The following is a 69708-nucleotide window of genomic DNA, read 5'->3' on the forward strand; positions in this document are numbered from 1 at the left end:
CACTGGACCATGAACCACATGGTCATGTGGTCTGTACAAAAATGTACAGACATTTTTGATGTGTTGTTTCCTTGGCCTGACTGTCAATGTTAGTTTCCGTGCGCCCATCCTCTATTTTGGTCTCCATTCCCTGATTTTTGGTAAGTTCTTGCTGCTCCTTCAAGTTTCAGCTCAGGTTTCAAGTCTTTCAAATATTCTTCCCTGAACTTCACCATGCTTGACCCCCTGCTCGCCCCATCTGGGTAGAATTGTGTGCCCACTCCACTATAAAACAAAGTGTACATTGTAATGTGTTTTAAATTTCTGTTTTGCCTTTGGGGCTCTCTATGAGACTGGAACAAAGGAGGGTCCATAAATGTAGCTGAATAAATGGATGAATGAATGAATACCAAGCAGCGGGTTATCCACTTCCATTAGCATCAAAAGAATCTGGTCTTGGGCCACCCTGATAGTGATAGTGCAGGGGTTAAAGTCGCAGCACTATCAAGTTCAAGCCCTGGCCAGGGGGTGATCCCACGTGGTGCCGCTGATTTCTCCTGTCTTGCCTGCTGCCACCCTCAGCAGTGTAGTTCACTCTGTCTCTGATGAATCCATGAATCCTCTCCGCGCCGCTCCCCCCCATCTCTGGCCTAGAACCCAGTTCTTATATACATAAATAAATAAAATAAATCTTAAAGAAAAATAAAATAAAAGATCTGGTCTTACAATAGATGTCAAACTGAAAAAAATCTGTTTGGGTACCTCCTAGAAAATGAAATGTAAACAGACTTAAATGTAAACACTTTCCCCTTGGACTTTGAAAACTAACTTCCTATGACTTCAGAACCCCCATGCTAACTACATCTCCCTAAAGCATCTGCCACATCTGCCTCATTCTTTATGTGGACAGTTTGTTTTTGGATCAAAATGCAGAACTTAGTACTTATCCTTATTCTTATTTATCTGACTTGATTTCTACTGCCCAAATCCTTTGAATCCTCATTTCGCCATCCAGTATTTTTACCATCCTTCTTGGGCTTTCACCTTCCAAAACCTATGCCTACAGACCATGCACAGAGCTGAGATAGAACCAGAGACTCTGCCTGCCTGCCTGTCTGTAGGTTGACATTAGTGCATTGACCAGGAAAATTGACTTTGGTTCAGTTGAAAACATTTTTGGGAAGCAGGTGGATAATAAAAGATTGTGTCCCTGGAGGAGGGAATAGTTGGAAAAATCCAGACATCCACAGGAATTTGTGGGGCTTATCAATGCTTCCACCACCACCCCCCTCAAGACCCCAGCAGCCTTACCCCAAGGAGGGTGATGGGTTCCAGGGATATTTGACCAAGAGGGTATGGGAAGGTGTGGATCAGATTCTAAGCTGGATTGTTCTCCAAATTCTATCTGAGCTTTGCACAGGCAAGAAGGCAGTCTCCTGGACACCGGTTGCTGTGAGGAGGAAGACACAGGGCAGGGGGCAGAGCCCTCCTTAGGTATACAGCACAGCACACATACCATGTGGGGAATGGTGACGCCACACGGAGCCCACTCTGGCAGCTCTTTCTTAGTTTCTGGGGCCTTCTCACTGCCCTCTTCATTTGCATTCATAATCCTACTGAATCTCAGGAAAGGTAGGTTCCACCTTGACCCAAAACCATCTCATTAAAACTTTAGCAGACTGGGCTTCTCTAGTGGCGCAAGGGGTTGAGTGCAGTGCTGTGAAACTGTCCACAGCCTCTGCAGCGCGAGTTTGATCCCCAGCCAGGGAGAAACCCACATGACGCAGCAGACCTCTCCTGTCTCACCTGCTGCTCCCCTCAGCAGTGTACTTCAGTGGATCTGCCTCTTCTGTTCCCGCTCTGTCTTTGGTGAATCCTCTCATCCCCCACACCTCTGGCCTGTACCCCAGTTCTTATAATCACAAATAAATAAATCTTTTAAAAAAAAAAAAAACTCTAGCAGATACCTGTGAACACCTGAGGAGCTGACATGGGTGGGGTGGGAGGTGGGGGGAAGCACAAGAGCCCCACTGTGTTTGTGCCTGGTCCCAGTTTCTCCTTGCTGAGAAGGAGCCAGGCAGATCAGGCAGCCCAGGAGAAAAGACCCAGACACCAAGGCCAGCTCAGTCTCACAGCTGGGGGGATTGCCAGCGCCAGGTTTTGAGGGTCAGGGAAACCCCTTCTTGATGTCCCTGCTTCCTCTGCTTCCCCCAGCCTGATCACCCCAGTTCCACTGATTTAAATGTCTGCCCCTCTCTACCCTGGAGCCCCAGGGGTGCGGCTGGGAGGGGATGGTGAAGCAACCCTGGATGATAAAGTGGGGATGGGGAGAAGTGATAAAGGGGATGGGAGAGAAGCCAGTTCCACTTCCTCTCTGATAGGGACCTCACCCCATCCCTGCCTTCTGTGTTTACAGGAAGGACTTGAGGTGGGACAGAGTGGATAGGAGGGGATGGGGGCAGGCAGCAGGTCGGTGGCCTTGGAGGTCAGTGGCCATTACATAACACTTGGTTAGCTCATCCTTTCAGCACATGCTTACCCATGCTGGGCTGTAAGGGCCAGAGGTAGAGAGAGCTCAGGTGTCCCCCGCCCCCAAGCCCCCATGCTCCTGCCTTGAGGGAAGCAGCCAATGCAGTGAACAAGAGAAGGTCATTCAAACACTGACAGTGTCTCTCATTAGCTGTGTGACCTGGGGAAAGTGACTTGAGTTCTCTGAGTCCCATCAGTGAATGGGGACTTGGAGTCCTAGTGAAGATAACAACCGGGGAGCTCTGTGCCTGGCAGGCCCACCTGTGGCAGCAGGAAAGAACAGCAGAGACAACATGGAGGGCAGGCCTGGACCTGGCTCTCCAGCGAGGCCCAGTGGGACCACTGACAATATGGCTTTGGTCCCTCTTTCTTTTGTGAAGTGGAGTTAATAATGGTGCTCACTTCATAGGTGTCGTGAGGACTAAAGGAACAACCCTCAGCATAGGAACTGTGCCTGGCGTGTGTAAGTGCTTAATAACTGTCAGTCTTTATTGTCATTTTCCTCACCGTCTGGGAATCCTCTCCCCTGAACATATACACCCCCCCAAGTTAGTGCTGGAGGAGGAGGCAATTGGAACCACAGTGGACCCCATGCCGACACCCAGTGGTGCTCACAGCTGCCTCCCCCAGCTCTGCAGAACCAGGAGGGCAGCATTGGTGTTGAGCGAAGCCACCGAGGCAGAAGAGCAGGTGGGGAGAGCAGGTTGAGGGGCTCCTGTCCCACAGGCACCGCGGACCAGGCCTGGCTCAGCTCTGCCTCATTATCTCCTCCCACAAAGCCTCCTCCACCCGTCAACCCCCAACCGAGATTAGAGACCCTCAACTGTCTCCAACTGTTCTGATTCGAGGATAAGGCTGGACCCTTGGTCTCTACCGCACAGTCCTTGCCACCCCCACCTCAGCCACATGGTGCAGATGGGAGACTGCCTGCTTCTCTGGAAGCTGGGGGGCTTTGGAGGACACATGTTGGAGGGGCTGGAGACCAAGGATGGGGTGGCCAGGAGGGCACTGCCCCCAGCCTGGGACTGCCTCCTGAGCTCCAGGAGGAGAGTTGGTCTCTGGGGGGCAAAGATCTTGCAGTCTCCCGCCTCTTTTTCTCTCTTGACTCCATACTGCTGCATCTCTTGTCTCTGCCTCCACATCCCCAGGCCCTCTGTTGTTTCTGCCTCTCTCTCAAGCTCTCCCCCCCTTAACGCCCCCCCCCAACCCCAAGCTGCACACCTGGCTCTTTACATCAGATAACCCAACCACAGCAGCTCCCCTCACCCTAACCCAGCTTCCAGCAGCCCCTCCTTGCCCCTCGCCCTCTTCCTCCTCTGCTTCCCCCACCTTCTAGCTCCCTGACTCACCTAGATTCCCCTGGGGGGAGACTGGGGAGGGCCCCCCAAAGGTTCAGATCCTAACTGGACAATATGAGAAGACAACTCTATTCTTCTCTGGCTCATTCTCTCTCTCTCTCTCTCTCTCTCTTACACACACACACACACACAGACACACACACACACACACAGTGGAGACTCTATACCCTTGTACCCAGTAGGAAACAGTGAGGGGGAGGGACTCGGGGACCAGGCAGGTGGTGAGGAAATCCAGCCTGATGAGTGAGGGGAAAGGAAGGGTCAGAGAAAGGGGCTGCCTTTGAGGCTGGGGTGTTCCACAGCTTCCTGCTTCTAGGCAGAGAAGCTTCTTCCCCTTTCCAGGACTTCCTACTTGTGTGAGGTCATCTGGTATCTAAAGTCCAGAGGCCTTCCCAGCAGGGCTTCCCTCAGGTCAGGATGGATGATGAGGTCTGGGCCACTGCAGCCAGGCCCAGCTTCCCACTCCCCAGCAGAGGGAGGAGGTGGTTCTCATAGAGGATGATGTGCCCAGACTAGGTGAGCCCGGCATTCAGAAAGCTGGGAAGAGGTGGGACGTGGGCAAGATGGTACGAGAAAGGGAGTGGTGGGCCAACAGAGGGAATAGGGCGGGTGCTGGTGGGTGCCTGGGAGCTGGAGCTGGAGGCTTTATATTCTTTTGACAACAAATGAATCATAGGCAAATGATGTGGAAATGATGGCGTAAATAAAGATGTGTTATTTCAGGGCCCCAGTGTGTTGTTATAGGAAGAGAGCTGGGGGGTGGGGGGAGAGCAGGAGGCTGCCCAGGCCGGATGGTGCCCGTAGGTGGGGGCCCAGGTAGAGTTCCTGTGGTGGAAGTGAGGGCCCACTCACATCTCATGTCATCTTTGGGGTGATGTGAAACAGCAGGTGGCTGACCACAACCCACCAACACCTCCCCTAGAGCAGAGCAGCCCTGACAACCCATCAGCGACTTGGTGGACCCCCAGCCCTCTCCTGACCTCACTGGGGACACTGCTGTTCCCTTGGTGCCTGCTCTGGACTTCCGTGGGTCTTGTCATCTTGGCGGTGTCCCCCGGACAGGACAAGGTCTTGCCCCCAGCGGTAGCACAGGAGCCAACAGAGCCCCAGCAGCCTCCCGTAGATTCTCCTGGAATCCAAACAGGGAATCTGGAGGAGTACCTGGCCACTGCCCCTCTGGCAGCTTTCTCCATCAAGCAACAGGGAGCTGATGTCCACAGTGCTTGTGCCTGGCACATGATCACGGTCCAATAACTACACTTAATAAGCCCATAAACTCAGGCCTCGGTCAGCTGCTCTGGCTCTCCTAGTAGCTCAGCCCTCACCCCACTCTCAGCTCCTTCACCCTGTTGACAATTACTAAGTGGCAAGAAAAACCCGGGTATTCATAGCGCCTGGGTAATCACCTGGGTAATCATCACCTACTGCATGCATTTCCTCTCAGTCTTTTGTTCTGTGCTTTAAATGGAGTTACCATCACAGGGTATACACAAATCTCCTGCGATGCTGTGTCAGATCTCTAATAAACATTTTTTTAACAGGTTCACAATTTTCTATTAAGTGGAAATTGAAGTTACTTCACAACTTTCCAATTGTAGGTGTTCAGAACATTTCTCATTTTCCATATTACACATAGTGTGGTGAGCATCATCAGGCTTTATTCCGCTCCCCTTGCCGAATTTTGGCTATAGAAGTCTAGTTGTTGGTACATTGGGTGGGGTTATTGAGCCAAAGGGTAAAAACATTTTATAGCTCCTACTATATATTGCCAAATCAATTTCAAAAGAGGTTACACCACCAATAACAACGTGTCCATTTCACCACACTCTCACTAATGATTGAAAAGGGCACCTCCTTTTATCTTGTTTTAATTGGCGTTACTTGGATGATGATCAGATTGAACATTTCCCTAGCTCTGCTTGCTCGGTGTCTCCTCCTTCCCTGAAGAGTCTGTTTCTGTGCTTTGAACTTTAATCTACTACCATTGAGTGCTTCTTACCAAAGTGTGCAAGCTCTTTCATTAAGAATTTTAAATAAAGCAGCCCCATAGCAACCCAGTGCAAATGTCTCCTGGCCCTGGTCTCCCTTTTAGGAACCTGACGTGGCACTCCCTTCTGCTTCACTTAAATCCCTAACCTGCTCCCTCTCAGCCTCTGCCCCCTTCCAGGGCTTCCAGCTCTCAGCCCCACCCCTCAGCCCCCACCCCATCATCTTTGTTTTCTCAAGTTTCTGTATTCAGCCACTTTCCCAAGTCTCCTCCCTCCCTCCCTCCTTCTCTTTACCCCTGCTTTTGGGGTCTCGTCGCCTATAACTCCAGTTCTCATGGAAGACCACCAGGTCTTCCTCTGGATTTCCTAATCTGCTACCTGAATATCTTTGGGTGTGGGGTTGCTTTAGGGAAAGGGAAAGAGAAGGGTAGAGACTAGCACACCTGGAGAGGAAATGAGATTCTATCAACTTTCAGCTTAGAGGAGGAGGGCTGGGTGGGGGGAGGAGGCCAGCCATCTTGGAAAATGCTGCTCGGTGACTCAGTTTCCCTGTTTGGCTATATATTAGGACTGGTTCTGTTGTAGAGCAGCCCTGATACAAAACGGGGTGCCTGACTGTGGGTCCTCACCAGCGCGCTTAAAAGGACTTATCAACGCTCTACTGCAGGCACACGCGAAAGGTTAATAAAAGGTTTATTTACAAGGGAAGGGGAAATGAGGAAATGTACAGCTCAGGGAGAAAAGTGGGAGACAAAGTTTTAAATGCGTCCTACCCCATCCGCCAATCAGGAATCCCAAGATCAGAAACCCCAAATGGCGCTCTGAGAGCTGGCCGCAAGCCAGGAGCCATGAAACCAGGAGGTGAGCGACAGCAAGCCCCTCCAAGGCCCACGCGTTTGGTTTTTATGTCCAACCTGGCTGCCCAACTCCACCCTCAGGTCCCAGCCACCCTCCCTTTGGTGGTGATGGGATTTGTCTTTCCCAATGTCTTGATGGCTTTAGTCCAGTGGAGTCCACAAAGCCTGTATGGGATTAGCTCAGGACATCCTTTCCCCCTAATAGTTCTAGGTCTCAATGCAGATGCTTGAAAGACACAGTGGGTGGCCACCCTCCTAGAACAAATTAACCCTTAACATTGACCTTGCTGACCTCCTCTATTTCTGGAGCTTCTTCCCTAACAAGGGACTGAAAAGGCTGAAGATGAGGTTAAGCTTCATGATCATCTAAAAGTGTGTTCAGTATAGTAGCCACCAGCCACATGAGCTACTGAGTACTTGAAACATGACTGCTAAGAATTGAAATGTTCTACAAAGGTAAAATACACACTGTATTCAAAGACTTAGTAGGAAAAAAAAAAGGTAATAAATAAAACAGAATTTATTGTTTTTGTTTTTTCTTTTTTTTAAAAGATTTATTTATTTATTTATTTATCTATTTATCTATCTATCTATCTATCTATCTATTTATTTATTTATTTATTTATTTATACAAGCACTGGGTATAGTCAGAAGCACGGGAGGGTGAGAGAATTCACCAGAGCCAGAGCGGGGAATAGAACAGGAGGACTGACGAAAAACACTGCTGAGGGGAGCAGTGGGCAGCAGGAGAGGTCTGTGCGCCATGTGGGACCCTCGCAGGCGACCGGGGATGGAACCAGCTCTGCAGAAGCTGTGGGCAGCTTTGCAGCCCAGCACTCAACCGCTGCGCCACCAGGAGAGGCCCAGTAATTTATTGTTTTGATTACACACTGAAGTGAGCATAGTGAGGGGTCATGACACAAACAGTTACAGACCCCACTGGAGCTGTGAGTCAGCCAAAGTTTCAACCAGGTATCACCAGCCAGTCAGACACCCAGTGGCCAGGATCCTTCAGGCAAGGCAAAGCATTATTTCTGGGATAATTTCTTCAATCCTGAACTATGTGCAGTTCGGGAGCTCAGGTATGGCTCTTCTGAACACATCCCTGGGGATGCCCTGTTTCCCTGGGAAAACAATTACCTAGGGCCACCCGGAGATCTTTGGATTTTCTCTCCTCAACAGTGCATGCGACACACTCCACCCTTCCCTGGGCTGGCCCTGGGTCCTCTCCAGAAGCCCAGAGGCATCCTTCCTGCCGTCCAGAGTTCCCTCTCCCACCCAAAGGGCCTTGGGGCCAGCACACAGGTAGGCTGGGAGAGGATGAGAGAGGTAGGAGGGCTTGGCCCGATTCTGGGATTCTAGATACAGGGCCTGGGAGGCAAGTATGTTTGAAGCTCTATTCCTAATGCCACTCCTTCTTGCTGCCCCCACTGATAGGAGAACAGAAAGGGAATAGGAGGGGGTCTGATGGCAGATACCACCCAGTGGGCTGCCCTTCTCTTTTTCTCCCCCTTTGCCTGTGCCCCAGTCAAACCATAGGAGAGCCCTGGGAGCTAGCCATAGTCTGCGTGGGTCTGCCCCTCCCGTTCCCTGCCTAGATGACTCCACCTCTCCCAGGTCCTGGCTGGGATCCGAAGGCCCCAGGCAAGTGGGGGAAGGGGAGCCACTCCTACTTTCCCAGCAGCTGTTGCTGCCTTTTCCTGTTTTGCTAAAACTCTGGCTCTGGACCCATGGGGGTGGGGGAAATCGCCAGTCATTCCCGCCCCCCAAAGGTCAACCCTGTCCCCCTGGTCCTCTTAGCTAGTTATTTATAGCCCCCATTCCCACCCCCAGGCCCTGGCAGAGGAGCTAGATCTCTCCTCCCTCAAATGTCAGCAGCTGGGGCCATTGCTCCAGAGATGCAGCCAGATGTGCAGATCACTCCAGATGTGCAGTGCCAGAATTGGGTGAGGTGAGGCCCTTCCTACAGTTGGCATAGGCATCCCCTGCAGCCTGGCCCAGCCTCCCCTCCATTCTGAGTCCACCAAGACAATACATGACTACCTCTAGATGATCCAGGAAGATTCCACATATTTTCCTTAACTCCATCACCCAGTAATCCTGCATACCCCAGAAGGTTCAGTTTGGTCTCTAGATCCTTGTGAATTCCTTTGTGCAAATTAGGTCAACACTTTTGAGATAATCTGTGGGGGAAACAGAGGCTTAGAGAGCAGCAGAAGAGACAAAACACTCTCCTATATTACTGTCAGCAGCTGCTTTGCTCCTCAGGGCCCGTATGCTCTGTGCTGCCCATTCTGTGTTGCCATCTCACGATAGATAGCCCTAATGTGGCAGGCACGCATTGCAGACAAGGAAAGTCAGCCTCAAAGAGGGTGAAACAGGCTTAAACTCATGCAGTGCGTAAGCTGAGAACTCCAGCCCAAGCAGCCAGGCTCCAAACTCACTTCCAACCACAAGAAACGCTACCTCCCTTCAGCCATTCCTCCACAGATTTTTAATGGTTCCTTGAAAGCATGTAGTAGAGAAGCCTGGAGCCCAGCCTCAGGGTCTTGCCAAGGAGAGAGAGATATGTCTCTGCCTCTAGAGACTCAGGCCAGCCTAGAATAAGGACAATGATGGGGACAGAGACTTCTAGACTCACAACTCTTTTAGGAATGGGGGCACACAGGGGAGAGCAGGGCCATAGCCCAGGCCCACCAAGACCTAACAACCTGCAGTTCCCCTCTCCAGTGGACTTCCTGTGACTCTGGACCCATCACCCCTTTACAGCATGGTTGTTTGAGCCCCTCACCTGACAGTTTTCTCTGCCACAGGCTCTCTCCTTTGGCTGTGTCCTGCTCTCCAGGAAATGAAGAATCCCTCGATAACAGGGGTCTGGTTTCTTTTGCCTCTGTGCCCAAGCCTGGCTCAGAGTGGCTGGCCAACCATTAAGAAATTATAGCTAGGGGCCTCCCTGGTGGCGCATGGGGTTAAGCACAGTACTGTGAAGCTATCCACACCCTCTGCATCATTAGTTCGTTCCATGGCCGGCCAGGGAGCTACCCACATGGCGCAGCAGACCTTTCCTGACTCGCCTGCTGCTCCCCTCAGCAGTGTATTTCAGTCAGTCTGCCTGTTTTGCTCCCCACTCTGTCTCTGGTGAATCCTCTCACCCCCCACACCTCTGGCCTGTACACAGTTCTTGTATGCATAAATAAATAAAAAATAAATCTTTTTTAAAAAAAATTACAGCTAATGAATAAGAGTACAGAGGTGGTCCATGTGGTGGGCTACTTCAGTCTTGGCAAGGACTCTCCTACTCTCCACTGTTAGGCACTCTCCCTCCTTTGTGGTTCCTCCCCCCCAATTCACTCCCACCTGTTTGTTGCTTCTTCCCTTTCTCATTCCCCTGACATGGGGGTGGGGGTACTCCAAGCCCACCTTAAGTGACTCATTCATGGGGAAAGAGATGAAGACCCTTAGGCCAGGGCCTCCTCAGGTCATCCTGGAGGTTCCAGGGTTAGAGGAAAGTGCCACCAAAGAAGAACCATTAGGATATGCAACAAAGTACCCTCCAGCCAGCAGAGCCACTAAGTTTATAGAGGGTCCAACTGGGGGCATGCAGCAAGGTCAAACCCCCAAATGATCAGTGGGTGGGCCATAGCATCCCTATAGGACTCGCTAGAGTGAGTAATTGTGAGCAGGCTACAGAAAGGCATTTTGCAACTCAGATGAATTTCTTTTTGCTCCTGATCAGTGTGTGGCTGAGTGGCTGCCTCCCTGACATAATCTTTGCTGGCACAGGCGTCTCCAGGGCTGGGCAATGGCGGGCTGCAGCAGGAGCACTGACCTGGAAGCTGGGAGACCTGAGTTCTCTTCCTACATGTGCCTGCCCTCACCCCATAACTAATTATAACATCATCTCTGACAAACTGTTTCCCCTTGAGTCTCAGTTTCTTCATCTGTAAAAGGAGTGGCTTGGATTAGATCAGGGTGTCTCAAAACTAAGCACCTCTTGGAATGACCTGGGGAATGCCGGCAGATGACTGGGTATTGTCAGTCTTCTATCCCCACCCTGGCCCTGAAGTGTCTGGCCTGGATAGGACAGCAATGCTTTTCACAGGTGCTTTTAAGGGATTTTGATACAATGCAGGTTTGGGAGGCCTAGAGACTATAGTCCTATAATCTTGTAAATTACTTGTAAATCGTCCTCAGGAACAATGATTCTAGTAAATGGAATGATCTTATCAAGAGGTATTGGTGGAGAGGGGTTTTATCAGAGGGCAGGCACTGGGCAACTCCTTTCCCCACCATCACCACCACCATCTTCATCATCACCGCCATTATTATTTTTACCCCGGTGCCGGCATTATTGCACAGAGGAATATGGCGGTGCCCGTCCGCTGTCTCTGTTACTAGCAGGGCTTTGGCTTCAGGGGACCCTTGCTGGCATCCAGGTCAGGAGAGGAATGAGAGTGAAGGGGGCAGGAATGCACTTTCCCTGGTGGGTGGGGCCCCTTGGGTTGAGTTTGGCTGGATGGGCTTTGGCACCTAATCAGCTGAGTGTCTCTTCCCACCCATATTCCTCCCTGACTCCAGCCCTGGAGACTGCCTCCTTCCTCCCCCACCCACTTCAGGCCCCGGGGCTCCCTCAGTCCTCGTCAGCCTCATTTCTGAACCTCTTAATCTGTTTGCCATCCCTTGACTTCCTTGCCCAGCCCTTGCACATGCCATTCCCCCTACCTGGAATGTTCTCCCTCCTCTCCCCGACACGGATCCACATTTCTGGGCTCACACAAAACCCAGCTCAACCAAGACCAGCTGCTGGGATCTGCTCCGGTCTTTCCTCTTTGCTGTGTGCTCACTTGCATTTGGGATAACAGGGTCAGAAAACTGCTTTAGACTGAAAACAAGAAGAGATGATCTTAACCAGCTCCCTCACTTGATAGATGAGAAAACTAAGGTCCAGAGAGGTTGTGACTTGGCCAAGATCACAGATAGTGAGATTTTTTACATAGTTGACTGGCAAGAAGTTTTTGAGTACTTTATACATTTGTTTTGTTTCCTCAGTAGGACAGAGGCTGTGTTTTGGGTTTACATTAAAATCATCTCCATTGGTGGAGGGGCACATGCGCACACATGTACTTTGTGTATCCGTGGGCTGGAGTAAGCAACTATAATAGTTCTTATGCAACCAGGGCAATAATTCTAAAACTTACTCTGAGATGAACCTGCATATATTTTTCATGTGACCCCAGACCACACCTGGGGATAGGTACCCAGGATATTGCTCTTTTACAGAGTAGGACATTGAGACTTTCGAAGGCAGGGCTCAGAAAGTTAGTGGCAGTGCTGGGCCTAGAAGCCAAAGTCCCTAACTCCCAATCACAGCCCAGGGCCTGATGCTCTCTGCGCCTCTTTTCCAACTCTCTCCTGATGATCCTGGAGCAGCCAAGGGGGTGACCTCTGCCATCTTGTGCACTTTCTTCATCTTGGGGTTGAGGAGACCCTGTCTTTGGCTTCCTGCCCCTCCCCATCCTGTTCCACTGCTTTCTCCTCATGTCCCCCCACGGCACTACTGGCACACAGTCGCAGACACAGGCACTCAGAACACAGGTGTCTAGGGCAACAGACCACAGGGGAAACCACATCACCTTTGTTGACTCTGGAGGGAGGTAGGGGGACGGGGGAAGGGACTTGCTGAGTTCTCTCCACAGACCTCAGTCCCCATCATGATCTCTCCTCCCAAACCTGAGCCGTGAGGACTTACAACCATGCCCCAGTCTCTTCTTGATTTATCCATTAGATTCTGGCTCCAGGGGACATATTGCCTCTTCTCTCAGATCCTGAAATCATGGATAGGGGACTCTGCCTGTCTGTACCCCAAAGCCACCCCGATCCCAAACCCTAGCCAGAATACTTAGAAATTTCCTCTGATCTGTGCAATGCAATAGAGAAAGGTGAGCCCAGGCATGAGACCACATGGCTGGGGTGAGCCAGGTAGGAAACTTGACATTGAGAAAACCCCATAGGTCAGCCAAGACCTCTAGTAACCAGGCTACACTGGGGCAGAAAACCTGGCAGCCTGCTTCATTGTTTTGACATGCTAGAAGAAATTGCACAGGCTCAGAATCAGACACAGGCACAGAATTGCACAGGCTCTGAATCAGGATTAAGTCGTTTACTGGCTCTATGGCCTTGGGGAAATCACTCTGATCTGAGCTGTCATTTGCTCCCTAAAACAATGGGGAAAGTAACAAAATGTAAGAGAAAGGGCCTTGGACAGCACGTGACGTGAAGGTGATGCTTGATAAATCCTAATTTTCTCCCTCCCTTTCTTCTCTCTGTCCCTTCCTTATTGTATCTGGTCCTGCTTCCTCTTATTATATCCGGTTCAGCTTCCTCTTATTATATCTGGTCCCATGAAACCCTTTGTTTGGCTTTAGGGACCTTCCTCCCTTATTAATCTGCAAGTCCCAAACCCTGTGAATTGTATTTGATGCCTGTTTCAGAAACTGAAACGCAAAGCCCAGCTCAAGTCCAGTGAGATGGCTGTCCGGGGTCTCCCAAGGCCTTGGGAAATGAGCACTTTCTGACCAGCTGTGTAGAAAGTGCATGGTAAGAGCAGGTTAGGGGAGGGATCTTGGTCACACTAGAAGGTTGGGACAGGGGTTGTCTGAGAGCCTTGAGGTTTAGACCTCAGACTTTCTAGAGCTTTGAATTCTGGCACAAAGTAGTCACCTGGCAGTTTTGACAAATGAATGAATGTTGAAGAGTTGTGTAACACTGGTCAAGTTTCTAAAGCTTTATGAGCCAATTTTAATCATGAACATAACAGGGATTATGTTAAGAATAAATGATCCAATGCTTGCTGAGGGGCTAGCACAGGAATGCAACATGACAACTAGTCAGTGGAAGGTAGCTAACTAAGGAAAGGAGAGGAGAAAAAGAAAAGAAAGAGAAGGTCAAGTAGGCACAGAACCTCAAATGGAAGCAGGGCTGAGGGAAGTGCTTCTAGGCTTTGCACTGGCCAGAGACTCCAGGAAGATGAGAGGAAGCCCTGGCAGGACCTGGCATGGGGGATGGGGGGGGGTGGGGAATCTCTCCTCAGGTGCTTACCTGAGCAGTCTGTAAAAGAATTGGACTCAAGATCCTTAAGAAAACCTTCCCATGGTAACCAGGGTAGAGGAGAGAGAGGTAACCTGCATTTTTCTGCTTCATGTCTCTTAGGACTTCTGGGAGCTAACACATCCTAATAAGGGATATATGACTTAAGACTGCCATGGGAGGCAGTAGTGGTGACTGAGTGGAAGGAAGATGGTGGTTGAGTGGCAAGGGGAGGAGGGACACAGTCTAGCTTCCCAGATGCAGACCTCACATTCTGTCTCTCTATCCTTTGGGGACAGGATGCCTAGAGTGTATAAAAATGTTCTGGATCTGTGAGGACAGAGATAGGGGGAGATGTCTCAAATCTCTCAGGACTCAGTGATTAGGTCAAAAGAAAATGAAGGCTCACAGACACGAGTACATGAATGATGTACATGGTAGAAATGTACATGGTTGAAATGAGCAAACAAGGCCCTGAATCAGACCAGAAAAATGCCTGCAAGACTCCAGGGGTCACTAGGTAGGATATTGTGGAGCTGGAGGAGCAAGACAGCAGGGGAGAGGCTGGGATTCTGGAGTAATTAGATATTTTTCTGGAGTCTATAGCACTAAAGGGATTTGGGAGATGGATGATCTGGGTTGAAGTGAGGGCTGGAGAGCACAACCCAGAGGTGGAAGAACATGTGTCTTACAGCTTCAGCATGGGGAGTCATGAGAAGAAAGTGTTTATTTCTGAGTTTATAGCTAGAGGATGATCTTTGAAGGCCATGGACACCTGCTTTAGTTCCTACCATCATCTTCCTTCCCAATTCAACAAATAACTCACGAGGAATTTCAATTTGGTGCAAGGCACTTAGCAAAACACTACAGAAATGCACCCGTGATTAGGCAGTAGCTGGGCCCAGGAGATGTCCAGTCTTGAACATTCTCCAAATGAAAGAGGAAAATTGAGACAGGTAGACTAGATGGATGAAGGTTAACATACAGAGAAGCACTGATAATATGCTGGTGGGGGGGTGCGGGTAGTTTAAGGAAAGGGAAGAATCCCTTTGGCTTTGAGAAGCTAGAAAGACTCCTGGAAAAGGTGGTATAGACCTTGAGGATCAGAAAGATTTCACCAGGAGGAGAAAGAGACTGGGAGAACATTCATTTTAGAGGGAACATGAATGACCAGGGCAAGGGAGTGGGAAAGATGAGTTTGGGAAACAGCCAGCAATCCAGTTTGGCTGAACTAGTAATAATAGCAACCAACGTTATTGAGCACTAAGTAGCAGAGGGCCCTGGCAGGAGACAGAAAGAAAGTGAGGAAGAGAGAAGAGAAGAGATTGAGAAAGAGGTGTACTGTAGTGACAAGTATTAGGAGGGCTTGAATACCAGGAAAGGAGTTTGTGGGAAAAAGGGATAAGTTCACAATGCAGAGGGGATTGGATGGGTCTGCCGAATGAGCCCTGAGACAATGAAAGTGACTGGCAGAAGGTCAGCTGCTAAATATCCCAGGTAGCAGCAGGCCTTAAGGCTGGTAAGATGAAAGCTGGGCTTGCAGGAGCGGAGTCTTTGGTTAGAAGTTGGACCTTAGCATTACCACCCCCTCCCAGACCACCATGACTCTAGCTTCCATCTGTTGTGGCTCTGGCCCAGCCTCAGTTTCTCCTGTAGAAATCAGAAGACCCTGGAGGTTCCTAGGGTTGAAAGAGGTAGGATGGGGTCACAGGGAAGATCCGTCCTGCCTTCCAGTGGTCATACCTCAAACTACAGCAGAGCCTGGCATTTGGGGCTGTGGACTCTCTCTTCCCAGGAGGACAGCTTCTAGGAGCCAGCAGATCGCCAGAGGCGACAGGGCTGATGGACAAGGCTGGGAAGCACAATGGAGAGGTCCTCAGCCCCTGACCCCCGAAACTGACCTTCTCATCCTGCTAAAAGGGACGGGGGGCAGGGAGGGCTGCTGCGAAGCCAGCAGAGCTGAGTTTATTAGCTGAGGGAGGGCTGGAGGCGGCTGCATTCCGACTCACAGACTGGAACATTTCTGTGATCCGCTGTAATGCACTGGGAGACACTGGGCACATTGCTGAAGTTTGACTCATGGGGACCGGGAGGGGAAAAGCAGAGGGAGGTGGGGGGGGGGTGGAAGAGAGGAAGAAGAGACCAGGGAAGGAAATCCCTTGAGAAAGTTCTTTAAAAAAAAAAAAAAAGAAAACTTTCAAAATCCGCACCATCTCCACCCCCTCTTTCTTTTAATAGGAACAGGCTGGACCCTTCTGTTCCCCTCAGCAGGCGTGGAGGGGTGGGGGTGGGGGGGCAGCAGAGGGGGAGGGCTGGGCAGTGATTCAAATCAGATCCTGGAACTTTCCTCAGGCAAGTCGGGCGGGGTGGTGGTGGTGGTGTCCGTCTGGGATCCCTCGCCCGGGACGAGGAGCTCCACGCCTGTCCCGCTGTCCTGCGTGTGGCGGTTGCTGGGGGCTGCACGCGCATGGACGTGTAGCCCGGGGGTCCTTCCCAGAGCGTGTCTGTGCAAACGCTCTGGCCCTGTGTAAACATGGGTGCAAATGCGTGCGCGCTGTGTGTGCAAGGGTGCGTGCGCTCAGGTATCTGGGTTTCCGGGAATTGTGCGCGGGGCGCCGCGGCCGGGGCCGGGGCCGGGAGACAGCGCGGCGGCCGCGCGCGGGTCGGGGCCGCGTCCCGCGTTCCGGGTTCGGCGCTGCCTCCGGGCCGAGCGCCGCGCCCCGCCGCGCCCCGGCCGCGCGGGGTGCCGGCCTCCCGCCCGGGCGCCGCGCCGCGCCGCGCCGCGTCTGCCGGGGTGGCGTGTCCCAGGGCCGCGAGCGCCGGCCCCCTCCCTCCCCTCCCCCTTGGCCCGCTCTCAGGCTCAGATAAAGCATTTCCTTCCATTGTCATCCTACCCGGCCGGCCGGGCTGCCAGGGCCCTCCCCCTCCCGGCCCCCTCCCTTCCTCTCGCCGTCTCACAGTCGCTCTGCAGCCTCCGGCGACTGGGGGGATGTGAGGCCGGCGCCCCAGCCCCCCGCCCCGCCATGAGCCCTCCGCGCTGAGGGCCCCGGCCCCTGGATGCACAGCCCCGGCGCTGGTGAGTACTGGGGTGCGCCCCCGGTCCCGCCCGCCCCGCCCTGCGTGCTGCACCCAGCGCCGCCCGCCAGGCTCGGGCTCCGGCTCGGGCTCGGGCTCCGGCTTCGCTCGGCCCCGCGGGTTGGGCCCACCGGGCGCCCCCACGACCGCGCCCGCCTAGCCCGGCTCTGCGGGGCGCGGGTGGGCTCCCGGCCGGGGCCAGTCTCGGGGCCGGAGGACTCGGGCCTCTCGCGGGGCGCCCACATCCGCCAGCCCCGGGGCAGCGACAGGCCCGCGGGAGGGAGTCGGAGGCCCTGGCCCGCCGGTGCACGGGCCGGGCGTCCCATCACCCCAATAGCTCAGGAGGACAGACCCGCGACCGGGGAGGGAGGGATGGCCGCTGCGGCCCCGAGAGGGGGCGGTGCTCCGGGCGGAAGGTTTGGAAGCGCCAGGGCAAAGGGCAGCACCCACTGATTTGGGTCGGGCTCGTGGCAGTGGACATCAGCGCCCCCATTCCGTAGGTCCCCCTCTGGGCTGTACTCTGATCCCTCCGCTGGGGAAAATGGTCCCCTGGAGGTAGGATCGTGGACCGGGAGGTTTCTCTGAGCACCGCCCCCCATCCATCATCACCCATCAGGTGAAGAGATAACTGCCGGGGTGAGCTTAGGTGGTGCCAGCAAGGGTACGGGGAGAATGGAGGCCGTAGCTGTGTATTGAGTGGTGGGGGACAGGATGTGCGCCTCCAAAACTGGGGTCTCTTGATGCTGGGGAGTTTGAGAGAGCAAACAGGCAGCAAATCTTGTCTGGGCCCTAATGCCCACAGATTCTGGGCCTGTGGGTTGGAAAAGAGTCCCTCCCACTTGAAGGCCACCCAATACCTCTACCCCCATTTCTCCCCCACCCCGCGTGGTTGCCCATCCCGAGCTGACCTCCACAGCCACTGCTGCTCTTCCCACCAAGTCCAGGCCTTTCCCTTGTCCCTGCTGGCTGCCCGGCATGCCCCCAACCCTCCCTTGTATCTGGATACTGACTGTCTTGCAGCTGCTCCTCCCCACCACCCTACTCAACATCTGCTTGAGGTCCAGCTCTGCCTGCCAGATTCCAGGGTGAGAATGGGGAATCAGCCTCAGTGGCTCTGCTGGACTCAACATCTGGACTCAGGAGACTTTCCCTGGGTCTTGCAGCTGGACTCATGGGAACCTTTCTCAAATTGCCTGGTCAGCATTTCTCCAAGAGAGGAGACTGTGACTCAGGTCCCTACCCACTAATGCAGCACTTTGGTAGCCTCTTTCTCCCCAGCAGGACCCTGTAGGCAGGTCCCTGAAGTGTCTCAAGCTGTCATACCACTTCTCACAGCAACTCTCTTTTATACCTTCCCAGGTTCCGTCTCCAACATCTGTAAGTCATCTTTTAGATCCTCATTCCTTAGCATTTCATTCTCCTTATTCTACACTGCTTCCTCTCCTGACCTCAATAAATAAGTATTCTTCCTCTTCTCTGCAGTCACTTCAGAGGGAAACTGAGGCACAAAGCAGTCCTGCCTTGTACCCAGTGTACCCAGACTTCATCAGTCCTGGACCCGCCGGGACACCTCCCTGACTTTAGTCCTCTGATGGTCCTTGCTGTCCCCCTGGGCAGGTTCAGAGTCAGGCTCAGAGCTGCCTTTCAGGGTTACATCTGGAAGGCCCCCAGGGCCGTGTTCTCCTGAGGCCTCTGGCTCGTCCTCCGCCTGAACCCAGGCTGGAGGTCTTCTTAGCCACCAGTTCTTAAGCTGGGATCTTGAGGTTGGGAGGTTGCATTCTGGTCTTGCACTGGCCCTTCCAGTGTCAGTGTTCTCTCTGGTGTTGTCTTACTTTCCCACCAATAAAATGGGAAAAAAATGTTAAGTGAATTGGTTCATTGTGAGACTGCTGTGTACCCCTGACGACTTCATGTCCTACAAGGATAATAGATCTCAGTTTTTGTCTTTGGTGGTTTCTGGGCATGAGAGTTGGAACCTTCTCTTCCATCCATTCTTCAGCCCTGATATAAAACCCTTGGGTTGTGAGAAACTCTTGTGTAATGGGGGTAGGGGCTAGGACCCTCTTGTAGCTCTAAGCATGCTTGTCCAAGGATCAAGAAGGCAGAAGCCTCTGGAACTCCCATCTCTTATTTGCTTGCTTTCTCCTGGTCTTTCATTAAGCACTGGTAATTTTGAAGTTGGCAGGGGTCTGAGACAAAATGAAATAATACAAGGCCCAGAGTCAGCCAGGGAGGGAATGGCAGATCTAGTAGGACTGGAACCAGACCTCGCTCTCTGCCCATTCTCCTGGCCTCTCCCTCCCTGGACCTGGCTCAGACTCTGGCACCTACCCCTTGCACCTTGGTCCTGCCCTGTCCACAGCCAGACTTTCAATGGGCCTCCAGGGGGTCTGGGACATTGCTGAAAGTAGGCCCAGAGTGAAGCCTGGGAGCTAGGCTGGGGGTGGGAGTTGAAGGGGGGGGGGAGAGAAGGGGGCCCTCTGTCCTCCCCCAGGCTCCAGGGCTGTACATTTGTGTGTTTTGGATTTGTTATGAGATGGGGCACTTCCTCTGGGGCAGGAAGCTTTGATTTCCTGTAGTGGGGGCATTGGTAGGATTAGGTATGGGGGCTCAGCTTGGAGCCATGCTGATGTTGTTGTTTGGACCACAGAGGGGCAGAGTTTCTGCCTGAGGCTTCTTCTCCTAACCCAGGGGAGTCAGGAAGGAAAGCACTGGTGCAAGGCTCAGGCTGAGGCCAGAGAAGCAGGCAGTGGGGGCAACGAGATGGGGGGAGGGCAGTGGTGGCCCCCCCTGTGGTGGGCAACACAGCAGGAAGCCTGGTCAGCAGGTGACCCTGCCGGGTATTGTGTTTCCCTGTAATATTTCCCCCTGTTTCTGTGGTAACCTTGGAGTTGGGGGTGGGGGGAGCCAGGCCTTTAGGCTGCAGGAAGGTGCCCCCAGACAGCCCTTTCCTTAGAGGCCTGAGTAGTAGGAGGAGTTCCTAGATCTAGCCACCTCCCTAACCCTTCTGGCTCTATAGGACCAGGGCCTGGGAATCCAGACAAGTGAGTTGAGGGAGCGCTGATGGAGGGCTGGGTAGAGGCCCATTTGCCTCTCTTTGGGGGGAAAGGGGGAAAGAAGGAACTGCTTTGTGCCTTAGTCCTGTCTCTTCACTGCCCCTCTCCAGCAGCCCTCCCTCACCAGAGGGAGGTAGCCGCAGCCTGGGGCAAGGGATGGGGGTGGCAGAGGTGGGAGGGATGTTTTCATCGCCAGAGCAGAGCTCCTCTGATCCTGGACCAGTTCCCGGAGGCAAAATAAATTCAGAATGGTGTCTGTTTAGTGTGGGTCAACATGTGATGGGTGTGTGTACACACTGGGTGTGTGGTGGGTGCCTGTGTGTGCCCAGCTGTGCATGCAGATGTAGTGGTACCCTGGCGGTTTGGGACCCGTGTGCCGCTCTGTGTTGGATGTTTGGGAGTGTGCACATGTGTAGTACAGATGTGTGGCATCTGGACAGTGTGCACCTTTACACTGTAGGGCTCTGTGTGGGGCATATGACTGTGTTTTGGGGGGTGTATATCTGTGAGGGAGTGGCTTTTTAATAGAAGTCCAGATGTTGACTGGAAAGCACTGTTCCAGCTCTGGTCCTCAAGTGCCAGTTCCCAGGCTGTGTGCTTCAGCATCACCTGGGAATGTGCTGAAAGTGAAGGGCCACAGGCCCCATTCCAGATGCACTTGGAATCTGCAGGGGTGGGGTCTGGAAATGGGGATTTTCACATGTGCTTCTGGTGATTCTGGGGCCAAGCCATATTTGCGGACTGATGATCTAGCCAGCCTCTTCATTTTTTTCTTTTGCGGAAACTAAGACCCATAGGAGGCGTATGGTTTGTCCAGAGCTACTAAAGGAAGAACCAGGACAAAACTCAAGCCTTTCAAGATACACTTAAAAAGTGTTAAAGAGCAGTAGGACCTGCCTACTGTGTCTTCTGTGTGTGCATGTGTGCACACGTCCACATTTAGGATGATGAAGAGCGCCAGGCGGGCCTGGTACAGATGCTAACTGGGCTTTGACTTTTCCCCTGGATTCCTGACCTTGTTCTTCCTGCTACACCCTATTTCCGCCTCCCTGGGGAAATCCTGGAACTGTTAAGTGTCAATCTTAAAGGTGATGTTGGCAACCAGGAGGCCCATTTCCTGAGCCATTCAGCCATTCACCCATTTTTTTGCCGCTCACTGAGCCCTGCTCTGTGCCAGGCATTGGACACAGATGATGCCATGAACACAATGGTAGAGTGTCTGACCTCAGGGAACTTCCACTCTAGTGGAGACAGTTGCTAACAAGTAAGCAAGTAAAGAAATGAGTATATATATCTGGTTACACATGGTGATAAGCTCTAAGAAGGAAATGAACTGGGTGCAGCAATAGAACATAACAAGGTAGGACTTCCTTAGAGAGGGTGGCCAGGGGAGGCCTGCCTGAGAAGGTGACACTGATGCTTTCTCTCACCTCCCCAGACCTTCTGAGCCTTGCTTGGGAGCTGCCTGCATCCAGGTGGGGGACCAGGTCTGAGCACTGACTGGCTAAGGACTGCAGCTGAATTGCCAGCCTCCTGCTTGGCATGGAAGACAGCAGGGTTTCTGTTCCTCATGGAGCCCCCAGAGGTTGGCAGAGGGGTGAGGAGGACAGGGAGCTGAATGGGACCCAACTGGAGGCTGTTCCATTGCTTGGAGGAGCAGCCTTTTTCCCTTACTGGGCCCAGCAGGGGCCCAGTATGGACCTGCTGGGTTTGGGAAGGCGGAAGCCTCTCTCCTGGAGCTCTCAAAGCACCGCCCCATTCCTGACCCTCCTGCCTCCCCTTCTCACCACCCTGAAGCTGCTGTGCCAAGTCCCTCCCCTCTGAGTCTACCTTAGCTGTTTCTGTGGCCACTGGGATTTATTTACCTGGCTTAGGAATCACTGAGGAGAGAGGGGGGTCAAGGCTTAGAGTGAGGCACTGGAAGAGGTCGGATCAGAAAGAAGGGCTGGGGCCAGAGCAGGAATAAGGCTGGCCAAGCAGGGATCCAGGGCAGGAGACCTGGGTGCTCTCCTGGGCTCTTGAAATGTGCTTCCCAATCCTGCACCCCAAACTGGGTTGGACTCTTAAGTCCAGAGGGCAGACCTGAGCTGGAAGTCAGGGCCCCTTCCCAGACCCCTGTGGGTATTTCACAACAGTAAGTTGGGCATCATGACCCTACTCTGTGCCAGCAGCCTTCATACCATCTCACCTCCATTCAGCCTCCTCTCTGCGGTAGGATTTTCCTTGGGGACCCAGAAGAGCAGAGAATTAGAAGGGCCTTCAAGCCAGAGAAGAGGCTGTTCAGGCCACCCCACCGCCTTCCCAGCGCTCTCCCTGGACCTCCCTTAGGCTTTGGTGCATTCACCCCCTGGACTATGCGCCTGCCCCCTGGCCCTTCTGAGACCACACTTCTCCCTTCAGGAGGGCTGGGCCAGACTCACTGTCCCCACCCTGTCTCCAAGCCACTTCCTTTTCCCTACATTGCCTGCAGGGATTGGAAACCCTTGTGGTCAGAGACTTCTTGTCCTGGAGAAAAAGGGGAGCCCCACTCCCCTTCAGGAGGCCAACTTAGCTCCCTGAAGAGCCCATGTCCAGGAGCCAGGCTCTGGACTACCCCAGCCCTGGAAGAAGCTCCGTTTCTCCCTCCCGGGTTCCCAGGGTGGCCCGGAGCAGCAGAGCAGGCTGGGAGCCACAGGTTCGGAAAGAGTCGGGGTGGGGGAATTCAGCGACGGGGCTGTAACTGTCTTGTTTTGCTTGCCCCACAAACCTGTACGGGCATCCGCTGCGCCCTCCCGGACGTTCAGGCTGTAGAACTGCTCTCAGAATGACAGGCTGGTGGCACCGGGTTGGGACTGGGGTGGGGGTGGGGTGAAGGGGGAGCCCCAGGCTAGGGGGAGCTGAGGGTTAAAAATAGCAGCCCGGTTTCGGTTAGCAAATGTGGAGGCGGGGAGCTGGGGGCGGGGCAGGCAGCCGGCAGTGTTTGCCCGCAGGGCAGGGCTGTTTCCCCTGGGTCCCTAGAGTGAGTCACGGTGGAGACTGCCGAGGTGCTGGCACAGCGCCCCCACGGGGCGAGGGGCTGGGCACAGGCTTGGTCTCCATGGTTCTCGAGCCGAAGGAGGGTTGCCTGTCCCTTTCAGACTTTCCGACGGCCCATCTTGAGATGGGCCCTAGGCACTGTGTGATAAAGGGAAAGAAATGCATCATTCTGAGGGCAAAGACCTGGCTTTAAGTCCCAGCCAAATGGCTGTGGGGCTGGGGCAGCAGGGCCAAGCCTCTGAGGGCAATAAGTCTTGGCTTCCTACTCTTTCAAGTGGGAATTTTGTCTTATGTACATGTAAACACTTGGGGGATTCTAAAGCATCCTACAGATGTTAACTATCACCTTAGGCCCTACTGTGCCCTTTGCAAAACCTGGCAGAAGGGCCTTCCTGTAATAACACAAGAGGGAAGAGTCAGATGACCTTGGCAGACTTCCTTTTCCTTTTCTAAATAGCTAAGTGCAACCTTGGGAACATGGTTCTCTGTGCCTCAGTTTCTCCATCTGTAATATGAAAATAATAATGGTATCAACTTCATGGAGTTACTATAAAGCTTAGAGTAAGTAACATTAGCACCGTGCTGGTCAGAAAGCAGTGCTCACAGAATATTCATCATTATTATTAATGTTTTGTTCATATTTTTGAAGGTCAGGGATAGGGAATGTTAAAGACATGAAGAACAGAAACTGGGCCCAGCCCCAGTTCACAGAAAAAACCAGGCCAAATCACTGTTCCAGATTCCTCCACCCTTAAGGGCCTGAAACAGCAGGAGCATCTAGCCAGAAGTCACAGGGTGGACCCCTTCTCTCTCACTCCACCACCCCCCAGTATCCCCCAGTGAGGTAGGATGGATTGGGGGACCCAAGACCTTCGAAGCCAGCTGGCTCTGGGGAAGGCCTGGGGTGGGCCCGCCCTGATGGCCCCAGTGCAGAGCACCTTGCCAGCATCTGCTGGGGTGACCTTTATGTTCGCCCCTCCCTGGCAGCTCTTAAGAGAAACATGAGGCAGAAGAGGGATGGGAAGGTCGGTGATGTCAGCAGCAAGCATTCCCAGCACTTCAGCCCTGGAAGAGGCAGGAGGCATTTCTTGCAGGAAATGATCATTTTTCAGCCTACAGGCATTCATTAAGTAAGTCCTGACTTTGTGCCCAGCCCCATGCTAAGCCTTCTGCTTTACTCGGGAAGGCAGAGATTGTCGGGTTGTGGATACCTCAGAATCTCAGAGGACTTATGGCCTAAGAATGCAACACATGGGGTCAATGTCCTGTCTCAAAGGGCATCATGAGTGTCTTAACTTTGTGACCCACTGGCTCTGCCATCCTTATATTCATGTATACATGTGCATTGTTTGATTATTACAGAGGCAGTCTGTCTGCATTGTAGATAACCAAACAAAAGTGTAAAAATTAGAAACATCACAATCCCAGCTGCAGAGGTCATTACCACCCGCCTTAGTGCATCCCTTCCCATTTCCTAGGTGCTTTATGTAGGACTTTTTACCAAAATGAGGTCATGCTACACATGCCTTTTTATGCAGTCAGTGATCTCCACCTTCCATTACAGTAAGTTTTCAACTAATCACATTCCCAGTTGATCTGAAATTGACCTTCATGGCTAGTTGGTCCAAATTGGCAACTCAGGACCATGCATCTGGCTATTGACGTCCCTGAAGGCTATGTAAGCACCCTGGCTGGATTTGTGATCTGGAAAAAATCCCACCATGTAAGTCTCAAAGGGAGGATGGTGCCACCTGGTTGGCTCTGGCTGCAAAAGGGAGTGGCGTCACCTGGAGGATCTGCTGACAGATCTCTGCCGTCTTCCAGAAATTACAGGCAAAATGCGGGCTATACCTCGGTTCTACTGGGATGGAGGTTTTGGGGGGCACTCCTCTGAATGCCAGCATTCACATAGCTTGTTGCTATTCTCAGATTTGTGCTGTATCCAGGCCCTGGCACAGGTTGGTGGGGAGGAGCTTCACCGTGGTCTCTGCCTGCCCCCTCCCCAGGTCTCAGGGTGCTGTGTTCCCTGTGCCCGTCTCCTTGCCTTGAAGATGAGTGTTCCCTTCTGCTTTGGTAGGTGCCTCCACCTCTTCCATCTGTGAGTCCTGGGAGAGAGAAAGAGAGAGAGTGAGAGAGAGGCCATCTTCAGAGTAGCCACTCTGGGCAACTGGCCCTGGTTATGTAACCAGCATTTTATACCTGGCTGAACAATTTCCAGAGTGTTTTCACACAGTGTTTGATCCTCCACGGCAGCCCTGGGAGGTTTGCTTGTTTATTTATGCCCTGCTGGAGGTAGCTTACAGGAAACAATAAAATAGTAAAACGCACATTTAAAAAGCAGGGAAAATATCAGATGAAAAAGTAATGAAGGGGGTGGGGAGTGTCTCCTGGAGAGAAAAATCATATGAGGGACAAAGGCATAGATTATTATCTGTTTTTATTTTTGTTGTAGATGTTTTCTGGATGGAGCACCAGCACATGGTAGCAACATAACGCCTTCAGATTCAGGGGTGCACTGTGTCCCCTCGGTTGCCTCATCTCACCCCCTAAGGGGAGGCGGATTGAACGCCTTGTTCAGGCCAGCAGCCCGAGTTTATGTTCTTACCATCTGTGATCTGGGCAAGCTTCTTAACCTCTCTAAGCTTCAACTTTACAAAGTTTTCACGAAGGAGGATAGTAATGACTGTCACCTCAAGGAACTGTTGGGAGGACGAGGATGGAATGAGGATGCAAATCAGGTCCCAGCACAGCACCCAGCACACACTGAGTGTTCAGTGCGTGGTGGTTGCTCATTGTTAATAGTATTAATTAGTCATTATAACAAGATAAAAGGTATCAGTATTACTAAGACAAACTTGTCCCTGGCAGTCTCTGGAGTGGGCTCAGTGGCCTCATGGATGGCACAGGTGGGAGCAGCTAAGGAAGGCAGGCAGGAGTGGGGTGCACAGGTGGACTTGGGGCCTCACCGAGGGTCCAGAAACTGAGGGAACAAAAAGGAGAGCAGGTGAATGAATATGAGACCTCAGGGGAGAGAAGGAGCAGGGCTGAGAGGCAGCCCCTGGGCGGTGACCGTGCTTCCTGTTGGGGCAAGCACTAGCCCTTGAGAAAGACTGGCTGGGACTGGCTGCTAAGAGGAGCAGCTGGTCTAAGTGGGGCACCAGGGAGCGGGGGAGGGGGAGACAGGGCAGAAGCTGACTGCCTCACTTCTCTCTCCACAATACAGATGGGGCCCTTGTCTTGACTGCTCAGGATGTTTTGCTAATGATAGGAAAGATGGTGGTTAGACACCGTGGTGAACTTCCTACCAGGGATTGGAGCTACTGGAGCAGGGGAGTGAGGGCAGTCAGGGCCTGAGAAACTCTAGGGCAGCCTGTGCCAGGGAGCTGGAACTAGCTGGCTTGCTCAGGAATTCCCTTAGTGAGAAGAGGAGGCCTAACTGTAAGGAAAAAGGTGTGGGTGACAGGAAGTGGATGCCGGCTGCCTAGGCCGGCCTCCCTAAGCAAGTAGCTCTGCTGCCCTCTTACACCTTCTTGGAGGGCAGAGGGAAAAGACTGAATGGTGATCTGAGAGGGCAGGGGATAATTGGAAGGACTCTGTTTTCTTTGCCAGAGGACAGAGAGCCTCTCTGGAGAGTGCCAGTCCCAGGAACCATCAGCCACATGCATCTCAGAAAGGCCCAGCTCCCCTGCTGCAGGACCAGCGGGTCTCCATCCACCCAGAGAGGCCGGGGAGGAGAATAGACTTGAGGTTGGGGGGTGGCCAAGAGCCAGGGAGGACGCTTTCCCACCCCCAGGGAGCTCGAGCAGCCGCTGCCATGGTTACATCTGCTTCCTGTTTGATTCATCTCAAACAGCAGAAAGAGGGGGGTGCAGGCTCCCAGCCTGGGCCTCCACTGCGTGGGGCTGTTTACAACAGCCGCGTGCATGTGGGATTCCCAGAAAGAGACTCCAAACCGGACATCCTGCGGCTGCAAAATACCCAGGTGTCAAGAGCTAAAAATAGCTGCCACAGGGCCCCAGGCTTGGGGAAAGGGGCATGCGCGTCTGCAGAGTTGGAGGGCTGGCCTGGCCCTCCAGCCCCGCTCCTGCTGGGCCACAGCCTCTGAGCCTGGCCCATACGTTGTACTAACAAGAGGCGTTGGTCTGCGTAGGCCTACATCCCAGGCCAGTCACCTGTGAGCCAAGTCTCTCCTTTCCTGTGGGCAGCCTCATTGCCTGCATGGGGGGTGGGGCTGGGATGGGGCCGGGAAGGAGATGGTGAGGCTTGAGAGGGACCTGGGGGCTGCCAGAGGGAGGATATGGCAGGACACCTGAGAACAAGGAAAATGGGGCTGATGCTCCTCTAAGACCCTAAGCTGTTGCCTGTCCGATTTTCCCACATGCAGTCTGAAATCGTGGCTTGGCATGCCAAGTCAGCAGTTGCTATCTACAAGTGACTCTTTGGGATTGTCTTCATAGGGCAGACATGAGCAATGATGAAAGGGGCAGCTTCTGCCCTCTAGCCTGGTGCAGGCCTCGTGTTTGCCACTGGTATGGATCTCTGTGGTGCTGTGTTATGTTTTTTTATTTTCCCTTGTGTTCAGCTAGGTCCCAGTTGTGCTCCCTACCTGGTGGCCAGTAAGGAGCCTTAGTTGAGAACATGGAATCTGGAGCCCCAAGTCCCAGCACAAGCACTTCCATGTTGTGTAACTTCAGACACTTTATTTATTTATTTATATTTATGCTTTCAAGAACTGGGGTGTAGGCCAAAGGTGTGTGGGGGGAGTGAGAGGATTCACCAGAGACAGAATGGGGAGCAGAACAGGCAGATCTACTGAAATCCACTGCTAAGGGGTAGTGGTATGGTAGTGGTAGCAGCAGGTATGACAGGAGAGGTCTGCTGCACTATGTTGGTGAGCTCCCTGGCCAGGGATTGAACTCAAGCCTCAGTGTCTGGTGATAGCTTGATAGCACTGAGACTTTAACCCCTGTGCCACCAGGGAGGCACGTTATTTAATACTACTGAGCCTCAGTCTACTGGTCTGTATAATGCGGATGAAGACAGCAACCACATCATTTTTTTGTCATGAGGTTAGGTGAATTAGCAACAATCTCTGGTGCATAGTAAAGTGTTAATTTGCAAATTTTCAGGTGGAAGAGAAAGGAAAGAAACTGTATTTGGGAGAGGCAGGGGTTAAGATAAGAGGCCAGAGTATGCGTCTGCAAGAAAATGGACTGTGGAAGCAGAGGAGAGGATACAGCTGGGACCAAGCACTGTAATGTTTATGCCAGAAGGGAGGCTGCAGACAAGTCCAGGCCAAACAGTAATAGCCATGACCACTGAAGGAGCATCTCCTCTGGGCTGGGTGGTTCACACACAGCATTGCTAATCTCAGATGACCTCTTTTAAGTAGATGTTCTTATTTTCTTATTTCAGACAGGACAGCCAAGGCTGGAACAGGTTATATCATGTCCCTGGCTGTCCCTGGCAGTCACTGAGGGATTCTGGGTTAGAACCCATGTCTGTTGGACCTCAAAGCTAGTGTCCTCAATGCCATGGGCCCTCAGTTCCATTGTAATTTGCCACCTGCTAGGATTAATTATGAATTGAATTAATAATGAGGAAGAGAATTTTCGGAAAGGGACATTAGAAATTATTAAAAAGGATTGAGTCTAGGGAAGTTCTAGGGATTCGGGTGAGAGACTAACTTCTTTTATACCTTTAGGGGGTTCTTTGAATTTTTTTTAGTTTCAGCAAGGAGTCTACTTTTTATTTATTTTTTAAATTTTGGCTCTTTGAAAGTGAAAACCAGGTTTCCTTCACATTTCCATCTCTTTAACACCCCCCCCCCCGCCCCCCTCTCCCCAGACCCATGACTTCATCCATGACTTAATACCTGTATTTGCAATGGACTTTGTGTGTCTAGTTCATCCTGGCCTTACCACTGACTGGCCTACCAGATGACCATGATTTTGCCCCTTCTCCTCTCTTTCCTCTGTGAAGGAACCATCTCTAAAGCCCCAGCTCCTAGCAGTCTCAGCTTCTTTGAGCCAAATGTCTTCGAGAAGTTTCTCCCTCATGTTCAGGCCTCCCTGTGTCAGAAAGGCCTGGCAACCAGGATGTTCTTTCTCATGTTTATTTATTCTCAGATCTTCCTGAAGCCATTTCACCCTCAGCTTTTTGCTTCTCTGCCAGCCCCCATGTGGAGTCGCGCTTTGTCCCTGCCTCTCACAGGGAAGCAGAACCAGAGCTGCAACTTAGGATATATGAAGGGAGTCAGCCCTGAACCCAGGCCCTGCTTCCTGCTGCTGCCCACTGTCCTTCTGCTTGAACCCAGGCCTCCCTGCTACTCCTTTTTCAGCTAGTCAGGAGTCTGCAGTGAAAGGGAAACAGCCTCAAAATAAGACTTCGGAGGTGTTGGGAGGGGCTCCTGCTTAACCAAGTTCCTAGGGAAGCCCTTCAACCCAACAAAGGACCTGGAGCATCTGGGAGAACAAGCGGTCAGGGGGTACTCAGGTTTCACAGCTTTATACAGCCCTCTTGCAGCCCCTGAGGCTGAAGAGGGCCTAGAACAGCAAGGCAGGGCCCAGGACCAGCCGCTTCAGGTGCTCAGGGGCAGCAGTAGTGGCGTCCCTCCTCTGGAGGTCTCTGAGAGCCAGGGTTGGCCCACTGGGGCAGGATTTCTGGGGCCTCTTGGTTCTGGGTGAGACCAGGTGCTCTGGCTTGGAAGGTGACTGAAGGTCCAGGTACCTCAGTGCCTCTTTAGTCTGACTGCAGTTGCTTCCAAAGAAGGTAGACGTGGAATGAGGTGTAGCATGGACCCCACAAACACTACCCTGGCTGAGACGGGTGGAGAAGGGCCCCACCCTCAGTGTTGCTCCCAGACCCTGAAGTCCACTCACCCCTGGTTTTATTTCACCAACTTGATGGTAACAGTTCCGTGAGAGAGGCTGATGAATCTGGGTCCCAAGCCTGGGGTGCAGAATTCAGTTCAGCACTTTCTGGGTGCCTCTAAACACCTTTCCTTTCCCAGACACAGGAGAGCTGTGTCCTGGTCTCATCTCTGTTACCCTGGGCTCCTCTGAACTCAAAGACAATCAGCACAAAGTCAGGACATTGGGGGAGAAGCAGAACTTTTTCCAGGAATTGCTTTTGGAAGCAATCCCTGTTGCCAACACACATGCATGCGTGCAGCCTTTCTGAACAGAGATTGTATCATAGATCATCATCACAAAACATCCCTTTGGGGCCCAGTGACAAACACTACAGAGTTCAGGGTCATTAGTTTTCCTCCTATCCAGAGAGTGCATGGTGTCCGGAATCTGTGGTTACCAGGGGGAGGGAGGCAGGGGACCTGGCCCTGCTCCCAAGCGTGAATGCTGCTGACCAGCCCGCAGGCAGGCAGGGGAGGAGGAAGAGTGTTCCCAGTAGGCAGGGGTTGGGGACACAGGACTCAGCCTGACGCAGCCCCTGGGAGTGCACCCAGGAACCCAGTTCAGAAATCTCTCTTGGGGTCCTGCAGAAGAAAGAGGCGGGCCTAAGAAATCCCAAGGTTAGGGTTACTGGTCCTGGGGAGGGCAGGCTGCCTCCTGCACCAGGTTCCTTAGGGCCCAACAAACCCTGTGGTATATTCATGCCCCGTCCTAGGCAGGGGGCCAGGAGAGAATCATTGTGTTCAGTTCCGTGCTTCCCACGAGAACCTGCATGTACCCGGCACGGCTTACAGGTGGTACCAGAGACCATGGTTAATGGGAACTGTGGAAGTGGTGGACACAGTGGGTGCTGTGGGAAGCAAGGGGGTGTTGGGGTGATCTTCCTGAGACTTAGGCTGGACTTTAAGGGATGAGAAGAATTTGAATCAGCGAAGCAGCGTTTTTCTACTAAACTGTCATCCAGCACACAGACACTCGTGATTGAGGGGAGCTGCTAGGAGTCTGCCTGCCTAGCGTCCCCCCTTCACCCCCACCCCCCTCCGCCTGCCCCGTGGTGCTTGCCAGCAGGGAGTTCTCCTTTTTGAGCTTCTGGAAGAGGAACTATGGCTACCCCTTAAACACAGGCTCAAAAGCAATACCAGTTATCTTCAGAACATACCCCCCTGGCCAGACTCTAGCCCGAGCAGGGCTTCTGTGTCACCAAATGCTCCCTCTGGGGCCTCCCGGTCTCCTGCCCTCAGGCCTTGAGTGGGGACAGCAGGGGGTAATGGGCCCATCTTGGACAGAGGACGTCAGGATTTGCCTCTGCCTTCTCCCACTGGCCAGCCTCTGGGTCCTCATGGTCACTGCTGTCCCCCAGCTTGGCCCTTCCTGTGGGGTCTCACGGGCTCTGAGTTGGATAGGATGGTGTAGGCTTAGGCTTCGAACCTGGGGAGAGGGCCTTTTCCAGAAGGAAAGGCTCTATTTCGGTTATCGGAGATAAAAACTGAGGGCTTGTCTCCTGGGGGGAGCAGAGGCTGCAGGACAGAGGATGGATGAGAGGGAGGAAAAAGGGTCCTCCCTGTAGGGTCCTCGGGCAGCGTCTTTCAGACCCGCTTTTTCACATTTTCCACCAGATTTGACTCCAGATGACCCAGTTCCTCCCCCATGATGGGAACACCCCTTCTCCAGGCCAGCTCCTCCCTATCACCCTCCTGGTGGCCTCACCACCTATCCTGTCCCACCTCTGGCCCCCACCTTCCAGCCCTCTTCTTCGCCTCAGGGCTAGGAGAGCCTGGTTTGGCTGCCCAGGGACGGTTGCACCTGAGCGCATCGTGATGCTGAGGGCATTGCTGAGGGAGTTGGGCCTCCCAGGTTCTTGCTGGGGCCTGCACTCCCACTCCGGCAGGTGAAGTATCTGAGTCTCTGGGTGGTTGAGGAGGAGAAAGCTAGGGATCGCTCTTATTCAGCCTGGGAATTTGAGGAAAGGAATCTCTTGGCACCAGGCTTTAGAGTGCTCAAGCTGGAATAGGATCCGCTCTCCCCACCGCTGGCACTCTCTGCCATGCCCTCACTCCATTTCTCTTCTCTCTGCAGATGGGACCCAGGTGAGCCCAAGTGCCCACTGCCCCAGTGCCCCTGGCACAGGTAAGAGTCAGACCTGAGGACACACGTGGGGAATGCAAGTTGAGGAGTGGGAAGGTCCTGGAGGACGAGGAGCTCAGGGGTTGAACAGCAGAGGACCAGGCGGATTGGCCAGAGAGTTGGGAACTTGGGGGTCCCAGGGAGGGGGCTGTTGGGGTTTTATAGGGAGAGGGATGGGGTAAGAGAGACAGCTTGGGATCCAGGCTGGTCCCAGTGCTAGGAAGTGCAACAGGAAAAGCAAAGGCAGGATTCTCCCCTTGATTTTGCTGGGTGCTGTGAAACAGGAAGGCAAGTAGGAACCTAATATTTATACTCAGACCCTTGCCTCACGTCAGGCTGTGGGCTGGGTGGCTTTTTTCCTTTGTAGCTCCTTTAGTCCGCATACCAGCCCTGCCAGGTGGTTGGGGAAGGGCCCCTTCTCTTTGGTCCCCTCTCTGTCTCCTCCCACTGCCGGCCCAAGTCCCCTTTGCTGTCAGGTGCCCTGGGCAAGGAAGGGAGCAGACTTCTTGCTCTTCTGTGGTGTAGTACATGCCCCTGGGCCTGGCGCCGGACTGATGAGGGTGCCCCTTCCCATGTGAGGGCCTGCTGGCGGCCCTTGCAGAGGATGACCTATAAGGGCGCGTGATGGGGACACATGAAGGCCAGGTAGCCGCACTGCTTCAGTCAGGACTGTCCGAAAGTGGATAGACAGGTTGGTGGGCGGGAGACAGGACACAAATTAAAAGATAACAGTAGAATACAGTATGTGATCAGTGCCAAATGAGAGAGGCTTAACTAATGAGTGTATATATTTTTTTTCTTCAGTAAAAAATAACTAATAGAATTAGTGTGCAATAGAAGAAAAGATAGTAGTTCCCTATTAAACCGAATGAGTTTAATTAATGAATTTTAATTACTGGACTAGTAAATTCATTCAAGAAACATTAAATTACCACCCGTTGTCATTTAGTCCTAGATGTGTACTTTTCTAGAAACTTAATACAGAAATTGGGGAAAAAATAACATGAATGGACCCTGCCTCTGTGCCAGGGCACCTTCCTAGGCATTTCAGGGGAGATCCTGAGATCGATTCGTCATTCAGCCAGTGTTTGTTAAGTGCCTGTTGCTTGCCCAGTGCTGTCTGCAGTGTTAGGGTCCTGAGCAAAAACAGGTCCTTTCCTGTGGAGCTTAACTCAGATGCAGCACCTGCCCACAAGGTGCTAAAGAACACAGATGCGCCCCGTGCCTGAAATCCAGACGAGGCAGGCACTGGGCTGGGCGCAGGGAAGAGGAGGGATCCAGCTGGCTTGGAAGGAAGGGTGAGCTCTGGAAAAATAGAATCTAGGGGTGAGAGTAGCACTGACTGGCTCCCTGAGTAAAAGTTCAATGGACAAAAGATACCTGTACTTGAGACGTGGAGCTGATGGCTGTGGAGGAGGGCTCATGTTCAGGGAAAGGAGGGTTCCCATTCAGATGCCCTAGACAAAGTTGAGAGAAGCCAGGATAGCAGCAGATTGTGAGATCCCCCAAATGCTAAGTCACCCCAAGAGGTCTTCCCAGACTTGCAGGCGTAGCCTCTCCTGTGTTCCCAGCAGCCTCTGCTCTGTGATGGTGCTGTGAGTGAGGGGTAGGTCCGTTGTGTGTCTGAAGCTGCGGGTTGAGGGTCCCAGGGTTGCGCCCTGGATTCCCTGACTTGGTTCAGGGAACCTGTGTAACTTAGCTCAGATGTGGTGCCTGCCTGCAGATTATGACCTGCATAGTCAGGGAGTCATCGCAGGAAGCCAGGACACCAGATACAGAAGGACTAAGACTCTTGCTAGGGTGTCAGAGGCCCAGACTCATCCAGAATGGGGACCTGCATTACCTGGGTAGACACATAAACAAGAGGTGGGGGCATCAGAAGCACCTACTACCTGCCGTGGGCCATATAGCCATTCCCGTGCTCTCAACATCCGGAGGAGAGTGGCAGGTACTTCCCTGCTCAGTATCTTTCTCGTTTCCATCTCAAGGAAGTTGATGCCTCTTTGCAAGTCCTTCTTTCTTTCCCCCAGTTAGAAACCAGCGGCAGGAGTAGGGGATGGCTTCTTCCTGAAAGTGGGTAGGAAAATGGAGCGGGTTCATTGCCTCATCAGGACTAGAGCCCATGCTTCCTCTGCCTGAGCCAGGTAGCCTTGGGCAGGTCCCTTCCCCTGAGCCTTAGTTTCCTCATCTGGGATAATGGAATTCTTAGGTTTTGCAGACACACAAGCACCTGTGCTGCAGCTGTTAAGATTAGTAGTGGCTGTGCTGGCCTGGAGGCAGAGTATCCTGAATCCTTGCTGGTACTTTGCTACCTCGCCTTTTCAGGCTCTCCAGGCCTCAGGCACAGAGGACAGCAGGTAGCTGCCCAGTTGAGGGATGTCCAGTATTCAATAGGCAGAAGAAGACCTCTTTGGGAGGATTTCCCACTTGTGTGCCCTGATCCTGTGTACCTGCTCCTCCTTCTCCAGGAGAGGTATCTGCAGCAGCTCTACCTCTGAGCAGCTCTGGCTCTTTGGCCCAGCCTGGCCCAGCTGGCTGTGCTGGCATGGAACCCGGTCGGGTGGCTAGTTATAAATAGCCCTGCACCCATGGCCTTGTCACGGTGCTCTCGTGTGGGTGCAGAGGACACTCGAGGAGGCAGCCAAGCCTACTGTCCTCCCTGAGCCAGGCCCACAGCTGGCGGAGGGCACCAGGGGAAGGCTCCATGGGCATACACACTGTGCAGGCCCATCTGGCAGGCCAGGGCCCATGTTAGGTTTGAGACCTCGCTTCTCACCCAGTGGCCTGGGACAGTGGAAGGGTGGTGACTGGGGGTCAGAGGGACAAAGGGGAATGTTCATTTCTGCTCACTGTGCTGTCTTTGAGAGCAGCTATTAGAGGGCAGCTGGGTCAAATCTTCACTCCTGGGCAGGGAGAAGGGAAGGAGACAGCCCAGAATATATCACCATGGGGCCAACAGTCCTTCGCTAAATCCCCACAGTTGGAAAGTACTATGCTTGGAGTCAGGAGGCTCAATTCAGACACCTCCAGCAGTAAACTAGCGGTGCCTGGTTGGTGTGCGCGTCTCTCATGGGTAAAATGGAATGGAGTATACCCATGTTGCAGGGCCATGGTGAGGATGACATAAGGAAATGGCCTGGAGAGTGTTTCACCATTGTCAAGGAGCCTGAAGGAAGCTGGTCAGGCTGTAACCTAGGACCAGCGGATGAATGGTCCAGCTGACTTCCCCTCCCCCTGTGTCTGCAGGCTGCCCCAGGCCCCCAGCTGACTCGTCTGGCCACCTGCCCCAGCCCATGGACCTGCGGGTGGGTCAGCGGCCCTCGGTGGAGCCCCCACCAGAGCCCACGCTTCTGGCCCTGCAGCACCCCCAGCGCCTGCACCACCACCTCTTCCTCGCAGGCCTGCAGCAGCAGCACTCAGCGGAGCCCATGAGGGTAAAGAGTGCTCCGGGCTGCCTTGCGGCCTTGAGCTCAGCCCCCAGTCCCTCCCCACTTAGTCTCCCAGACCCTCCTTCACTCCTTGCCCCTTCCTAAGTGACAGCTCTGCCCACAGCTCTCCAGGGACGCACCAATGCCCGAATTACAAGTGGGGCAGCAGGAGCAGGAGCTGCGGCAGCTTCTCAACAAGGACAAGAGCAAGCGGAGTAAGGAAGAAGGCTCCCTGGCGGTGTCCTGCCATGTCAAGGGCACGTGTGGGCTGGGTGGGAGTGCGTCCAGCCCCGGTTTCCCGTGACTCTGCCTGTGAATGTGGGTGGAGGCCCGGAGGCCTTGCTTCTCTTGCCCATGGAGTTCCTGGTACGGTGTGGACAGGGTAATGGGTAGAGAGTGTGCCAGGGAGGCCATCTGCCCACCCACCCCTGACCCACTCCTGATTCTCTACCCCCGTAGGCGCTGTAGCCAGCAGTGTGGTGAAGCAGAAGCTGGCAGAGGTGATCCTGAAGAAGAAGCAGGCAGCCCTAGAAAGAACAGTCCGTCGCAATAGCCCCAGCATTCCCTACAGGTAACTCCCTCTCCTACCTGCTCCCCTCCTCGGCCTTCTTCCCGTTGCCCTGTAGCGATCCTGTCCCCACTCCTCTGGTAGGAAGGCTTCCCTAACCCTCCACCCACCGCCTCTTCTCTCCTGTAATGGTCTCTCCCCACCCACTTGAGGCCCTTACCCCCACACAGGCACAGGCACATGCACACCATGCTGACTTTCTTCTTCAACAGTGAATTTCTTCTCATTTTTGTATCTTCCCCTCTGCCAAAAATATTCTGATTCCTGGAGCAGTTTCTTCCCACGGGAACAATGAGGTTGTCCCCCTGTGTCTGTCTCCTCACCCAAGCCCTGGGGTGCTGGCTTCTAGGTCCAGCTCAGAGGTGGCATATATACTGCACTGTCTCCCTAACTGTTCCGGGGGCCACTGCCTCCCCTAGAGTGCCTGGGGACAATGCTGAGAGCCTGTCAGGGTGGGGTGTCTCCCAGGCCTTTGGGAATCCCCACTCTTAAGCAGCCTTGCTCTCGCTCCACAGGACTCTCAAGCCGTTGGAGACCGAAGGAGCTGCCAGCTCCATGCTGAGCAGCTTTCTGCCTCCTGTTCCCAGCCTGCCTAGTGACCCCCCAGAGCACTTCCCTCTGCGTAAGACAGGTGAGCTGGAGGGAAAGTGGGGCACCCTCCAGGGTGTCAGGGGAAGGGCCTTGGAGTCCTGCCAGGAAGGTGGGGGTTGGAGGGCCGGGCTGGGCTGGGGGTAGGCTGGGGGTCAGCACTCTGTGTCTTTCTCCCTGCCTCTGCCTTCTTTTGCCTTAAGTCAGAAGTGGCTGGAAGGGAGCGGGAGGAAGGCAGCGAGTAGGTGCAGGGCTAGTAATGCTGTGCCCCCACAGTTTCTGAGCCCAACCTGAAGCTGCGCTACAAGCCCAAGAAGTCCCTGGAGCGGAGGAAGAACCCACTACTCAGAAAGGAGAGTGCCCCGCCCAGCCTCCGGGGTAGGCCTGCAGAGGCCCTTGGGGGTGAGGGCCAGCAGGGCAGGTGGGGGTTGGTCTTCTCCCCCCAGGATAGGGTCCCCTCCTGAAGGCTGCCGTACCTCCTTATTCTGGGTCCGGCCTACACGTGCTCCATGGGAGCAAGCTAGGGCTGAGAGCCAGACCCTGCTGGGTTGTCTGACATCAGACATCAGGCTGATGTCTGCCCAGAAGCAGGCGCACCTTTTTTAAAAGTGCTGGAGCCTAACATGGCTTGCTGCCCTTCCGGACAGAAAGCAGGAAACAGACGCTGCCTACTGGGAAAGGGAGGGTAGTTCCCAGGTATCTAGAACTAGGACCTGGCCTCTGACTGCTTCCCTCTCTCCCCAAACCTCAGACTCTTCCCCCAGCAGTAGCAGCACACCTGCCTCAGGATGCAGCTCCCCTAATGACAGCGAGCATGGCCCCAACCCGGGGCTGGGTTCAGAGGTAAGGCCTTGCCACACTGTCCAGGGACAGCTTGGAGGCTCAGCCTTCTCAGAAAGTGGCCCTAACTAGGTTGAGGCCACAGGATTGGGGCAGCCCACCCAAGCCTCTGGGGTGTCCTGGGGAAGGCATCCCCGGGGGTAGAGGTCTGGGACGAGTGACCCCTGCCCTGCTCCCCATGGCAGGCGCTCTTGGGCCAGCGGCTGCGGCTGCAGGAGACCTCTCTGGCCCCGTTCGCCTTGCCGACTGTGTCCTTGCTGCCCGCAATCACACTGGGGCTTCCTGCTCCTGTCAGGGTGAGTGGCTGAGGTGCCCTCCCCCACTCCAAGCTCCCTGGCATCTTTCCCTCCCTTCGCCTAGCCCGTGGCCTTCATTGTTCTCGCTGCCAGAGTCTCCTCCCCTGTGACTTTTCCCCACCTCTTCCCCAGGCTGATGGCGACCGCAGGACTCATCCGACTCTGGGCCCTCGGGGACCAGTGTTGGGGAGCCCCCATGCTCCCCTCTTCTTGCCCCATGGCCTGGAGCCCGAGGCTGGGGGTCCCCTGCCCTCTCGCCTGCAGCCCATTCTCCTTCTGGATCCCTCAGTCTCTCATGCCCCACTTCTGACTGGTGAGTCCGCTGCTGCACCCGGGGAGGGGCTGGGGCCAAGGGCCCAACTTGGGGAGGGACTCGTCCTTCCTGCCCCTCTGCTGTACCCCCCATCCCGTGCGTCTCCCTGCTGAGGCTCTGCCCCCCTACCCTGTTCCCTTGCTTCCTTCCATTGCTCCCTAGGGTTCCCTCCTTATGCCCCCCCACCCATTCTTTCCAGTGCCCGGGCTTGGGCCCCTGCCCTTCCACTTTGCCCAGTCCTTACTGACCACCGAGCGGCTCTCGGGGTCAGGCCTCCACTGGCCGCTGAGCCGGACCCGCTCAGAGCCCCTGCCCCCAAGCACCGCCGCCCAGCTGATCAAGGTGAGGGGAACTGGGGAGAGGAGGTGGTGATGGTTTGCCTAACTGGGCCCTTGGGGACTGAAAGAGGGGGGCTTAGGAAGGGCAGGGACCTGGAGGGCCGGAGAGGTGTGGCTCTGGGAGCCATGAGCTGCGTCGCCCCAGGAGCCCCCAGCAGGATGGTGGCCACCTCGCCCCGCCCACCACACCCCACCTCACACCACACACGCCAGTGTGGCTTCTCAGCTGGTGTGTTCCCCTCCCCAGAGGTCGGCCAAGCCGAGTGAGAAGCCCGGGCTGCGGCAGATACCGTCCACTGAGGACCTGGAGACGGATGGTGGGGGCGTAGGGCCAGTGGTGGAGGATAGCTCGGAACGCAGGGAGCCCACCCATGGGCAGCACGAGGCCAGAGGTCCTGTTCCTCTCCAGCAGCACCAACAGGTATGGAGTGCCCAGCTGTCCCTCTAAAGGAACAGCCAGAAGACTGTAGGCCTGGCGTGCAGATGGAAGGAGGGAGACAGGGTATCGGCACTAGGGCCAGGTTGGGTCTGTGGTTGCCCTCTCAGTCCATACAAGGTACACACACAAACACACACACGCATGCATGCATGCATGCTTGTGCACACACGCTTATACACACTGTGAAGACACATACATACACACTCATGCACATACTTGCACTCCTGCAGCCTGCCGCCATCGGGGAAGCCGGGGCCCTGTGCAGCAGAGGCTGGCCTTGTGGAGCCCTGTGTGTGCCTACCCCAGCACCTCTCCTGTGCCAGTGGCTGAGGCAGAAAGAGGGGTGGAGCCGGGCTCAGGTGCTTCAGCCAGCGCGCTCATTGCGAGTGAAACCATGGGGTGTCTGTTTGTTAGGTGGCTGTAACAAGTACCACAAACTGGGGGCTTAAGCAACAGAAATTTATCGTCTCAGTCTGGACACTGGAGGTGTGAAATACAGGCGCGGGCGGGGTCACTCCCTCCTGAGGACTGCGAGGGAAGGAGTGTGCTAATAAGCCTTCCTCCCTGGCTTATAGATGATTGTCTTTTCCATGTGTCTTCACATTATCTTCGTTCTGCCTGACGTTCCAAATTTCCTCTTTTCATGAGGATAAAAGTAACATTGGATTAAGGCCCATCCAAATGACCTCATTTTAACTTGAGTACTTCTGTAAAGACTATTTTCGAATAAGGTCACAGGTTACATTCTGAAGGCTTAGCTCTTTCATATATAAATTTGGTGGGGGGGGGGCACAGTTCAGCCCATAGGCTGTGATAGCTGCTCACATGCGTGCAGAGGTTCGCATCGGTTCCCATATTCTTGGGCAGTGCAACGTTCTTGGATGTGAGGAGCTCCTGGTTAGAACTGAGCGTGAGGCCCTTATCTGGGTTCTGATTTTGGAGTCCTGCAGGCCCTGGGTGCAGATCTTTGGGGATCTGGCTTGCTAGAAGGCAGAGCAGGAGGCATTCTGGAATCTCTTCAGAAAAGTAGTTGGCTGAAGGTTTCCAAAGCCCTTGGGCAGAAGCCGACTGCATAGGATCCCGAGAGCCTGGAGGCTCAGGCCCTGTGTTCCCCAGGTATTCCTCTGGGAGCAGCAGCGATTAGCCCGGCGGCTGACCGGTGGAGGTGCTGGGAGCTCGGTGCTGCTTCCCCTGGCCCAGGGTGGTCACCGGCCCCTGTCCAGGGCTCAGTCGTCTCCAGCTGCACCTGCCTCGCTGCCAACACCAGAGCCCGCCAGCCAGGCACGCATCCTCTCCAGCTCAGAGAACCCCACCAGGACCCTGCCCTTCACCACAGGTGAGATGGGGTTTAGAGTGAGGCAGGAGGAAGGGGCTGGAGGTTGCAGAGATCGGGGTGTCACTCAGAACAGTCTTGAGGACACTGAGCCCTGTTGTGCCTTGCTAGCCCCATACAGCATCCATGAGGCAGGTGCAGTAGGTGGTGGTTCTCGTTTTATAGATCGTGTATCATTGTGGTATTTTATATTTATTTAAACATCTCTTATCGATGGGGCAGTTAGACTGTCATTCATTTTCCCTCATCCGAGTGTCCATGCACACAAGGATTGTCTCCTTGAGGATCACTCTTAAGGAGCACATCCCTGGGCCTCTGACAGTGCCTGATGTCCTAAGATGAGCTGACAGGGACTCTCCCAGCAGTGGTCGGGCCCTCTTCTAGGCATCCAGCTACTCAGGCGAAGTGGTCACTTCCCCAAAATTGTATCTGTCTTGGCACATGGCTCGGTGTCACTGTAGGCTTTCCAGCTCCTGGTTTGGGGCTTTCCTAGGAATTCTTTCCCCCCTGCTGCCCTCTTGGTGACCTGTTTGAGTCATGATATCCGGTGTAAGACCCTGGCCTCAAACCTCCCTTTGTTAGACTCTGAGCAAGTTAGACACATGGGGCCGTGGAGGAGGGCAGCGCCAGGGAGGCTGGGCTGTGACAGTGACGTTGGCTGGGACTGTGTGGGTGTGTGTGGGGTGCCTGAGGCTTTCTGGATAAGTGTGCATATGCGTGTCAAGTGTGAAGGGCCAGGATGGGGTGTCCTGGGCCTGACTCCTTGGGGGTACTGTTTGTGGGGGTGCCAGCATGAGCTCTGTTTGTAGCCAGTGGCCCAGAGGGTGGGACTCCCCGGATGGGGGTGTTGACCCTTGCTCCCTGCAGGGCTGGTGTACGACTCGGTCATGCTAAAGCACCAGTGCTCCTGCGGAGACAACAGCAGGCATCCGGAGCACGCTGGCCGCATCCAGAGCATCTGGTCCCGGCTGCAGGAGCGGGGGCTCCGGAGCCAGTGTGAGGTGAGGGGGCAGGCTAAGGCTAGGTGGTGGGCATGAAGGCTGGGGTGCACAGGGACTGAGGAGCTCTGTGCGCCCTTCCTTAGTGTCTCCGGGGCCGCAAGGCCTCCCTGGAGGAGCTGCAGGCAGTTCACTCAGAGCGCCATGTGCTTCTCTACGGCACCAACCCCCTTAGCCGCCTCAAATTGGACAACGGGAAGCTGCCAGGTAGAGACCCCATGGCGCCAGGGAGACTTGGGCCCACCCTGCTCGCCCAGCTGTCTCCTGTGCTCTGGCCCCTTCTCTGCCCAGCCTGTCCTTTCGGGATCCCAGACATCCCCATGCCACCCCTTGCTCCTCGCTACCCACTTCTACCCCGACCTCCACATCCGGCCCAGCCCTCTTCCTCGGGGCCCCCGCCCCCAGCAGCCGAGACTAAGAAGGCGCAGTCACATAGACTGGGCTCTCCCCACAGGGCTCCTGGCAGAGCGGATGTTTGTGATGCTGCCCTGTGGCGGGGTTGGGGTAAGTGTGCCAGGGGCTCTCGAGTGGGCATCGTCTCTGGGTCTCCCCTCTTGTCCTCCCCGGCCCTGCCCCGGCGGGCTTTCCCATAATGCCTCTCTGCCGGCGGGAGGCTCCTTGCGGACAGGTGTGCCCTTGACCCAGTGTCTCCCAATGTAGCTGCCAGTGCTTCGCATGTAGAAGGTGTTTGGTAAAAGTTGAGTGAGGTTCAAAAAGCAGGGTCAAGATTAGGGCTTGGGGTGTCTCCCTTCATAAGACCCCAGTGGCGTCTCTGGGCAGAGTTGGGCTGCCAGGCTCGGGCTGTGGGGTGCCTTCAGGGTCCTTGGTGATCCAGGCACATCCCTCCCCAGGATGCAGCCTCCCAGCCAGCCTTACTTCTCCCCTCACCCTGCTTGGGGACTTCCTGCCTCTCCTGGCAGTACTCTCCTGTCCTCAAAAGGTCCTTGCAGTGGTTTCCCAGTCCGGTGTGTGGAGGCAGGGGATGGAGGCTTAGTTCTGGAGGGGAGATGGGAGCTGTAGCTGGGGGGGGCTCTTGGGGAGCCAGTCAGTGCCCTATTCACAACTTCCCATTTCTTGCCACTTTCTGATTTTTCCAACTGTTGTTGCTTCTGTTTTCTCCTCCCTCCTCTCCCTCTCTGTCTCTCTGTCTCTCTCTCTCTTTCTCCAGCCTCTTGCGACTCTCTCTGCCTTCCTCGCCTCTCTTGGTCCGCCTCGCCCTCCCCATCTCCCCATCATGCCCCCCGGCCCCTCCCTAGCCTTGAGGCCCAGGGACTGGGTTTGGGGGGCCTCCCAGCCTGGGCTAGGGGCCCTGAGTGGAAGACAGTGGTGCAGACGGCCCCTCCAGCTCCGACCGTCCCGCAGGGCCTGAGCAGAGTCAGCTGGGGCTTAAAACCCCCTCCCGGCCCAAATCCCAAGTCCCGCCCAGGTAACGCCATGCTCCCTCCCCTGACCGGGGAGGCAGGAGCGATGCTGCCAGCAGAGTGCTGGCCAGATATGGGCTGGTGATGTGGACTGCAGCTGGGAAGAAGCCATGCTGGGATTGGGGGACACAGGAGGCCTTGCCTTTGGGCGGTGGGGCACTGGGGAAGCAGCGCTGTCTGCCCAGCTCCCTGCCCTGGGGTCCTGGCCGTGGGGTGGGCTCTGCCCCCTTGCCCCGGGATCCTTTGGGGAGCCTGGATGAAGTGCGGGCCCTGACTCTGGCCCCCACAGGTGGATACTGACACCATCTGGAATGAGCTGCACTCCTCAAACGCAGCCCGCTGGGCTGCCGGCAGCGTCACCGACCTCGCCTTCAAAGTGGCTTCCCGAGAGCTAAAGGTAGGAAGTTTGAGTTAAATGGGGCAAGGAGGAGCTGAAGGCTGGACACCCAGAACCCCAGGCATCTCATTCTCTTAGTTGGCACCCAGGGTTTGGAATGGAAGTGGAGAGCTCTAGTGACCAAGTGAGCAGTGTAGTGACCAAACCTGTTGTTACAGGGCAGCCCCCATACAAAACGGGTTGCCTGACTGTGTGTCCTCACCCACGTGCTTAAAAGGACTTATCAGTACTCTACTGCAGGCACACACGAAAGGTTAATAAAAGGTTTATTTACAAGGGAGGGGCAAATGAGGAAATGTACAGCTCAGGGAGAAAAGTGGGGGACAAAGTTTTAAATGCATCCTACCCGATCCACCGATCAGGAATCCCAAATGGCGCTCTGAGAGCTGGCCGTGAGCCAGGAGCCGTGAAGCCAGGAGGCGAACAACAGAACGAGAGCCCCCAAGGCACGCGTGTTTGGTTTTTATACTAAACCTGGCCGCTTAACTCCACCCTCAGGTCCCAGCCACCTTCCCTTTGGTGGTGACGGGATTTGTCTTTCCCAATGTCTTGATGGCTTTGGTCTGGAGTGGGGGTGGAGTCCACAAAGCCTGAATGGAATTAGTTCCCCCTAACACTGTTACCGGGTGAGCAGTCAAGCCACTGTGACCCCTGGGCCTTTTGTGTCTAAGAGACCAGATCCCTATTCAGGATCCCTCAGCCCAGACACGCCATGTGACTGTGGTGACTGTCGGCAAGTCATGTGGAGCCTCTGGGCCCCTCAGGTCGGTCCTTTGCAGAACTGAGCCTGGTGACCAGGCTGGTGCAGCCTCCTTTGCTCTGGGCTAATACCTTTCCCGGGCATGCCCCACCCCCCCACAACCCCTTTGTTTTGATTGTAGCCCAAGGCTTTCTCAGTGTCTCCGTGTCATGGCTCCTGGGGGCTTTGAAATCCTGGCTCCACTGCTCACAGCCAGGCGACTCTGCACAGGTTGTTTAACTTGCCTGAGCTTCAGATTTCTCCTGTCTGTAAACTGGAGATAAAATTACTGTTTATCTCATGGAGAAATTGCGAGGATTAGATAACATTTACCTCAGAGAGATGTTATGAGATGCATGCAGCACTTACAAAGTGCTTAGCCCAGCGCCAGGTACACAGTTTTAGCCTAATAAGCAGTAGCTGTTGTCATTACAAGTGATAACAGCCAGGGCACCCCAGGCTGGGGGTTCCGTGTTCATGTCCAGACTGAGAGCAGAGGGTGCTGGCATGGGGGTGGAGCACAGGGTGCCTCATCCAGCCTGGGTGCAGTTGGACAGGCTGGCAGCCATCACCCTGTGGCCCCTTCCTGGGAGAGGAGCGTGGGGCTGGGGGGCAAGGGTCATGGGGATGTGGGCCAGAGGGCCATCTGTTTGGTTGACAAGCATTCTTTCTGTTTCTAGAATGGTTTTGCTGTGGTTCGGCCCCCAGGACATCATGCAGACCATTCCACAGCCATGTAAGACCCTGGGGGAGGTGTGGGAGGAGCAGATGGGGGCCAGATCCCCAGGCCCTGCCTGTTGGGACATTCCCCTTCCTTCCCTGAGGCTCTGGGGCTGGTAGAGAGAGGAGACAGGATTGGTGGGGGCACCAGAAGGGAATGGGCTGGCAGGATCTCTCTCTCCTACCAGGGGCTTCTGCTTCTTCAACTCAGTGGCCATCGCCTGCCGGCAGCTGCAACAACAGGGCAAGGCCAGCAAGATCCTCATTGTGGACTGGGTAGGTCCTGGTTACTAACCCTTCAGATCTGAGCGCCCTGTGGAACAAGTCCTGAGCCTGGTGTCAGAGGCCATGACTTCATGTCCTCTGTGTTACCCCGAGCCTCAGTTTCCCTTGTGCAGAATGCAGATGACTATGACATGGTGTCATGGGACAATTAGGGCCAGGAGCAGGTGTATGGGAAGGTCTCAGCCATGGAAACTCCCACGATGACTAGGAGCCATTTGAATGTTGTCATCTGGTGTCTGTTGGTTTCCTTCTTTGGAGCTACATTGCCCCTGCAGATAGTGATGATACCATAATAATGGTAGCGATGACATCAACGTTTGATCACTGAGACATCAAACACTGGTGGTTCTGTGAGGCGTTAACACTGACTGGGCTGGCTTACAGATGAGGGTGGTAAGCACAGAGCGGGTCAGTCACTTGCACAGTCACAACTAGTCAGTTCAGGAACAGGGCGTGGAACCCAGGTGGGTCAGCGGGCTCTGCGGACCTGACTACTGAGCTACACCAGAGAAGGAGGACAGACAGTGAGGAACTTTGCACACTTCACCTGTGTGTGGTCCTGTGGACCCTCCTGGTGGGGACGGCACTGGGCCCCATGCACCTGACCCCCTATAACTGAGCTCAGTTTCTGATCCCCTGCGTCGCCCCGTGACCTTGGGCAGGACACTGCACTGAGGGCTCCCAACACGCACTCCTGGGCCTCTGTCTCCTGCCCCACATGTTACTCTTGCTCACACCCATGATCCGCCTCCCCTCCTCAGGCTCTCACACTGTAGCCAATCTGCGCCCATGTCATATACACATCTGTACACGGGGAGAGACAGGCCTCTAGATTGCTTGAGTCCATTAAACTCTTTGGCGCTAGAAACCCCGGTTTCCTGACCCCAGGTTTAACATCCTGATCCTCAGAATGCTCACAGATCTCAATACCCTTCCAACTGGTAAAGTCTCCATCTCTGCTTTCAGACTTTCCCTAATCCATTTCCTGTCTTCCCTCCAGGATGTTCACCATGGCAATGGCACCCAGCAAACCTTCTACCAGGACCCCAGTGTGCTCTACATCTCCCTGCACCGCCACGATGACGGCAACTTCTTCCCGGGCAGTGGGGCTGTGGACGAGGTAACCACACCTTCCAGCCCCAGTGGCTCCCTCATGGCACTCACTCTGTTAGCTTTGTGCCCCCGAGCAGATTATTTAACCTCTCTGATCCTTTCTCCATCTGGAAGAAGCTGGGTGAGCTGGGCTTACGGCACTAGCATCGGGGATTCATCCTCTGGGCTCTGCTCTCACGTCTCTTGTTTCCTGTTTTCCAGGTTGGGGCTGGCAGCGGCGAAGGCTTCAATGTCAACGTGGCCTGGGCTGGAGGTCTGGACCCCCCAGTGGGGGATCCTGAGTACCTGGCTGCCTTCAGGTTAGTGCTCTGGGGAGCCAGAGCGGGCCTGACCCACAAGACTACTTTCTCCTACCCTTTTTCCCGGCAGCAGCAGGTTGGAGGTGATCCATTAGCTTGTTTCCATCCCATTACTAGACGTTTGTAGCTAGTCCCAGGGTGGACTTTATGGACTCAGAGAGGGGGAAAGGCACTATTGCTGGACTCTGGTGGCCCCGAGTCCTGATGGAAAGATGGGAAACACCCAAGAATAATAAGTCAAGGGTATTTTATAAGGTTGCATGTCACAAGACCCAGTGTTGAGCTGAGTGCTGGGAGGGGCAGGGGGGTGAGCAGAGCTGCAAACGTCAGTCAGAGGAAACTGCCTGGAGGAGGTGGGCTTCACACAGGAGATAAGAAACTTAAACTGTGGAGAAAGAGTTTGGAATTGATTAAGGGCAGTTGATTAGGAAAAGCCAGTCTAGAAGAGGGGCTTTGGGCTCTGTTCAGGAGCTCTTAGATACCTCACTCCTGGGTCCCTGTATTCCATTTGGGAAGAGAGAACCCTGGAAATTAGTCTCTGATTACTTTTCTCCAATTATCCCCCTTTTTGCACCCTCACAGGATAGTCGTGATGCCTATAGCCCGCGAGTTCTCTCCAGATCTGGTCCTGGTGTCGGCTGGGTTTGATGCTGCCGAGGGCCACCCAGCCCCACTAGGCGGCTACCATGTCTCCGCCAAATGTAAGAAGGGAGATGGGAATGAGGCTGGGAAGGAAGGCACTGCCAAGGCAAGGGGAGGTGACAATGCCAGCCCATGGCCACAAGCGAGAGGGCCCCAGGGGGTGTGGCGACTGGCCCTGGCTGTCCTCGCCTGGCACAGCACAGGACCCTTTCTTATGGCCAGGTCCGTGCACCATGGAAGACCTAACCAAGTCACACCCTGGAGAACATTAGTCGTATAGAAAGTGCAGCTGTAGTTTGCCTCCATCCCAGTGGTGTCATCCCCACCTGGCTTCCCCTGAGAGAGAGTGAGGAGGAGCAGTGTTCCCAGAACAGAGGGAGCCCACTCAGCCCACGGGACCACAGGCCTGAGGACAGAGAGAGATGGGATAGCTTTAGTGAAAAAGACCTAGCTGGAGTCCATGCCTGAGGATCAGGCCCTGCCCAAGTCAGCCTGGAGCCTGGTGCGAGTCTCCTACCCTTCTAAGCCTTGAGGGAGGTATGCTGATAGGTTTTGCATGGCGCTCCATGCGAAAGCACTTGGGAACTAGAGATTTATGTGTCTGAGTCATGTGTAAGGGAAGAGGCAGCAGGAAAACAATGGGTAGACCATGGATCCACTTCTTCACTCCTGCTCCCTCTTACCCCTGCCCCCTACCATCTAGGTTTTGGATATATGACGCAGCAATTGATGAGCTTGGCGGGAGGTGCAGTGGTGTTGGCCTTGGAGGGTGGCCATGACCTCACGGCCATCTGTGATGCCTCCGAGGCCTGTGTTGCTGCTCTTCTTGGCAACAAGGTGAGCTCCCTACCCCCAGGTCTGTTCATCTGTGAGGCAGGTTGCCCATCTGTCCCAGGACTATCCCAAAGATTAGACAAATGGAACACCTCTCCGAGAGCTCACAGTTGGGGTTGGGGGGCACGAGGGGAACAGAGTGGTCAATGGCAGCATCTCCTGTCCTAAGCAGAGCCAGAGCTGGTATCTGGGGCCCTTGGGGTAGATAGAGCTGAGCCTGCGGGTCCCCAAGAGACTGGACACTAATGTACTATTTTCTGTAGGTGGATCCCCTCTCAGAAGAAGGCTGGAAACAGAAACCCAACCTCAACGCCATCCGTTCTCTGGAAGCTGTGATCCGGGTGCACAGTGAGTATGGAGAGAAGATATCCAGGGACCCCACATTTAGGAGAACCTCGGGGTTCTAAGCCCCTCACTGACCTGGGTCTCAAGATTTCCAGTGCCAGCCAGACAAGGGCCTCTGCTGCTGGCCTGGAGCAGGACTCCCATAAATTCCTATAAATTACCCAAGCAGTCATGGTGTACCCCAAGTCACCCCTAGAGCCTTTCAGTGGAGGCCACTGCAGAGTGGCCTCTTCACAGCAGGACTGGCCTTCCTTGTCCAGCCTCTGCCTCAGGCTATGGTCAGGTCAGCAGTCACAGGAAGACTTATTTTCTGAAAGCCATGGTTCCTACCTCTACCTACCCTCAGGCCTCGCCACACAGGTTGGGAGGCTCTGCCTGCTTTGGGGACTGGGTCTTAGAATAACCCCCACATTTGAAAAGCACGTAACGATTTTCAGCTTCTATTCAGCATCTGTGGAGCACTACGTGTAAAGGCCCATGCCCTGTGCTAGGATGACACACATGACTCAATCTCTTCCCACATCAGGGCCCAGCTGCTGCTGGCTCAGCTGCTGCTGGCTCAGCTGCTGCTGAAGAAGGCTGGGGCTCGACACAGAGCCCCCATACCAGGCTCGGCTCTGGGCTAGGCATGTCCCACAGACTCTACCTCTCACACTAGGCAGGGTGGCGGTGTCCCATCTGGAGGAAGCAGTGGAAGCCCGGGTAGGGGGCTTACCGAGGGCCACGCAGAACAGAGTGGTGGCAGCTCCCCTGTCCTCACACCCCCACCGCCGGCCTCTGTGCTGCTCTGAGCATTGCTGGGCTGTGCTCAGGAGGTCTCAGCCCTCCTGCTGGTGCTGTTAGGAATCCCATCCCCATGGGGACAGTCAGAGGTGGCCTCAACCCCAGAGGTGGAGAATGGCCTGGACACCTGCTAGGCATCCTCAGGGTCATGCCAGTCTGTCAGGGCTCTGGATGCCAGGTCCAAGAAGGCATTGTGTTGAGGGTAGGGACAGGTGGGCAAGCTGACCTTGAACTGAGGACACACCTGCTTCTCTCAGGCCCCTGGCTGAGCTGCCAGACTTCATCATCAGTCTAGAATGCTTCCCTGGCAGGGTGGCAGGGTGGCAGGGCTTGTCTTCCCAACCCTTTCTGACCTAGTCTCTTGTCCCAGGTAAATACTGGGGCTGCATGCAGCACCTGGCCTCCTGTCCAGACTCCTGGGTGCCCAGGGTGCCGGGGGCTGACGCAGAAGTGGAGGCAGTGACGGCACTGGCATCTCTCTCCGTGGGCATCCTGGCTGAGGAGAGGTAATGCCAGAACCCCAGCCTTGGCCGGCAGCCTCTCTACCCCCTTGGGTTCTCCCAACAGGAGGACCCCAGTTCCTAGCACAGCTCCCCAGCCTTCTCAGGCCCTTCCTTCAGCACCCCAGCATCTCTGTCTTGTCCCTCCCCAGGCCCTCAGAGCAGCTGGTGGAGGAGGAAGAACCTATGAATCTCTAAGTCTTCGGAAGCAATCTGCCCATCCACCCTACCCTCTGGACCTGGTTCTCTTCTAACGTCTGGCGACAGTGCCCCTCCCTGGGTCTTCAGAGATCCTGTGGGCAGGTAGTCAGGGTCAGAGAACAGCCTCTTGACAGTCACCCCAAGGAGTCTCAGAAGGCTCCTGGGTCTAGGATGGGGACCAAAGGGGACTCTGGAAGGAGGCAGACTAGGTAGGCAGCCAGCAGGCCTTAGCAGAGCTCTCCCAAGAACAGCATCTACCCTGTGGGGTCCAGGCCCTGGTTGGGCCCCCATTCCTCAGGACTGCACAGAGGACACTGGCTCAGTCAGGCCGCCTTCCCTACCTGTAACCACTATTCTTGGCTCTGTAGACCTGGACTTTGCACACAGCCCCAGGCTCCACACAGAAATGTGAACTTGGCTTCCGTCAGGGTGGCCTTTCCTAGGCTCTGAGGGCCGCAGCGGGGAGGAGGTGATGGGGAAAAGACAAGGGGTCCCATATCCCTGAGTCAGGGGTAGCCCCTCCTCCCACCTGCCCCCTCTGATGACTCTGGAAGCTTCCCCCGCTGCTGGGCAGTAAGATGAAGCTCCCTCCAAGAGCCCCCACCAGCAGGCCTCCCATCTGGTCCCGCCCTTGCAAGAGGCCGCTACTTGTCACCATCTCAGTGCCCGGTGGAGCAGAAGGTGCTCTCGGAGTTCTGTGCTCTCTGACCCAATGGTGCCAAACCCTCATCTCCCCTCAGGAGCACAGCAGGGCCCCCAGGAATCCCTTGGTCACTGGCCCCTCCACGAGCCTGCTCTCTTTCTGGGATTCCCCCCACCCTAACTCTGATTCCCACCCATATAGGACTAGCTTGGCTGAGGTGGATGGGAGGGAGAGCAGAGGCAAGGTATGGGGAGGGGAGGCTGCCCTGGCAAAGTCTTCACAGCTTCTGGGGTTCAGGCCTGGGGCCAAGAAGGAAAGTATTTGAGTGCGTAAGCGTGTGTGTGTGTGTGTGTGTGTGTGTGTGTGTGTGTGTGTGTGCGCGTCTTCCCCAGCATCCACTGTACCCTGTGTATGTATGCATGTTTTTGTAAAAAAGGAAAAAAAGGAAAAAAAATCTGAACAATAAATGTTTTATTTGCTTTAAAGATGCATGTGAAGGGCCTCGGGAGGAGGGATGTGCGGTGGGCATACAGCGGCAGCGGATTGGTGGGAACGGAGGGGACTGGGCTGGTGGGGGACCATCCTCTCTCCGGCCCCCTGCCCTCTGGCAGCTTTCCTGCAGGAGGAATCCCTCCTGAAGACACCCTGGTGCCTGGCCTATCCCACCCTGGGGTGATGAGGTGGCAGCTTTGGCTAACTTCACGGACAGAGGGCCCGTGGAGGACGGGCCACCTTAGCCCCACGTGCTAAGGCTCAGGTTGTGAGCAGCCTTTCCTGGGTGCAGGCCCCAGCTGGGAGCTCAGCTAGATCACCTCCTACGCCCCTGCTCATCAGGCAAAGGCTCTAGAAGTAGACACCGTTTATGGTTCCTTCCCGCTCTGACGCATCATGGTTTCTTAAACACGTAGCGTGACCACAAGAACAAATGAGTGAGGCAGCAGACCCTGGCAGGCATGCTCAGGGTAAGCAGGGAGGAAGGTGCATCCTGCCAGCGCCCTGGCTTCAGGGTTTGGAGTGGCCCAGCCTGCCTTCTCCAGCCAGCAGGAGTGGTGGCCTCATGGCCTCAGGCCTGGCCCCATACCTGAGAGGATGTGGGGAAGGGGGATCTTCCCCCTCCCATCTGTCCTGGCCTCTCTGGTGACAGACACAAAATCCCGTGGGGGGCTAGACTGTGCCGTGGGTATCCCACCCTGGCTGGGTGTGTACTAAGAGTTGGAGAAGAGCTGGTGGGTCCCCCGAGCCGAGAGGGGCCAGAGGGAGTCAGCCTCCAGTCCAAGATGATGGCCTCCTTTGCCCACCAGGGCACAGTCTGAGCTAAGGAAATGGCTGAAACTAGAGAACCATACCACCTTTCCACCCCGTGCCCACATGCCCCCCGGATCCCACCTGTGAGCATCAACTAGAGGCTGTCTAATACCGATGACCACTGTATTTCTGCTAAAGTGACAGTGACACAGATAAGGCAAAGAACTGGGGCTGGCCACACCTGGTAGGGAGGGGTGGGTGTGCACCCTTAACATGAGACACGCAGCGGCAGCTCCCCTCAGGTCAGGTGGGTCCGGGCCAGGGTGTGGGCAGAAAGGCAGGTTCTGTCCTTCAGTAGGGAGATGTTTTTAAAAGATAAAAATTCCAGGAGACAGGCAGTGAACAGGGGTGGGACAGGGGTGTCATCTCACACGGGTGACCAGCATGCCCTGGGGACAGGTGTAGGGAGGTGGATTAGGAATGTAGGCCTAAGGTTGAGGGGTTCCTTTGGGCCTCCACTGCCGCCCTCTACCCCAAAGCCCTGCTGAGGCAGGAGCACCTTCCCCAAGACTGTTAGCCGGCCTTGTTGGGAGTCTCACTTTAGGTGTGGGGGGCATGTAAAAGGTGACAAGTGTGGAGGGGTGATGACTGTTTCTGGGACACCCACAGACCAGGCCTGGCTAGGGACAGCCCCTGATGACTTCCTGGGACAGATGCGTTAAGCTGCCTCACCCTCGGGGATAACAGGATGGGGTGCTAGGGGTTAAGAGGTCTCTACCAGAGATCCCCCATGTGACCTGGCCGGAGGGAGAATGCCGGGCAGGGGCCACGCTGCCTGTCCCCAGGAACACTTCAGGACCTCACTGCCCAACCCATTGTTGCCCTGGCCCTGCTTACAAAGATTCCTCACTGAGTGCTAAGAAAATAGATCCATCTGAGAAGGCCTAAAGCCGCCTGCCAGCGGGGTGGAGGAGGGGCAACACGGCAGGACCCCCTTCACACTGCACCTGGGTCTTCCTCAAGGGAATGCGGCAGTTTTCCTGGAGACCTCAGTTCCCCTGCTGTGTATTTTGCCCCAGTTCTGGGGTCCACAAGGCGGGGCAGGCCTTCCTGATGTTTCAGAGGCTGAGTCCAGGTCCCAAGGCCCCCCAGGGTGCAGAGACCTCACCCCCTGGGTCAGAAATCGCTGAGGATGCTGATGTCCGCAAAGTCAGCGCGGTAGCGGTGGGCATAGAGGCTCAGCAGGAAGGCCCACTTGAAGGCGATGAAACTCCAGACGCAGGAAAGGTAGTAGCTGTTGGGATCTGTGAGGCCTGCGGGAGGAAGGAGCCAGACTGTGACTTGAGAGGCCTTGCTCTCTGCCCGGGGTCACCCTTCCCACCTCAACATTCCTGCAGCCTCCGGCTGAGGCCAAACCGACCCAGTGGAGACTGCATGTGACCACGCCTTAAAAGCATTCAGGTTTTGCGGGTGGGAGGACGCGGGCATGAGGGAGGATATGACTGGGCAAGACACAGGCCTGATCCCCGCCTCTGCTTGGGTGACATTTACCCGGGGCCACTTCAGCTGGTGTCAAGGATCCGCTCCGGAGGGGCGGGGAAACGGCCTCCGGCTGTGGCGGTCTGCAGCCGCCAGAGGGCGCGCCCGCCCCGGAGCCGGGCCGGAGCCAGGCCCGGGCTACACCGAGCTGAGCCGCCGCTCCGGGCTCCCCGAATCTCACGGAACCCTCGCGGGTGGGTACTCGATTCTCCACTCTGTAACAATGAGGCTACCCAGGCACGGGGGTGTCAACCAGCCCTCCCAGTCCCTTGGACTTAAGCTCCGAAGCCCCCGCCGGTCTTCCGCCCCGGCCCGGTCCAGACCCCGCCCCCGGCCCCGCCCCCGCCCGCGCCCCAACCCCGCCCTCACGTTGCTGTCGGGTCACGGCCAGCGCCAGGAAGGTGCAGAAGGCGGCAATGGCGACGGCCGAGAATAAGACACCCACGAAGAAGAAGCCACGCAGTCCCTTGAGCCAGGTCCTCCAGTAATCCTGAATGTACATCACGTGGGTCACCAGGACCCAGAGCGCCAGCACACCTGCGGGGACAGACAGGTGAGCAGGGCGCTGCAGCCGCCCCTCTGCACCCTTCCTCCTGTGCAGTGACCCCTGGGGCCCTGGAGGTCCCCCAAACCAGGGCTGTTTGCATAATAAGGTAACACTAGCCTTTTTATGCATTCTCGCAGAGTAGAATTTTCTGGACCTGAAGGCAAAAGCAGGAAAGCCAATTTAGCTGCCTTGTGAAATCAGTCTAAAGAGATTAGCAAAATAGGAACCCACTGCCACTCTTCCTGACTTTTCTGTTTTATAAAACATGAATATTTCTCACCCAAAATGTTATCTATAGTAACAAAACGTTATTTTTTAATATTTAAACATGCATTAAAATGTTGTTTTAGGACCTCCCTGGTGGCCTAGGACTTAAGTCTCAGTGCTATCACCTATATGGCCCCAGTTCCATCTCCGGCCAGGTTGCTGACCCAGATGGGGCCTGCACACCTCTCCTGTCTCTCTTTCCGCTCCCCTCAGCAGCGTATTTCAGTAGATCTGCCTGTTCTGCTCCCTACTCTGTCTCTGGTGAATCCTCTTACGCCCCACTCCAAACCCTGCACCTCTGGCCTAGACCCCAGTTCTTCTACAAATAAATGAATAAATAAGAGAGTTGAAAAAAAAATAAAATGTTTTTTTTATGACAGATTTAACCCATATTAAAAAAACCCATATAAAAAAATTACTTAGTGTTTCGCTGCATTTCAAGAGTGTAAATTGTCTTGAAGTCAGAAAGTTTGAGAACTGTTGCAGCCCAGCCTGCTTTCTAGGGGCTCCTCACTACCTGCACTAAGCACCATCTGGGAAGTGGTCCTCCCACCAAATGCTCCTCCTCCACCTGAGGGCCTGCGGCAGAGCTCCTTGGCAGCAGGGTGCTTCCCAAGCCCCAGCATCCAGGGGGCCTTCATACTCGTGGCCAGGTTCCATGTCATCTCCTGGAGTTTGCCTCAAAGGGAGGCCAGTCACCCCCAGGCTTTTCTGGGTTTGTCTGAGCATGTCCTCTAGGATGCCAGCTGCTACTCATTCAATACAATGAGCACCCTCTGTGCCAGGCAGTGCCTGCCGGTGCAACCCAAAAAGTAGAACAAATACCAGTTCCACTGGCAAGGATGCAGAGCAGGACTGAGCGGTCCTGGCAAAGGAAGAAAAGGGCAAGCCAGGTGCTGCCCCAGCCATCAGGTGTGGGTCACCCGGCTGCTGCAGCCTGGGAGTCAGGAGACCTTTAAAAGCAGGAGCTGCGCTCACTGAATGCAGAGTGACATCTGCACAGGAAGGGTGAGCTCTGGTAGGGAAGGTGCTGGTAGTAAGAAAGGAGGTGAAGTTGATAGGGAAGCAAAATAGGAGAGTTTTGACTGAATCTACAATATTTTATTTTTTACGTTGGGTAGTGAGTGTCAGGGAGTTTGTTAAATTGCCTTTTTTTTTTTTTACATGCCTGAAATGTTTCATACATATCTTTTTTAAGTTGGAGGGACAAAAGGCAAGGGGGTGCATCACCACAGAGCTCTGGTTACCACGCAGCACTGTGACAGTTCAGATGATTGAGCAAGAGACAGGTCCCAACGCACAAGCCAGGAGGCCTGGGGCCTGGCCCTGCTGTACTGCTGGGCCACTGCTCAGGGCCTTGGGGTTTCCTCATCTGAAACGGTGAGTCCAAAGGTCTCACCAGCCTGTGTACTTGGTGACCCCAGGACTCTGGCTGAGCCTGTTCATGCCTTCCCCTCCAAACTTGTTTGACCCTCACTCTCCTGGCTCTGCCTCTACCCATCCCTAACCATCCTTGGAGGTTAAAGGCCTGAAATATGGGTCCTTCTACCCCTGAGATCAGGGTGACCCATGACAAGTATCTCTCCACCCCTGCCTGGATAGGCCAAAGGTGCACAGAACAACCCATGGCTTCGTTTTTTATCTTGTGTGATCTGGACTGTGTGCCAGCCAGGACTTTCCCAGAACTCCTTCCAGTCCTCTTCCAGGCCTCCCAGGACACTGCTTGGTCTCTTAAAGGGCCGTGGGGTGGAGGTTTATTGTCACTGCAGACATCAAGAACAGTCAGGTGGGCCCCTGTCTGGAGCTGCCCACCTGGCCTGTCTCCACCACATGCCATGGAGGAGGTGGAGAGTATGAGCTCTAAGGTTCTTTATACTCAAAGGTTCTGGAGGCCAGCTAAGGAAAAAATAAGGAGGTCAGAATAATTCCTCTGTGACTCAGCAATTTCTGGATAAGGAAATGCTGAAATAGGGGGCTGTGAAGATGCCATGTGTTAGCCACTAGCCATGCTCCTGCAGCACCCTTAAAAACCCAGCTCACATACACCCACATACTGCAGAAAGAGGGAAGTGGGAGGAAAAGGAAGATGGCCATGTTGGGTGTTACAGGTCCCAGGCACAACTTTACCCACCTCTCACTCCCCTTGCACAGGCCTTACCCCCAGATAAACACCAACTAAGTCTGGAAGCAGGCCTGCCCCCCACCCCCGGCTCCTACCACTGTCCTTGCAAAAGAGGCCGCCTCTACCAACTGCACCCAAGATGGCGAGGGAGGAACAGGAGATCCCCACCCCCACACCTCAGGCACAGGCAGCTGTCCCTCTGCTCCAGACCTTCTCCAGGATACTCTAGCCTCCAGGAAGCCTGGCTTGCATAAGGAGGGCACAATGGACAGGTCCTCAGGCCACTTGCCTGTAGGCTCACCCCAGAGCTCACCCCTTACTCTGCCCCAAGGGGCTCAGAGCTGACAAAGGGCAAGAAGGGGGCAAGGTTGGTCAATGAAAGTACCTACAGTGGCTGGGGACGAGGAGCCTGCAGCCAGGTAGCCTGCGACGGGCATGTCAGCAGTGGGCATGTCAGCACACAACTGCGAGGGCCTGGCTATGTCCTTGCACCTCTGATCTGGGAACCGGCAAGGCCTGGGGCACAGTCCCTTCCCACTCATAGCTCAAGTGGGGGAAGAATGCCCTTTCAACTCCTGGGGCAACATCTCTATTCTTCAACTTTCCTTGCCTACTAGGCCTAAGCAGGAGTCTATGGTCCCCCAGAGTCCCCACAGCAGAACCATTTCTTCTGCAACTGCCTTCCTCCAGCCTACTTCCTCCAGGGTGGGACAGAATGGGTCTCTGCTCTTGCATGCTCTTCCTGCTAGGCCCAGGGGCTTCATGGTAGACTGTTCCAGAAACCAGCCTCGCCTTGTACCCAGGGAAGGAACATGCTGTGGGCTGCCCTCCAGTGACTCAGCAGTTTTTAGGCTGAAAAATGCCAAGTCAGAAGTGGGGTGCTCACAAGTTAGTAAATCTGCTGATGCATCACCCCAAGAAGAGGAAGATTGACCATTCCAGAAGCTCTCGGAACCCAACCAGGGTGGACAGGGCGCATGTGCCCTGACCTAGCCACCCCTCCCTCCACTCACCACCCCACCACCTAGCATCTTTGGTTCTCCCCCAGCCACCTCCTGCTTGTGGAAGATCAGCTTTGGAACGTGATTAACCACTTTGGGTTGTAGAGTCCTGGGCTAGGACCTTTCCCCGCAGGCAATGCCACAGCTGGCCTACTCAGAATATGAGAAAAGCCTGTGGAGGGAGAGAGAGCGCAGAATTTGGGTCAGAGGGAACCCTCTGTGCCCCCTCCAACCAGCCCCCTCATCTCCTGTCTCATTAATGCAACCACAGTGCCTCTCCCAATGACACCTTCCCAAGGGGAATGCAGCAGGGCTGCGAGGAAACAGAAAAACTGCAAGAAGAAGGGAACCATGGTAGTTGATAGGGGTACAGAGGGAAAAGGAGTTGGGGCTCTGTGATAACTGAAAAGAGAAGTGCTGCCTGCCCTCAGGAGGACAGGCTGAAGGGCATCTAGGTAAGCATGAGGGCAGCCACCAGAGTGCCCACTGCCCTTCCTTGGTGACCCCAACACCCTGCCTGGCACTGCTTAGGGTGCCGTTAGCCAGCCCCTCTATCCGCAGGTGGACTCAATAACCTTGGAGGCAATGAGTAAATCTAGCTGTTTTAGTCTGTGTGTGACTCTTTGGGCACGGGATTTTAGTAAAACGGAATGAAATCAGATGTAAAGGTATTATCCTTACACGTATTGTTTTCCAAAGTTCTTTCCCCACATATATTATTTCATGTAGCTGTGTAACCCTGGGCAAGTTCCTTATTTACTCCAAGTCTCAGTTTAAACTTAAGCCTTATCTGTAAAATGGGTACATTAATGACACCACTTTCCCAGGGCTGCTACAAGGGTACAGAGGCTGAAGGAAGCAATCCCCCCACACAGAAAGCATTTTAGAGAGTCTTGTCCTGTACAAACCAGATTTTGCCTTCACTCCAACACAGAGGGGTTAATCTCGTGCCCAAAGGGGCACAGGAGGACAGAACTCTGGCGAGCACAGGGACCCCCAGCTGAGTTCTCACCCTAGCACGTGCTTCCCTCCCTCCTCGAGGCGCAGAGAGGCCGGGCTAGCGGGCTGAGCAGACCCTGGCCGGGAGCCGCAGCACCGGGGAGGCAGAGAGACCCCAAGCAGGTGGAAGGAAGTAGCGGTTTCCATCAGATCTCCCGCACTGCCCCCAGGTCTCCGCTGAGGGTCCACGTTGCAGGAAGGGGCACAAAGGTCCCCAGAAACCCCCAGCCCCCTCCTTTCCACCGTCTCTGCCTTCACCTCGTCCGCAAAGAAGGGATGCGCGAGGGGGGATCCCCCAGAACAAGTGTGTATGTTGGGGGGGTCGTCACACCCAGTGCGCGAAGGCGAGGGTGGGGGCGCGCAGGGACGCCGCTGTCACCGCGACCGGGAGGCGCGGCCGCGCCAGGGGTGCGGGGCGAGTGAGCCCCCGCGGCGCGGCAGGTCGGTGCCCGGCGGGCGCTGGCCCCGGGTGCCCGGGAGGATGCCCGAGAGCCGGGACCCGCGCGGCCCGAGCCGCCAGCGGACGCGCGGGGTAAACACCCCACCTGCTCCCCGGGGAGCGCCGCCCAGGGAGCCTCCCGGCGGCCGACAGCGCCGCCCCGCCCCGCCCCGCCGCTGCCCCCGAAGCCCCGACCCCGGCCCCCGCGCCCCGGGGGTACCTGCGAGCCCCCCCATGGCCGCCGTCCCCGGCTGTCTGTAGACCACCGTCCAGACGAGGAAGATGGAGAAACCCGCCGCGGAGCTGAAGCCCGAGTAAGCGGCGCGGAGGCGGAGCTGCAGGCGGGACGGGGCCATGGGGCTGCGGCGCCGGCGGCCGCGCGAGCGCGGGAGTCACAGGTGCAGGGCCGGGAGCCCGAGCCCGCCGGGTGCCCGAACCCCCAGCCGCCCGCGCCCCGCGCTCCGCCCCCGCCCGCCCCGCGCCCCTCCCCGCCGCCGGCACAGCGCCCTCCCCGGCCGGAGGCCGCCCTCGCGCGCAGCTCGGCCGGCAAAGCGAGGTACCTGCGCCCCCAGATACTTGGGGACGTCTGTTTAAAAGGCGGGTGCCAGCCTCATCCCCAGACCCGCCCCCTCGGGAATCTGGACCTTCGCGGGGCCCCAAAGTGGGCGCTCAAGCCGTTGGCTGCGGTAACTACTTTGAAATGTGTACCTCTGAGTAAAAGACATGTTCTGTTCTAAAAATTAAGATTTAAATTTCTCATTAAAAATTAAGATGTAAACATTAAGAAATATGAACGTACACAAGGAATATGATTCAGGGTACCCGTGGCCCTATCAGGTCCACGCTACAGAGTCTTAACACGCATCTCAGAAAACCTTTCCATGCACTGGCATTTCCACGCGGGCATCTCACCTCAAACCCCTTGCGCTTTCGGACAGCACCCCATTCCTTGCATCTCTCCCAGCCTCATTATTCCACCCCAAATCATTAGCAAGAACACCCCCCTCCCCACAACACACACGCACACCACAGAACCAGACAACTGTAGAGACTGAACTCTAGAGCAGGAGCATATTGAGCTTCCACTTGGGTCCAGCTTCATGCTGGGAGGAGTTAGTGTGTGTGTGTGTGTGTGTGAGTGTGTGTGTGTATGTGAGTGTGTGTGAGTGTGTGTGTGTGTGTGGTGGGGGGCAGCGATCAAAATATAACACAGAACTCTCAGACACTTATAGCCTTCTTGGAGAAGCCTGCACAAGATAAGTATCTTGTATTAGTTTCCTTTTGCTGCTGTAACAGGTGACCACAAATATATTGGTTTAAACAACACACATTTGTGATCTTATAGTTATACAGTTCTGCAGCCTAAAAGTGTTAAAAAAAAAAAAAACGTGTGTGTGTTGAGGGGATTTCAGGGCTGCTTTCCTTCCCGGGGCTACAGGAGAAAATCTGTTTCCTTGCCTTTCCAGCTTGCTGTTTCCAGCCTTTTCCAGAACCTTGACTGCGGGTCTTCTTGATCGTCAATGCCAGCAGTCATAAGGGTCTGATTTCTAGCTTGTTGTCACATCTCCTTTTCTCTTGCTGACTCTGCTGCCTCCCTCTTTTCCCTTATGAGTATCCTTGTGATTAAGAACCTGGATAATCCAAATAATTTCCACATCTTGAAAATTAAGTAAGTTAAGTGTCACCCTTAACTTACTCATGCCAGCAAAATTCCTTTTACTATGTAAAGTAACATTCATAAATTATGGGTATTAGGACTTGAGTATCTTGAGGAGACGTTATGCTGCCTACCATACCTCTCTTGAATGTAAACCCTCTGAGCAAGGGGTTCATACCAACATGTAGAGGGCTGCCTGGCACACAATAGTCCCTGAATAAGCATTTTTCTAATAGACAAATGTGAGTGAATGAAGGTAAGCACTATATAACAACAAGGGAGTATACACAAGAAATCTAGCCAGGGCTTGCTTAAATGCCAAACAAGTGCTGTTCTCACTGCAGAACAATCTGGGATGCTAAATTAAAAAAAAAAAAAAGAGACTCCTAGACCTAACACTGATTGAACGTGAGGAATATATTTGTTTTAATGAGAAGTGATTTTATTTTTTTTTAGAGGCATGTTTTATTTATTTTATTTATTTATTTGTTTGTTTGTTTGTTTATACATGCACTGGGTACAGTCAGAAGCACGGGAGGGTGAGAGAATTCACCAGAGCCAGAGCGGGGAGCAGAGCAGGCAGTAGGACCGAAGTACACTGCTGAGGGGAGCAGTGGGCGGCAGGAGAGGTCTGCACACCATGTGGGACCCTCCTCTGGTGGCCGGGGAGCAGCCGGGGATCCAACCAGCGCCGCAGAGGCCACGGGCAGCTTTGCAACCCAGTGCTCAACCGCTGCGCCACCGGGGAGGCCCATGAAGTGATTTTAATGTGGTGAGCTCAGCACCCAGGTTGCCTTTGGGAGCCACCAACTGGAGAGAGTTAGCGTAGGACTTTCAGAGAGAGAAGTGAGTCCCTGGCCCAGCGTGTGCTGCCTCAGATGACTTCAGAGCTGGCCAGCTGGGATAACACCTATTAGAGGGGACAATGTGTGTGAGAATCCAGGGGGACGAAATTTCAGGAAACTGAGTCATGTTTGGCCTGTGGGTAGAGTGATGGGTTTTGAGGCTGGAAATATTCTGAACACAGAGAACCTGGCATGTTGTGCCCTCTTTGAGGAACCAGGGGAGGGAAATAACAGTTCTGTGTTTTGGAAAGGAATAGTGGGTAATAGTGGGAGGGTGAACTGCCTGTGGAAAGACTCAAAGCAGAGAGCTCATTCATACAAGGCCTTCACCTCCCTGTGTGTCAGTTACCCCATCTGTAAAATGGGCACAGAGACAGCAGCGACATTACTTCAGTCTTGTGATGGGTGATTGGAAGACTGCCTAGCACAGAGTAGGTGCTTAGTAAGTGTCAGCAACTGTGATTAGTAGCAGCAGAATGGCTGCCAAGGCAGGAAATGAGGAGGGCCTCTGAAAGGTGGTTCAGGCTGAGGCAATGAGAATGGTTAAGAGGGAACTGCTTCAAGAGTTATTTGAATCTTAAAGGTCAGGTAGAGATGGATCAGCCAGGCAGGCAGCAAGGAGGATTGTTAGACACCAGTGAGTATGCCTGTGATAAGTAGTGAGACTATGCAAGGGGGTGATGAGAAATGCTTCTAGAACAGACCTAGGCCCAGGTTGCATACCAAAAGGATAAGAGCCTGCTGAAACTTTCTTCTTTATGGATGCAATATGGAGATATTGAAGGGTTTCACACTCAGATGGGACCAGAAGCCCAGCCATAACACATCCTGTGTGACCCTAACTCAACAGAACTTTCTGCCAAGAAGACATTCTCTATCTGCACTCTCCAAAATGGTAATCACTATTCACATCTGGCTCTTTGAGTATTTGATATGTAAATAGTATGGTCCAGCAAGTGAAATTTTAGGGTTTTTTTTTTTAATTAAACTTTTTTTATTCTCTTACATAGTTGTTCATTTTTGTACGGTATTTGATTTTCCCACTAAGATGTCATTCTCATAAATCCCCCACCACCACGTCACCCATGAACTGTCACCACAGAGCTCTGTGCTCCTCCCTACTCTGTTTTGGCCCCTCTCCTTAACCCTCCCCTGCCGTATGCCCCATATCCAACTTGCTTGCAAGTTTTGTCTTTTTTTCTTACCTTTTGTTCGGTTTCCCTATATTCTTCCTATAAGTGAAACCATTCGATGTTTTTCTTTTTCCTCCTCACTTATTTCACTGTGCATAATCCCTTCAGGTTCCATCCATGTTGCTGCAAATGGCTCTTTTGATTGCTGAGTAGTATTCCATTATGTATATATACACCACATCTTCTTGATCCACTCATCAGTTTTGGGGCATTTAGGTTGTTTCCATATCTTAGCTATTGTAAATAGTGCTGCAATAAATGTAGGGGTGCAGGTTTCCTTTTGAATTAATGTTTTTTTGTCCTTTGGGTAGATCCCTAGGAGTGGAATCGCTGGGTCATAGGTTAGATCCATTTTTAATAACATGAGTGTCCTCCACACAGCTTTCCATAGCGGCTGGACCAGTTTGCATCCCCACCAGCAATGTAAGAGGGTTCCTTTGCCAGCATTTGTTGTTGCCAGTTTTTTTTAAATGTGGGCCATTTTAATTTTAGTTGTTTTTAATGTTCATTTGAAGAGGCACATGTGGCTAGTGGCTGCTATATTAGGCAGCACAGGAGTCTGTTGCTCTGTCTGTATAATGGGAATGATAATGATGATAGGCTTGCTATAATGAGAGATATACTGAGATACTACAGTTAAAGCCCTCAACCCAGTAATTCCATAAGTTATTAGTGCTGCTGAAATTGTTATATCTTGGGAAAACTGGATAGATTGATACCCAAGTTAGACTTGAGGGGAAAAGAAAACTGTAGAGGTGAAAGCATGCATGAGGCTATTTCAGTGGTAAAGTAAAGGATAATTAAGATGTGATCTGGAGAAAGGCTATGAGAATAGGAAAAAATGGAGGGATTGTGGAGCTTACCAGCAGCATCTTGTCTAAATTTCAACTTTGAATACTTCCCAGCTTTCTTGAAGTTAAACTGATGCCTTGGAATGGAGTTCTAAGGAGTGGAATTAAAGTAGAAACAACATGTACCATTTCAGGCTGGACAAACAAAAATCTCCCAAGTATCTTCTACCCGCTGTTCCCACTCTGATGATTTTAGAGACCACATGCTGAAGACAGCAGCACCACATGATGGAAAGAGCCTCTGAATGAATGCATGAATGAATGAAGCAGAATGACCCCCTCTATACCATTTCAGGGTGTGTGTGTGTGTGTGTGTGTGTGTGTATTCTATAAAAATAGTCTGAACTAATAATTCCTCTGAAGTCACTTTTGAACTGGGCCCCTGTCTATTAAGAGATACTCCTACCAACTGTAGATTCTAAATTCCTAAGACATTTAGTTTTCCCTCCCTCTAAGTAGGCACATTCCAGACATATCGCCTCTCACAATGCTACAGCAAAGACACCACCACTGAGCTCTCCTCCGGTTGAGTTTATTGGACTCGTCAGGGCTTCCTCCCCTCTGCGTCTTAACTGCCACACCGGGGGACCTCTTGTGCCTCTGGGGCATGTCCTTGCTTACCATCGCTCCAGTTCAAACCTAGGCTTCATTCCTGAGTCCTCCCTTTCCTTCACCCCCTACATGCAACTCGTCAGCAAGCTCAGTTGGGTCTGCTCTGTCCTTTCACTCTCTGGGCACCCCTGCCACCACCCAGTGCAGCCCCCAGCATCAACACCTGCCCCCATAACAACCTCCTAGCTGGCCTTCTGTGCTCATTCTTTCCCTTCCAATCCATCTCACTCCAGAAGCTGGCATCGTTTTTAAAAAATACCAACCAGACCATGGTGCTCCTCTGCTTAAATCCCTCCAGCTTCCCATCATTCTGAGGGTAAACCTCTTCGATCTTGCCAACTCTAACCAGCCTTGCCCCTGTTCATTTCACTGCAGACACGTGTTTCTTGAATGTCCCCAGCTTGTTTCTGACTATGGGTCTTTGTATTTTGTGTCTGGGAATCTCTTTGTGGGCTCATTAGATTGATCCTCCATAATTCAATTCAGCCCAGATGGTACCTCCTCAGAGAGGCAGATTGACCTCTGCATCTAAAGTACAAATCCCTCCTTGTTTATTTCCTCTGCAGAACTTATGACCGTGTGAAATTGTATTATGTAATTGTGTATCCTTTCTACTCCACCCTGCCATCCCAGTGGACTATAACCTCCCTGAGAGTAGGCGGCTTCTCTATTAATGTGACTAAATCCTCTCAATTTGCACGGGACTGCCTGGTTTTACCAGTAGCAGTTCCACATCCCAAGAACTCCTGAGTCTAGTCACCCTACTGCCTGCCTTGGTCTACTTTTGTATTCCTATTGCCTCACATAATCCAGGTGCATAGGCAGGAGCTCAGTAATTGTGTGATAAGTCCACAAAGAATTTTTTGATCCTGGCCCTAGGGGGCAGTCTTCCCCAACCTTGTGCCTTGAGGCCCACTTTAGCAAAGTTGGGTGCAAATCTTCTGTGTGTGAATTTAGGTGATAAGTTTCACAAGATTCTCCTCAGAACTTATGTGATCCCCTTGCCCAACCTCCCCTCCCCCCACCCTTGAAGTTCAGGGCCAAGGGCCTTGGTGAAGGCCGAGGACAGAAGCTATCCCTACTTCCCTCCACCCAGCCTCCCTCACCTGTAGCTCTGTCTTCCCTCCAGGTCAGGTTTATAGGCCACGGAGAACAAAGACTGTTCTAGAAAGGAGGAGCAGGTGGCTTACTGCAGGGAGGAACTGGCCTACCTCCAGCATCCCAGCTGCCCTGGCTGCAGAAAGGAATCCCGAGGTTCACACACACACACAGGTGGAGATGTCTGCTTCTCAGGGCTGGAGTGAAATGACTCAGTCTGACTTCTCATGGAGACCCCACTTCTGCCTGCCCACCAGATGCAGAGGGCAGGATGCCGAGTGACAAGATGCTGACAGAAACAACAGGTCGTTGAGCTCACGCGCTAAATGAGCATTAGGGGCAGCACTGGAGGCCAGGTGGGGAAGAGAAGTACCTGTTTGCTGTCACAGCCACTGTGGAGTGTGCGAGGGCAGCATGCTGGCATCTCCTAGGATTCTCTGGTGACCCCCCACCCCCTAACCTGAACCTCAATCACAGGTACCTACCCCAATTCTCTTTTCCCTTTAACTGTGGTGTTGCTGGATGAAGAAGGAAGATGAAGGGAGGGAGACCATCTGTAATTAACCTCTACGGGCACTTGACCTGGTGTGGCAATGAGAGAATAATCAGGCTGGGGTGGATGGGAGGGCATTGCTTCCTCCTAAAGGATAAAGCAGGGCACCAGTATTTATCCTTTAGATTTGAGTTTGGTGATTGGATTTATTGAATGGTGTAAGGGCAGGACAGGCCACTGAGCAGGTTTTCTGATCTAGCAGACAGGGTAAAGGAGGAGAGAGTCCTGGTGCCCTAGGTGACTTTTTAGGCTTTTATTGGGATTTACCAGGCACATGGCAGGCCGGGGTGCTGGGGGGCCGGGAGGCTGGCAGGACTACCAGCCCCCAGCAAGTCTTCACTCTTTCTGGGCTCTCTGGCATTCTCTGTGGTCTCTGCTCCTGCTTCTACTCGTGGTTCTTCCATTCTCTCTGCTTCTCTTCTTGTCTGTTTGTTCCTGTGACACCGCCCTTAAAAGCCCAGTCTTAGCCCAGGTGAATCCCATCTACATATGCCCACACCCTACTCCAGGTGCCCGCCATCAGGCATGCATTCGGGACCACAGGGTTCTATCATCTATCCTAATAGTGGGAGGACAGAAAAGCCTGATACTTTTTACCTCACCCTACAAATGGGAACGTTACCATGGAGGCCTAATCAATATATGCAGATGCCCTGTAGCCAAGTGCTGGATGAAATGAGGGGACTAGAAATAAGGCTGTGCCCCATACTTAGTCCAAAACAGGGGACCCAAGAATAGCACCCCTTTCTGAGGGGGTTCTTGTAGGAGGAAGAGGATAGACTAGTGGTGACTGAGTCGAGGTCAGGAGCAGAGATTGGTCAGGAACTTGGTGAAAAGGAACCAGGAAGAAAGATCTGGGGGGCCATGTAGGGTAAGGTAAAATTATTAGACTTTTCTGCCCTCCCGCCATTAGGATAGATGAGGGAACCCTGTGGTCCTGAATGCATGCCTGATGGTGGGCACCTGAAGTGGATACACCTGGGCCGAGAGACTGAGTTTATAAGGGCAGCGCCATGGGGATGCCAGCAGAAGCCAAGAATGAATGGAAACCGAGAGAAGAAGAGAAGCAGAGAGAACGCTGGAGAGCCCAGATAGAGTGAGGATTTGCTGGGGGCTGGGAGGACTGCCAGCCTCCCAGCACCCCTGCCTGCCATATGCCTGGTAAATCTAAATAAATGACCTGCAAAAGCCACTGAGGACTCTGACTCCTCCTTTACCCAGTCTGCTGGATCAGAGAACCTGCACTGTGTCCTTCCTGCCCCTACAGGCCACTAGGGAGGAGAAAAGGATCATTGGCAGGAGAGGAAATTAATTTTTAATTCTCTTTGATGTTCAACTCAATAAACTCTCAAGGATCTTTTATGACCAAGATCTTGATGGTGCAAGGTGTGCAGCCTTGAACAATGCAGATCCGATTCCTGCCCTCTGAGAGCTTACAATCCCTTAGAAGGGAGATCACTAATAATAATTAGGCAGTGGCTTCATTTCATGTGCTGTCAGCGTCCAGTGTGTGGCAGAGAAGTGGGACACTTGACCCAGGTTGGGGCTGTGTTGGGGGAGAAGAACCAGCCTTGGGGTGGTAGCAGTTGAGCTGTGTTCTGCAACCATCCCAGGCCGGGTAGGTTCATTGTCAGTTCAGGCAGCTTAAAAGAGAATCTTGGAGCCCTTGGCATCATCCCCACAGGTTAGGGATCGTCATCCCCACTAGCCAGCAGGGAGAGAGCAGCTTAGGTCCCTCTGCCAGTCTCTATATGCTCTTTCCTCACATAGCCATTCTCTGCTGCTCTCCACTGCACTCCGCCACACGTCCTCTGCCACCCACCGTCCTCTGTGACGTTGTCCTGATATGCTCGGTCCCTCGGCTCAGATGTGCACACTTACGCATGCCCACACCATACTCCAGGTGTCCATCATCAGGCATGTGTGCCCCAAGCCCACACTCCCAAGCGCCTCCTGCATTCAAGGCTGCAGGTGATAGCCACAGAGGCCAATGGCACAAAAGCCCGAGCAATCTTCCTTTATTCCACAAGTTGTTACTTTGCCTGGCTCCTGGGGCCCCAGCAGACACTCCCTTTCACTAACGCCTGAGGAGAGAACTACAGCCATCAGGGGAGACTAAAGGCCCAGAGGTCTCTGCAGTAGGGGAGGAGAGGCTCTTAGGTGGTCCTGACTCTCCATTGTTTTGGAGCAAAGCACCTGGAGGGAGGGGCAGTTCAGGCCCTAGAGTAGGAAGGACTTCCCCAGGCCCAAGGGTGGGAAGTCTGAGCAGCTGAGGGCTCCTCTCCATCCTGGAGGCAAGGACTGATACCAAGAGGGAGGGAGGGTGGGAGCCCAGCCTTTCCATCAGCATTATGCACTTCCCTTCTCAAACTCCCCCTCTCTGCAGCCATCCCTGAGTTTTCACTGTGTCTTCTCTGGAGGGAGGAAACTAGGCAGAGGGTCTAGTGTCTGGTGGGAAGTCTCTGGACTCTTCAGCTTCCTCTCTGGCCCCAGCACTTCCTGAGTGGGATTTGGGGGTGGGATGGGGGTCTGCGCTGATGCTGAGAAGGGACTTCTCTCCCTGGCCTGCTTGCCTCACTGCCCACATCCTTGTCCCACCTCTGCCAGTGCTCTGGAGCCAGACAGAACAAGGCTTCTCAGGAGCAGGGGCCTGGGCCCTACAAGGCCCTCACTCAGGCTCTGTGGCCTTCCCTGCAAGTCTCTAAAACACGAGGACAAAGTGGGTCCAGCGTGAGACCAGAACAGAGCTGCGGGCCCAGGATTGTGATGGAGGCTGGGAACTCTGGAGTCAGGGGCTTGGGGAAGACTGCGAAAGTCAGGAAGAGGCAGTTGTGTGGGTGGTCAGCCCGGGAGAAGCCGGTGTAGTTGCAGTGAAGGCAAGTGCCGACTGGAAGTTTGGACATGGCTGCAGGAGTGGCGAAGGAGAGGAGCTTCCAGCCTGAAGGAAAGTGGCAGCAACTGGACTGGAGTTGCCATTTCAGAGCAGGGATCATTCAAGGTCACACGCAGTGTTTCTTGGGTATGCGCGCGCGCACACACACACACACACCCTTGAGAAGCAGAAGCAGGGGAAAAAGCAGCTGCTAATTTATGCACATTCACATAACACCAGATTTCCCTGGTAGGCAGCCTGTTCTCACTTTAGCACAGCTCCAGAACCACCTTCCTGCTCTCTGCCTTTCTTTACCCTCTAGCCACCACCGTTACCACCACAGGCTCGGCTGTCAGTATTTCTTTGCCCCTACCACACACGCATCACTTGAACACCTGCAGAATGTACCTCTGGGACAGTGCAGGGTTCCCTGTCCTGGCCTGGGTCAGTAGCCATGGTCCCCCTGTCCTGCCCAGCCCTCCCTCCAGTTTGCCCACCTCTTCCCCTGCAGAAGGCAGGAGTCCACCGTCCTCCACCCTCCACCCCAGTCCAGGCGCTCATGAACAGGCTGTGACCTGCTGGTCTGGGGAAGGTCTGGCTTGGTGCCCATCGGTGTTCCAGCTCTCAGCCTCTACCTCCCACCCCAGGAATGGCAGGGAGGACATGAGAGAACTGACCTGGAACCACCCTAGGGGAAGAAGCCAGGCAAGGATCAGAAGACCTGAAACCTTGCACACCCAGGAGGTAAGAGCTCATGGGAGGGTGCCTGGGCTCTTCTGCCAGCCCCTCTCCTGCCAAGGCAGAATCCGGGATGCCGAGGGAGGCTGCTCAAGTCACAGAGGCAGGCTCTTCCTTACCTCCCCTAGTCTCCGAGCTAGCCCTTTCGTGTTGCCCCACCAGAGGTCTCACTGCTGTACCACCGGCCAGCCTCAGGTGAGGGAGCAGAGTCTGCAGCACAGAACAGGAGGAGAAAGAGTAGGAGACAGGAAAGCAGCAAAGCGGGAGGAAGATGGAACAAAGTGCCCTGAAATTAACTGGAAAACCAGCCCCTTTCCCTCCCACCCCCCATGGGGAGAAGCCATTGGAGGCACCGGCTGCCTCGACACAGTCTCCAGGATGCAGAAGATTATTCATTGGCTGAATCAATCAACCAGACGAGGTGGCTGACTGGATGTGGGGGAAGGAGTGGCTGAGGTATTTGTGGTGTGGCTCTTGGAGCAGGGAACTAAGAGAAGCAGGCAGGAGCAGGGCAGGTTGGATAGAAGGGAGGCCTCGTGAGAGATACCTGTGAAGATCCAGAAGCCATGCGCTGGACAAGTGATGAGGGAGCTCAGCTCTCTCAGGCCTGGGTGGGAGAAATACAGCCCAGTGTTAAAGTGAGTAACCCAACAGGCCGCCTTACCAATTCACCCTCCTGGACTGTGCTCCCACAACCCCTCAGTTCCCTGCCACTTGGCTGAAGGAAAGGGGCTGGGTTCGAGAAGGCAGAGAGCTCACTGCACGGGCACACTGTGTCAAGGGGCCCTGCTATTCAGCTTCCATCTTCTGCCTGTTCCTCCTCCTGCCTCTAGATGCTTCCTACCAGTGTGTGAGGGAAATGATTCTGGACAAAAGCTCTTCCCTCTTTGTGAATACTGTCAGTGTATGTGAGAGACAGGACTGCAGGGAGGTGAAGCACAGACTCCGAGCCACTGGGCTAGAATCACTCACTGCTCCGCGTCTACCTGGGTGTGGGATGCTGGGATCTTCCTCATCTGTAAGTGGGTAACAACAATGCTTCTATCATAGCGTTGCTGTGATGAGGAGATCAGCGAGTGCATAATAAAG

The 69708-nt window shown here is 54.2% G+C and overlaps 2 protein-coding genes across 9 annotated transcripts; one reads left to right on the forward strand and one right to left on the reverse strand.

The window, feature by feature from the left end:
- Window positions 1–26254: 26254 nt before the first annotated feature.
- On the forward strand, window positions 26255–49395 carry HDAC7 (histone deacetylase 7; the record flags this gene model as incomplete). Of its 8 annotated transcripts, none has more annotated exons than XM_084255486.1 (25): window positions 26255–26282; window positions 35225–35412; window positions 35531–35621; window positions 35866–35977; window positions 36490–36605; window positions 36839–36964; window positions 37314–37405; window positions 37588–37698; window positions 37831–38011; window positions 38211–38341; window positions 38495–38770; window positions 39905–40124; window positions 40989–41122; window positions 41206–41326; window positions 41574–41623; window positions 42830–42937; window positions 44357–44412; window positions 44585–44672; window positions 45682–45801; window positions 45996–46093; window positions 46676–46794; window positions 47439–47572; window positions 47833–47917; window positions 49068–49203; window positions 49350–49395. In XM_084255486.1, 24 exons carry the CDS (start codon window positions 35272–35274, stop codon window positions 49393–49395), a joined length of 2892 nt encoding a protein of 963 aa, XP_084111612.1. The 8 variants fall into 8 exon arrangements, with proteins under 8 accessions (XP_084111612.1, XP_084111613.1, XP_084111614.1 ...); XM_084255487.1 differs by lacking the exon at window positions 26255–26282 and adding an exon at window positions 31933–31981 and having other exon boundaries at window positions 38211–38379; window positions 38563–38770; XM_084255488.1 differs by lacking the exon at window positions 26255–26282 and adding an exon at window positions 31933–31981 and having other exon boundaries at window positions 38211–38353; window positions 38576–38770.
- Window positions 49396–52462: 3067 nt separating this feature from the next.
- On the reverse strand, window positions 52463–58556 carry SLC48A1 (solute carrier family 48 member 1; the record flags this gene model as incomplete). Its single annotated transcript, XM_084255028.1, has 3 exons — window positions 52463–52599; window positions 53195–53362; window positions 58421–58556. 3 exons carry the CDS (start codon window positions 58554–58556, stop codon window positions 52463–52465), a joined length of 441 nt encoding a protein of 146 aa, XP_084111154.1.
- Window positions 58557–69708: the final 11152 nt, after the last annotated feature.

This window comes from Talpa europaea (genome assembly GCF_964194135.1).
Source record: "Talpa europaea genome assembly, chromosome: 15".
NCBI classification, from domain to species: domain Eukaryota; kingdom Metazoa; phylum Chordata; class Mammalia; order Eulipotyphla; family Talpidae; genus Talpa; species Talpa europaea.